At 42.3% G+C, this 71,536-nt stretch overlaps 4 protein-coding genes across 4 annotated transcripts in view; 1 reads left to right on the top strand and 3 right to left on the bottom strand.

Moving 5' to 3' along the window:
- Window positions 1-26,660, bottom strand: part of ryr1b (ryanodine receptor 1b (skeletal)) — an 82,586-nt gene extending 55,926 nt beyond the window's left edge. Inside the window, exons 1-14 of the mRNA XM_030765221.1 lie at window positions 26,550-26,660; window positions 11,439-11,558; window positions 11,013-11,114; window positions 9,566-9,586; window positions 7,392-7,466; window positions 6,859-6,937; window positions 5,724-5,836; window positions 5,412-5,511; window positions 2,141-2,237; window positions 1,929-2,003; window positions 1,536-1,692; window positions 1,126-1,290; window positions 827-948; window positions 251-431 (exon numbers count right to left, since the gene is read on the bottom strand). Coding sequence (XP_030621081.1) covers window positions 251-431; window positions 827-948; window positions 1,126-1,290; window positions 1,536-1,692; window positions 1,929-2,003; window positions 2,141-2,237; window positions 5,412-5,511; window positions 5,724-5,836; window positions 6,859-6,937; window positions 7,392-7,466; window positions 9,566-9,586; window positions 11,013-11,114; window positions 11,439-11,558; window positions 26,550-26,660 — 1,518 coding nt within the window. The remainder of the gene's footprint in view (window positions 1-250; window positions 432-826; window positions 949-1,125; window positions 1,291-1,535; window positions 1,693-1,928; window positions 2,004-2,140; window positions 2,238-5,411; window positions 5,512-5,723; window positions 5,837-6,858; window positions 6,938-7,391; window positions 7,467-9,565; window positions 9,587-11,012; window positions 11,115-11,438; window positions 11,559-26,549) is intronic.
- A 6,538-nt stretch (window positions 26,661-33,198) lies between these two features.
- Window positions 33,199-50,507, top strand: rasgrp4 (RAS guanyl releasing protein 4). The gene is made up of 17 exons (XM_030765220.1): window positions 33,199-33,278; window positions 40,289-40,461; window positions 41,384-41,489; window positions 41,874-41,936; window positions 42,094-42,225; window positions 42,658-42,799; window positions 43,139-43,312; window positions 44,256-44,372; window positions 46,595-46,870; window positions 47,245-47,325; window positions 48,084-48,188; window positions 48,353-48,462; window positions 48,680-48,830; window positions 49,112-49,148; window positions 49,429-49,566; window positions 49,897-50,087; window positions 50,397-50,507. The coding sequence occupies exons 1-17, from the start codon at window positions 33,199-33,201 to the stop codon at window positions 50,505-50,507; spliced, it is 2,187 nt and encodes a 728-aa protein (XP_030621080.1).
- An 8,390-nt stretch (window positions 50,508-58,897) lies between these two features.
- On the bottom strand, window positions 58,898-62,715 carry hnrnpul1 (heterogeneous nuclear ribonucleoprotein U-like 1). The gene is made up of 11 exons (XM_030765219.1): window positions 62,517-62,715; window positions 62,121-62,306; window positions 61,744-61,954; window positions 61,331-61,404; window positions 61,025-61,164; window positions 60,730-60,829; window positions 60,446-60,558; window positions 60,129-60,339; window positions 59,893-59,954; window positions 59,699-59,752; window positions 58,898-59,602 (listed from the first exon to the last, which is right to left on the bottom strand). The coding sequence occupies exons 1-11, from the start codon at window positions 62,713-62,715 to the stop codon at window positions 58,898-58,900; spliced, it is 2,055 nt and encodes a 684-aa protein (XP_030621079.1).
- A 1,860-nt stretch (window positions 62,716-64,575) lies between these two features.
- opa3 (outer mitochondrial membrane lipid metabolism regulator OPA3) lies at window positions 64,576-66,467 on the bottom strand. Its single transcript, XM_030766400.1, has 2 exons — window positions 66,326-66,467; window positions 64,576-65,560 (listed from the first exon to the last, which is right to left on the bottom strand). Exons 1-2 carry the CDS (start codon window positions 66,465-66,467, stop codon window positions 65,229-65,231), a joined length of 474 nt encoding a protein of 157 aa, XP_030622260.1. The 3' UTR covers window positions 64,576-65,228.
- Window positions 66,468-71,536: the final 5,069 nt, after the last annotated feature.

Below are 71,536 nucleotides of genomic sequence, written 5' to 3'. Positions count from 1 at the left end.
GTCAGGGAGAAAACAATGTCAAGACTGCACACACACACACACACACACACACACACACACACACAGACTTCTAACCCTCAGCTACATGAACAGATAAGTATATCCACTTCCATAAAAACTCTCAGAAATAATTATCTTACTCACTCTCCCACACAAGGACAGACACACACATACACACACACACACGTGCATGCGTGCACACACACACACGCGCGCGCGCGCGCACACACACACAGGTTTGTCCTTATACCTCCTCTTGAAAGAGGTTCTGTCGGTTGCGTAGGGAGCGCAGTTTCGTCTGTTTCTCCTCATGCTCTAACTCCTCCTCTGGAGGGCGGAAGTAGTGGATCAGGTCCTGGAGGGACAGGATGACTCCGTCCAGGGGCAGAGACATGGGCGCTTTGTTTTTTCCACTCAGGGAGTCCAGACCCCTACAGCATTCAGAAAAAAAAAATATTCACACAGAGAGAAGATGAGGAACTAATTTAGCTAACATGTCTTTTCCTTCGTTAGGAACAATCCAATAAAGGTTAATTAACAACAACTGATGAATGCATATCCCTACAGTGAAAGCTGACATGTTGCAAAGTAAGATGTGTTCCTGTGCATGACACCTGAGTTAACAGTGAGACTGCAGTACAGACACTACTGAAAGCTTCTAAACAAATTGATGTTTGTCTTTTAGCAAATGCTGTGCATTACGTGCATGTATGAACAGGGTTGACTTTGCCCAGTTGCACTGAGTAGACTGAGGGAATTTGTTTGGGCTGTGTGTGTGTGTGCGTGTACGTGTGCATCTGCGTGTGTGTGTGTGTGCGTGTCATACTTGATGAACTGTGTGAAGAGGCCTGTGGTGCTGTAGATCATTCTGGCTGCCTGGGACTCCTCGGTCTGAGAGCGTGACAGTAACAGAGCGTCGTCCATGTGCCCTTCCTGATGCAGTATGGCCTAAAAGGAGAAACGCAGAATGAGTGTATACGAGATCAGAAAATGAGATCAGCAAGCTGTTGGTGAAACATAAGACAACGATTTTGGATCAGTTTGACTATTAAATGCATATTATTTAGCTAACTGAATAATTAGTTATTAATAATAGCTAATTCCTAGGCAGTCTAATGTTTGTACTTTTCTCTTCATGGTGCCCAGGCGAGCTGCTTTGGCATCCAGTGCAGCATAGGTGAGCCACAGTCCCGTAGAGACGTGCTGCACAAAACACATGGACTCTCCATACTTGATCTCCGGGATGCCCATGCCCTCCACATCACGCTTCTGAGCCACATCCACTTTCTCCTGCTCAAGAGGAAGCAGCACAACACAGGACCATGAGCAGGGTGCAATGACGATTATATGAAAAGAATGTGAAAAAGAAAAAAAAAGTCAAACGACAAAAGTATACAACCAAATGCATCTCATACGAGATTTTGTCTTTGGACTATAGGTTGGTCTGCTCCTGAGCAGGTTTTATATATATATAAATCAGTGCAATAATGAGCGGGCTGTGGTGCGCTGTTGTGATTTAGAGGACTCAGTCTGACCTTTGAGATTCGGAAGCAGAAGGCAGACTGTTTGGTGTTGGCTTTCTCTGGATCGAGCACCATGAGACCCTTCTCCTCATCCAGACAGAGGTACCGTCCTGTGGTGATGTGTCTCACACGGAAAGGCTGGCCCCACTTCATATGACTGCCACTCCAGCTACAGAAACAACAAACACACACACTTCATATGACTGCCACTCCAGCCATAGAAACAACAAACGCACACACTTCATTTGACTGCCACTCCGGCTACGGACACAAGACACACACACACACACCATTGTGATTGTCATTCCAGCTACAGACACAAGACACACACACACACACTAAAGCACTGCAGGCAGATGCTAACACAGTCTGAACACTATCCTGTGGGTGGGAGTGTTCACTTGCCTGATTCTCAGAGGTTCCAGCCTCCATAAAGAACGTGCCTGACTGCACACAGCTCCACCTTCATACTGAGCAATCCTGAGGAAAAAAATGAGAAAGAGAGAGAGACAGAGACCGACAGACAGACAGATAGACAGAGAAACAGAGAGACAGATTAGTTTATCATTACTCAAGTTCTGACTGCAATGTGAGAATAATCAAGAGAGTTCACTCACTTGCGCTGCTCTTCTCCTTGGTCGGGTGTAGAGATGGCAAGACATTCATCCATGTGACCATGGAACAGGCGGAGAACATGACCTCCCGTCACATACCCTGAAGGGAACACATCAGAATGAAGATGAAAGACACAATATAATCAGTGAATAAGAGACAAAGTGCACATCTTAACAACAGAATAGACACTTCTAGACAGTAACGGTCAGAAAAATAATCTACTAAATAACACTCAGTATTGTATACAGACTCCTGTACCGGGCAGTAACGATAAGGCTATGCAATCGGTTAAAAGTCTAACAGTGAGTTAGGGTCTGTGTGTGATCCATTAAGAGTCTAACAGTGAGTTAGGGTCTGTGTGTGATCCATTAAGAGTCTAACAGTGAGTTAGGGTCTGTGTGTGATCCATTAAGAGTCTAACAGTGAGTTAGGGTCTGTGTGTGATCCGTTAAGAGTCTAACAGTGAGTTAGGGTCTGTGTGTGATCTGTTAAAAGTCTAACAGTGAGTTATGATCTGTGTGTGATCCGTTAAAAGTCTAACAGTGAGTTAGGGTCTGTGTGTGATCCATTAAGAGTCTAACAGTGAGTTAGGGTCTGTGTGTGATCGGTTAAGAGTCTAACAGTGAGTTAGGGTCTGTGTGACTGGTTAAGAGTCTAACAGTGAGTTAGGGTCTGTGTGTGATCCGTTAAAAGTCTAACAGTGAGTTAGGGTCTGTGTGACTGGTTAAAAGTCTAACAGTGAGTTAGGGTCTGTGTGTGATTGGTTAAGAGTCTAACAGTGAGTTAGGGTCTGTGTGACTGGTTAAAAGTCTAACAGTGAGTTAGGGTCTGTGTGTGATCCATTAAGAGTCTAACAGTGAGTTAGGGTCTGTGTGTGATCCATTAAGAGTCTAACAGTGAGTTAGGGTCTGTGTGTGACTGGTTAAAAGTCTAACAGTGAGTTAGGGTCTGTGTGACTGGTTAAAAGTCTAACAGTGAGTTAGGGTCTGTGTGTGATCCATTAAGAGTCTAACAGTGAGTTAGGGTCTGTGTGTGACTGGTTAAAAGTCTAACAGTGAGTTAGGGTCTGTGTGACTGGTTAAAAGTCTAACAGTGAGTTAGGGTCTGTGTGACTGGTTAAAAGTCTAACAGTGAGTTAGGGTCTGTGTGTGATCCGTTAAGAGTCTAACAGTGAGTTAGGGTCTGTGTGTGATTGGTTAAGAGTCTAACAGTGAGTTAGGGTCTGTGTTTGATCCGTTAAGAGTCTAACAGTGAGTTAGGGTCTGTGTGTGATCCGTTAAAAGACTAACAGTGAGTTAGGGTCTGTGTGATCCGTTAAAAGTCTAACAGTGAGTTAGGGTCTGTGTGACTGGTTAAAAGTCTAACAGTGAGTTAGGGTCTGTGTGTGATCGGTTAAGAGTCTAACAGTGAGTTAGGGTCTGTGTGTGATTGGTTAAGAGTCTAACAGTGAGTTAGGGTCTGTGTGTGATCCATTAAGAGTCTAACAGTGAGTTAGGGTCTGTGTGTGATCCATTAAGAGTCTAACAGTGAGTTAGGGTCTGTGTGTGACTGGTTAAAAGTCTAACAGTGAGTTAGGGTCTGTGTGACTGGTTAAAAGTCTAACAGTGAGTTAGGGTCTGTGTGACTGGTTAAAAGTCTAACAGTGAGTTAGGGTCTGTGTGTGATCCGTTAAGAGTCTAACAGTGAGTTAGGGTCTGTGTGTGATTGGTTAAAAGTCTAACAGTGAGTTAGGGTCTGTGTTTGATCCGTTAAGAGTCTAACAGTGAGTTAGGGTCTGTGTGTGATCCGTTAAAAGACTAACAGTGAGTTAGGGTCTGTGTGATCCGTTAAAAGTCTAACAGTGAGTTAGGGTCTGTGTGACTGGTTAAAAGTCTAACAGTGAGTTAGGGTCTGTGTGTGATCGGTTAAGAGTCTAACAGTGAGTTAGGGTCTGTGTGTGATCCATTAAGAGTCTAACAGTGAGTTAGGGTCTGTGTGACTGGTTAAAAGTCTAACAGTGAGTTAGGGTCTGTGTGATCCGTTAAAAGTCTAACAGTGAGTTAGGGTCTGTGTGACTGGTTAAGAGTCTAACAGTGAGTTAGGGTCTGTGTGACTGGTTAAAAGTCTAACAGTGAGTTAGGGTCTGTGTGATTGGTTAAAAATCTAACAGTGAGTTAGGGTCTGTGTGATCGGTTAAGAGTCTAACAGTCAGCAGGGCTCTGTGTGACTGGTTAAAAGTCTAACAGTGAGTTAGGGTCTGTGTGTGATCGGTTAAGAGTCTAACAGTGAGTTAGGGTCTGTGTGATCGGTTAAGAGTCTAACAGTGAGTTAGGGTCTGTGCGTGATCCGTTAAAAGTCTAACAGTGAGTTAGGGTCTGTGTGATTGGTTAAAAATCTAACAGTCAGCAGGGCTCTGTGTGACTGGTTAAAAGTCTAACAGTGAGTTAGGGTCTGTGTGTGATCGGTTAAGAGTCTAACAGTGAGTTAGGGTCTGTGTGATCGGTTAAGAGTCTAACAGTCAGCAGGGCTCTGTGTGACTGGTTAAAAGTCTAACAGTGAGTTAGGGTCTGTGTGTGATCGGTTAAGAGTCTAACAGTGAGTTAGGGTCTGTGTGATCGGTTAAGAGTCTAACAGTCAGCAGGGCTCTGTGTGACTGGTTAAAAGTCTAACAGTGAGTTAGGGTCTGTGTGTGATCGGTTAAGAGTCTAACAGTGAGTTAGGGTCTGTGTGATCGGTTAAGAGTCTAACAGTGAGTTAGGGTCTGTGCGTGATCCGTTAAAAGTCTAACAGTGAGTTAGGGTCTGTGTGATTGGTTAAAAATCTAACAGTCAGCAGGGCTCTGTGTGACTGGTTAAAAATCTAACAGTGAGTTACGGTCTGTGTGACTGGTTAAAAGTCTAACAGTCAGCAGGGCTCTGTGTGATCCGTTAAAAGTCTAACAGTGAGTTAGGGTCTGTGTGACTGGTTAAAAATCTAACAGTGAGTTAGGGTCTGTGTGACTGGTTAAAAGTCTAACAGTGAGTATGAGATATGTGACTGGTTTAAAGTCTAATGGTGAGGTAGGGGCTGTCCAACTGGTTAAAAGTCTAACGGGGAGTTAGATGTTGCATGATTGGTTAAAAGTCTAACAGTGAGGTAGGGGCTGTCCGACTGGTTTAAAGTCTAACAGTGAAGTAGGGGCTGTCTGATCGGTTAAAAGTCTAACAGTGAAGTAGGGGCTGTCTGATTGGTTAAAAGTCTAACGGTGACCGGGGCTCTGTGTGATTGGTTAAAAAGGAAGGGAGTGAAGCTGACCCTCAGCCGTTTCGCAGCCGGAGCAGACTGGGTTCATGTTCCACAGAGTCTGCATGAAGGAGGCATCCACCATCAGGTCTCCACTTGCATAGGACAGGTGCTACAAACACACACACATGTTTAGAAATATTCAGAAATATGCATAGGATTTGCTACATCAAAAAGAAAAACACTCGAACTCAGCGAGCAAAAGCTAACATGTAGCATGAGAATGTTCTGTTGCACACATATACTGTGTGTTCTTGAAACAAGCATGAGGAAAAACAGCCAGCGAAATGGGAAAGAGAGGGTAAAAGGGAGGAGAGGTCTTACCAGGTATCTCTCTGATGACACGCTGACCAGGATGAGGTCATCACCGACTCTGACCTTCTCACCCTCTGACCTCTGTTTGGATGCAGGATGGATGGTCCACCAGCATGCCTCACCTAGACACAGTGAAAAGCACCATCACACTAATGACCCTCATCACCTTCTTAAAAACCACAGGAGCTTATGGCAAGGTTCATAAATAGGTACACTGCCTGACTTTTCTAAAATTTGTATGAGTAATGTTTGATTTTTCTGTTACCTTTCAACTGAAAAAAAAATGTCTGCAGAGGTTTGTGCTAATACTTTGGGTATATTTATGCAACACTCAGCTTCATGTCCATCCACATGTCTTCCTTGGTATGAAAAGTAGGATTTGCCTAAATAATCATTTGACAGTTTTCTTTTTCCAAACTGTTGTTAAAAGCTCATACTGAAAGTCTTTTGCCTCAAAGGCAGTTTAAACACCTGAAAGGTAGCCTCTGATGTGTGTTGACATCAAAACAAGGGTATGAAATGGGTGGTGCATATCATTATAGATAGTCCAAGATAGTCCTTTTGTGAGTTGTTTTGTGCTTTTTGCCAAGAAAAACAGCAAGATTTTAACAGCTTTCTGTTGAAACATGTCAGTCTGTATTTGTGTTAAGTGAAGCTTATTCTCTTAGATGAATCTCTGAGTGTCCCAAAAGTTTTGACAGGCACTGTATATTTTTATGTTTTCACCAAATAAACATAGATGAAATATGAAACTACGCTATTGTGCAAAATAGATTTTGCCATTGTTTGCCCATTTACATTTCCTTGAGGTACATCAGTTCTTCGGGAAGGTAAAATATTGCACAACTTTATGAATGTTACGAAGTTGTGAAGCAGTTTTCAATATATTCACATGATTTATATTATGGGCTTTTGTGTACTCTGTAATGCAGAGATGATAACAGCAACTTCATTGAGCAATAGCTGATTTTCAGCATTCTTTAACTCCTCAATCCTGGCGATGAAAAGAAAAAAACTGTAATAACTGTAATGTCTTCGTTTCAAAAGTTTTTTTTTCTTCAGATCTTCAGATTCAGATCTAAAGTAGATATTAAACTAGTGTTGGTCTGTGTGAACCAGAGAATATTCTAAATAGTGGCAGTACCTGTGGAATCTTCCTGCAGGCCCACGTCAAAGGCCAGCTTGTCTGTGAGGGAACGTGACGTTGTCAAGCAACTCAAGTACTAGAATACAGAGACAGACACTGTTAGGAAAACTGAGCGTCTGCTCAGAGTGGTAAATCTGAACTATTAAATGTCAGTCAGTTGGCTTCACAATCACCTCAGTGAAAAAGTAGACAGGTCAGGGTTGAGCATAGGGTACAGGCTTTGAGATACTTAAACCCGACTAATGTTATGAATGCCTGTGTAATACATGCTATATATATATATATATATATATATATATATATACATAAACATACACACACACACACGTATATGTATATGTATATATATGTGTGTGTGTATATATATATATTTATATATATATATAAAGATAGATAGATAGATGTAAATGAGACTGGACTGCCAATTCATGCTGTTTCATCATACACCCAGCTTTTAAACCGTTCTTTATTCATTCACTAAAAATCTCTTTCTCACAAAAGGGGGCAAGAGGAGTGATGAAGACCCTCACCATGCCAGAGTGGTGGTGTCTCAGGAGAATGGCATGGCCATACAGCAGAGTGCGATGACCGCTGCCCTGGGATGACTGCAGGACAGAAGAGGACAACGTAGACAGCACAATGGGTTAATCACCCAATCACATTTAATTTTCACCACTTGGAGGGGGTTACCCACCTCTGAGCAACAACCCCAAAACCCTTACGCCACCCCCTTCCCCCCAACAAATATACACTGTTCAGGTAAAACTCAGAACTCCAGGTAGACACACACAGAGGAACTGAAAACAGATACAAAGCTTTATGTGAGGGGGCAAGGAAAGAGAAAACAAAGAGGCACTGCGTCAAAAAGATGACTGGGCATCTCTTCACCTCAAAGTCACATTCACAGAGAGTCAGTCAGGTACCACAGGAAGAACACACGTGATTAAAGTAATAAACAACAGTGTCACAGTTCACATCAAACCAGGTGGATTCACATAGGGATCTGTCACACACGCTCCAGGAAGGGGTTATCTTTTCTCAACGTTCAGAGAGGATTCAAAACAACAAAAAATATGTATGTATATTATTGTTATTAGTGATTATCTTCATCAATCGGCCACCATCATCACCATCAGTTACATCTCCATTTTTTTGAGTGTGTGAGAATGCATGTCGCAGGTCTCTGCTGTTAAGCACACCTTAATCCACCAGAACATAAAGAGTGGGAAGGCAATCGGAGTAGGGTCAGTGTGTTATGCCTTGTCTTGACTGTCCACATTAACGCCTAGCTTTGAAAGCGTGTGTGTGTGTGTGTGTGTGTGTTAGAGAGAGGGAAAGAGAGAGACAGCTGGCTCAGTCTGGAGGGAGCAAACCTGCTCAGAGCAGTAGGTGTCAGATTCCACCATCCCACCCTCCCTACAGCACCATCACCACCCTTTCCCATCCTCTCACCCCTCAGTCTGAGATGGGACTTTGTACTGGGCCTAGAGCCATGCTATTCTCATCCATCAGCTCTACCGAGGGGGGGGAAACCATGGCTCAAGAGAAGAGCCCCTGGGTTTACAGAGCCAGGTGAACCCTACACTAACACTGACACTCAAACTGAAGAGGATTTGTTTAATCCCCTCAGACAATACTAAATGACTGAGACCAGCCACTCTTAATGAGCATTGTGTAGAAGCTTTATGAGTGTCCTTAGAGGACTGATGGGAATGGTTTAATTGGATTTGCTCACTCCCCAAATAAGTTTGAGAGTAAAAGTAATGTGGGCTGATGTCAGTTCAAATTTGATTAAAGTCAATTCATGAAATTAACATAACATTCAATGAGATTTATAAAGGCTTAGAAAAATCAATGAACTCAATTCACTCTGTAAAATGACCAAGCTGAACTGACCCAGCTCAGAAAACAAGCATGAAACTAAGGCAGATGCATGTACATATGGAACAAATGGGGGTGGGGGGTTGGAGAGAGGGGAGGACAGAGTGTGAGTATGTGGGACATTTATCTTTGATCAGATGATGTGGTGTACACATAGGTGAATGACTGAGTATGGAGAGATTAATGCACTGGGCACAATATGTGTGGGGATATACAAGAGAAATGGACAAGCATTATGAATGGCACAAGTCTATAGAAGACTCAGACACAAATCTATTTTCCTCACATAATGATAACACCCACGAAAAAGCACACAGATCAACTACCTCTTAAGGAGGCACTGTCTTTCTCCAGAGTTGTGCCAGTGTTGTTGTGACCCTGGACAGTATGGAGCGAATACCTTCAGACTGGAGCAGGGCGGGGTGTGGTGAGCTTATAGCCTTAACTGGGATCTGCTTGGCTAGTCCCTGGCTACTCTTAGGAATTATCTCTCTTACTCTCTCTCTCTCTCTCTTTGGTTCATTCATGGGGAGTGAGCTTCTGTTTGAAATGCCATTTGGAGGCCAAATGGAATTCCAACCACACAACACTAACAGACAAAGTGTGGAACAGGTGTGTTGACAGAACAGGGAGTCAGAGGTCAGAGGAAGTTACGGCTTAGTGGGTGGTGAACAGTAGCTGGAGCACCATTTCATCCAGAGTGGCCATTAAATAGGAGGAGATTTGGGGACAGAGAGAGGGAAGCAGAGGTGAGGGGACTTTGAGTTTCGGGAGGAGGTGGAAAAAACATGTGACAGTGTGTGAGACATATGCAAAGACATACCCACTGGTCCAAATCGACTGCCTACGGTTGGCAGGGAAAGGGGGAGGTAGGGTCAGAGAAGAGACAAAAAGTACAGGAGATTACATTACACTAATGGAGCTACATGAAAGTTTTGTGAGAAATTATAACACAGGAGTGTGTATCTCACACAGAAATCACAGTCGCTCTCCACTGTAATTACTCTCCACTGTAACTGCTCTGCACTTTAATTGCTTTCCACTGTAACTGCTTTCCACCGTAATTATGCTCCACTGCAATTATTTTCCACTGTAATTGCTTTCAACTAATTGTTCTCCACTGTAATTACTCTCCAGTGTAATTACTCTCCACTGTAACTGCTCTCCACTGTAATTACTCTCCACTGTAACTGCTCTCCACTGTAATTGCTCTCCACTGTAATTACTCTCCAGTGTAATTGCTCTCCACTGTTACTTCCCTCCACTGTTCTTTTTTATCCTGTGTATTTGCACCAATGTTTTTCAATTCACTCCAACAGGGCCACTTGCCCTCAGCATTTTTACATTAGTCAAGCACTAGCACACCTGATTCAGCTAATCAAGGACTTGATGAGACATTCATTGAGTTAAATTGGGCATGACAGTGTCGGTCTGAAGTAAACATGCTGAGGACAGGAGGGTCTGTGGAACTACATCAGAAAAACACTGTTGTATTTCAGGTCAAACAATCCAAATTGGACCATCACTTCAGAGAAGAGAGTGGATCACTGAACCTCTTACTTGTGGAAACAAAAACAGCAAAAATGTACAGCTGACCATCAGACACAGGTAAGCACATGTTTAGGACACCAATTAACAATACAAAACTATAAAACAAGTGGATAAATACATTCACTACTTAACAATAAGCAAATTTTGTCTAACAAAAAATCTCAAATCAAACTTTTGCAGTTTTTCTTTACAGTATGGTCCCATTTTCACTTAGTATTACATAAGTCTAATTAGTGTGTTTAAAATGATATACCAAAAAGATTTTAAGTTTATGTTTCATTGCCCATTCTTATTTCCAGCCAGTGTAACACATACACACACACACACACACACACACACAACCCACCCAAACATTAAGTAGTGTATGTTGTCCACATTGTCCACATTGGTAATGCCACAGTAGTTGAATTGTGACTCTGCAATTATCTTGTAAAAAAAAAATAACAGTCCCTCCATAGAGACTGGAGCACTCTTCCATCTGTCATTTCTGCTTTCTTTCCTCTTCTCACTCTCATTATGAGTTTCCACCTCTCTGTGAATGTCTCAATTCTGCTCCTGCACTCAGAGATTATGGAAACTACAAACATAATGCATTATTTATTCCACCTCTATCCTGTTAACCTTTACCTTAACTTCAGCTTCTTCAATATCCACATGCCATCTTTTTTTAATCCCTCATAAAGAATTTGATCTCCCCCCTGTCTTTCTAAGACTCTTACCTCATTCATCTCCACGGTGTTAGCCAGCATCTCCTGCAGGGCACGCACAGACAGCGACTGCTCCAGGATGAAGGCACAGATCGCCAGGTCAGGGGGCACATTCTGCTCCGAGGATAAACACAGCGCAATTACACACACACTCACAAACCGGGTTTATCCAACAGACTATACATGTTACAAGGCCGGCGGGGATATTGCCCTGCAGTTTTTTAAAGGTTTTTTGTTCATTTGAGTATCCTCAGAAAGTGTCAGCTGGCACAATTTTCTTGTTTGAGACATCAAACACAAAATGTGAATTCATAACTGCAGAGGCTAAACATAATCCCTCTAGGTCTGAGTTAACTATGCTTACTCTGAGTACTGGGGTAGTGCTGTAGAGTTAATGGTCTACAGGGGGAGGTTAAGAGGGGAGGAGAAGTAGGTTACCTGAGCGTTGGATGTCGTCTCCAGGAAGCAGAGGCGGTTTCCAAAACCCTCGCAGGACAGGCACAGTTTGATCTGTTCCTTCTGAATAGTGGCAGTGCACTGAAGCACCACCTGGTCGTCCTGCAGTGGCCCCAGAAAGAGTAAATTAAGGACAGAGAGAGAGAGAGAGACAGAGAGAGAACACAGTCAGAGGACACAGGGAATCAGGTAACAGACCTGACCATGGCTTGTAATAATGGGGTCAAGTCCAATAAATACTTACTCCTATAAAGTAGACAAGGGTAGACAAGGAAAGATAATATACATAAATGTTACTTTCACTCTCTCTCTCTTTCTCTCTCTCTCTCTCTCTCTCTCTCTCTGACACACTCACACACACACACGCACACACACGCACACACACACTCATCAGGTTTTGACTGCTGAGGGTCTGTGGTGTAAATAAACTGATAAACGCTGCTCCGTCCGTAGCTAGCCCTCCACCTGACTCTGGGCATTCTCAGCTGTTCCTTGCAGTCACTCATTATGTAAGTTTATCCATCCCTACCCTCTCTCTCAGCCTACATTTCCCCATCTACTGTATCTCTGTCATTCTCTCTCTCTCTCTCTCTCTCTCTCTCTTTGGCATTTTCGTTCTTCTCCTCTATCTACAACCTTTTTTTGTCTTTCATTCACTGTTCTCTACTCCTTTTTCTTCTCTCAGTATTTACATTGTTCACAATATCTACAGTACCTCTCTTCCTTGTTTCCTATCATTTACTCTCTCTCTCCCTCTCTCTTCCTCTGTGTGTCAGCTGATGATGCATGGGAGACCTCTGAGTTGTCATTGTGTGCACTGTTTGAGCTCTGGCAAGTTTTCTGGCTGACATAAACTGTACTAGTGTAAATTCATGACTTCTCAGAGCTCCCACTGAACCATATCTGTTCTTTAGTCATGTCATGTCCCTCTTCAGTTGGCCTACTATTTATCTTCTGCCAGCCCAAATATGTCTCCTCTGTCCTCTCCAGTAACGACCCCCTATCCTCTTCAACCCGCCTACCCCCCAACTCAGAAGAAATGGGGACAGTCTGCCCTCTCTTCAGGGCACACGATCCAACAGCAGATCTCTCCACTCCCTCACCCTCTGAATCACTGCTCAGCTATCGGTCCTGAGGAACCAGGGTTTTTTTTAGCCCAAGTAGCCCATTGGATTAAGCACACACACATTTCTACTGTGTGGTGTGAGCGCAACCATTAATGCAATAATATGACTTAACAGAAAGTACAGTGCACACATATAGCTACAGTATAAATCATCTGAAAAATGTAAAGCAAACTTTAAGACTAGTACTGAAGTATTACACATTTCACTGTAACTTTCATTTACTCATTTACTTCCAGTTAGTTTCATCTGTAACTGTTAGATATTGATAAACATTAGAAATGGAGGCAGGTCGGAGGCCATAGAAATAAAAGGTGACTTGACCAACAAAAACCTTTCCAGGTAAGGTTTTTCTTACACGAGCAACATTTGCGTTGTGTTGTCTACATCTGTGTATGGGCATGTGTGTTTGTGTATGGATAGGTTTGTGTGTGTGTGTGTGTGTGTGTGTGTGGCCCCTGATATGGAGCTGAAACAGAGCTCTAGATTTCTAAAAGCAGCTGGCTGCTGCGTGACTCACGGCTCCTTGACGATCAGATGACAACGTAGCCATGTACTTAAATGAAGGACAAGACCCACTCTCATCCCCTGTTCTTCATGGACATCCATCCCTTTCTTTCTCCATATCCATCCCACTTTTCATCTTCTCTGACACATGCCTTGCTCCCATGGATAAGCCAGTTCACGCCATTAACGTTGAGATAGCAACACCTCTAAAATGTCCAGCATGTATTTGATTATCTTATCTCTGTCCACAAGATTAAATTATATGCTAATACCTTCAGAAACACAGAATCTGAGCACACTGCAGCCTAACTCCTACACTACCATAAACTAAGTACACAAAGCACAGTAATGGGACTTTTAAGAACAGTTTATTAGCTAGTCGGACTGGATGGAAAGCACAAACACGTCCTGACAACCATAGTCCTAACACGTTTTTTGTTGTTGTTGTTTTTCTTTAAGAAATGAATGAATCTTAACTTTTGTTGTTTTGACAGTGGGGGCAGGCTGTGATAGGCTGCCCAGTCTGGGGTTCTGAGCCCATCCCCTCCGCAGCCATGTGAAAAGCTCCTAGCAGGAGCTCCTAAATTCACAGGCTTAACTCGTCCCTGCATAAATAGACTCTGAGCCATGGTGGGGATTTGTGAGACATTATTTGTTGTCCCATGCTAACCACACACTCAGCGCTAATGCGTTTCAGAGGCAACCGCACATCCGTATAGCCTGAGGTGAACAAAGTTTGTATATGACACTGCGTGGAACATACAGTGACCTGCTAAACTGAAACCTGTGCGCTAACAACACCATTAAACCTTTCCCCCGAGAAACAGACAGGTGCAGAGTTACAGCCAAACCATATTTAGTATGAGTTCAAAACGCAGTTAACATGCATGGGCACCGGGGGAAAAAAAGAGAAGTGCGTTTGAGTTAGTTAACTCCAGCAAAAAAAATAAAATAAAAAAATCCACAACATCTACTTGATTTCATGTGTGCTGATGAGGAGGGTTTAATGTGCTCTTGTTTAAAGTACTGATACCACATAACACCAGAATGAGACCCTGACCGATATTCAACAGAATAATTACTATGTCATCACTGTTTAAATAGAAAAGACATGTTAGGTTATGTTGTTTGGTATGATCAGAACAAACTCTTTGCATGACTGTTCCAGGATTTCACAATATCTGCCCATTCTGTGGGTGGCACAGTGGGTAGTTTATGTATGGAGTTTGCATGTTCTCCTGTCTGCGTGGGTTTCCTCCAGGAGCACCGGGTTTCCTCCCACGGTCCAAAGATGCAGGTTAGGTGAACGGGTGACGCTAAATTGCCCCTAAGTATGAATGAGTGTGTTTGTCTGTGTGTCTGCCCTGTGATGGACTGGCGACCTGTCCAGGGTGTTTCCCTGCTTTTCGCCCTATGAGCGCTGGGGTAGGCTCCAGCACCCCTGCGACCCTGATTACGATAAGCGGCTTAGATAATGAGTGAGTGAGTGCCCATTCTGTGTAACTACAGTCCCTTCCCTACATGAGCAGTCTGTATGGGAGGGGATGGCCACGCTGTTTGGCTCTAGATCCATGACACTCACTCAGCCAGGACAAAATAAACCACCCAGCCCTCAAGCCCAGTGCAGCTCCTGCCCCTAAACAGCCCAAGCCGAACTGGGCCAGTGATATCATGGTCCAGTGTGTAGACTCAGCTAAACAAAACTCTTGCAGACACAATGGGTACTCTAATGAAAATGTGTCCACACAGTGTGTAGCAGGGGCAGATGCATCAGGGTGAAGCAGGAGCAGCCAAAAGACTTGTAAAGACTGGTTAGACTTCAGTTTCCAACCTGAGAAAGGCGGTACATCTGTAGCTAAGCATGTTTTGACCTGGGGCTGTTTGTATTGGAGAGGTAGCCTACAGTGTAAGCAGGTAGTGTGGTACATCGTCAAGTCTTTAGCATAGAGAGGTAAAGACATAGTACACAATCTCCGTCAGCTGACGGTTTGTTTGCATGTCAGCAGAATTCCTGGCATATTTAAAATGAGACTGCTCTCCAAGAAAGCAGAATAATTACTAATACAATTAGTATTCTCATTACTGTTCAAAACTGAGAGCCCAGCCTAGTACAGAGAGAGAAGAAAGAGCATGAGAATCCCATATGGCCATATTAAGACACTCCTTTGGGGCTGATATTGCTTAGAGAGAAAACATGTTCAAGACAAAAAGAACAGCAGAAAAAATACATTTAGGCAGCTGAAAGAAATGTGAATGCTAGCAAAGCAAATAAACAGAGTCAGAACAGCTTACTGCAGGTAATAATTTTTTTCTTCACAGTAAGTGGCTCGATCTACTCAAAAAAGTGTCCAGCCAAGGAAAACATCATAAACTGCAGAGATGCTATCATGTCAGCTCTCGTTGAAGAGCATGCACACACATCCACTGTGCCAGCTGCTCTCATCATAGCATCAGTCCAAAGAGAAAGGAAACACAAGGCAGAGAAAGGGCCAGTTTTACTCAGCAAAGACAGAGGGGAAACCCTCATCACATTACAGCTTGCTGATGTGAATCTTTTCCTGCCAAAACTCTCCTCTGTGCACGGTGCATCACCTAAGGTCCTACTGACACTGACAGAGAGGAGAACAAGGTGCGTGGGTGAGAGAGAGAGGAGAATGAGACAGTTGAGATGGACCGGGGGGGGGGGGTATTTAGGCACTGGGTTGTGTGGGGTTGCCCCTTTTTAAAAAGCTTTTGTCTTTGACTGACTGATCTGATCAGAGGAAAGACACATCCCTCTCTCTGCATGCTGCTCCTGAAGGAAAATATATCAAATGTCAGGTCCACACAGGGAGGGCTGTCTCCTGAGGGGACTTTCACAGGGATGGGTCTGTGTGCAAAGCTGTGATTTTTTTTTTTTAACAAAGCACAGACTTGCACACACTCACTTTCTCTAAACACGATCATTTTTATGAAGGGTTTTCTGTTTCTGAAGAAATGCTTTATGATGGAAGAGGAACAATTCCTCTGAGATAAAACTTGAGACAACCCTCTGCTCCTTCCTTCAATAGATATATGAAGACCTCAAGAGTTGCATTTTTGACATAGTACTGTATATTCTGGTGTAGTTTGTATACCAGAACATACAGTACTATGTCAAACATACTTAGTCCACTGCAACGTGACAGTGCACCATAATACATGTGGCCAATCAAAGTGACATCCTTGACAAACAAGACAGGACTGCACTGCTTGAAGTGAAAGGGAATCCTGCTGACAGTAAGCAAATAACAAACCCCTGCTTACTATTTTACCACATCACTCAGCAATCAGCCTACTGCACACATGCTGTCAAAGAGAGCGTGTGTGTGTGTGTGTGTGTGTGTGTGTGTCTGTGTGTGTGTGTCTGTGTGTGAAAAGAGACAAATGAACTGTAAAAGGGGTTAGGAAATGATCTGACATTATGGCTTGTTCCCTAAATGCAATATTAACAGAGAGGGAGCTGTGGAGGTTTCTATCTCCCAATGTCTCCCTCTCATTCATTACTTATTTTCTCTCTCTCTCTGTCTCTCTCTGTCTCTCTCTGTCTCTCTCATTCCATTCAAAACGGTACATTTCTTTGCCACCCACCAGTTTTTCCATTTATTTGTATGTTCCTTCTTCCTCTATTTTTTCCTCCTCTCTTGCGTTCTGGGCCATCCCCTACTCAACCCCACTGCTCTTCTATTTTGGGCATCTGCACCTGTCACTCTCACATTCCCCCTGAGTGCTGACCAGCAGATAGTTGGGAGGCTCAATCAGACCGGCAGGGACTCTCCACCACAGACAAGACACTAACTCCAACATTAACCTAGCAATCTCTCTCAGTAAGGCAGTACCTCACACAAACCCTGTATCACACACAAACTGCAAAACCTTCTCTTCACATCATGTCCTTAACAAGCTAATACAGCCAGTGGGGGTACCTACACAATTAATTTAACAGATCCTATGTCTATTTCACATACATGTTCGAACCATGTCCACATTTATATGTGTGTGTGTGTGTGTGTGTGTGTGTGTGTGTGTGTGTTTGAGTCGATTAACCAGACTATATACATATATATATGGTTAGAGAGAGAGAGGGAGAGAGAGAAGCATTTGATCTCATTAATCATATGTCAAACCAAGCTTTTCTCACTGGGGTGAATTTCAGCCACCTGGATCAAGAGAAAAATAACAGACTTCCTTCCAGATATCTGAGTTGAGCAAACCCTGAGTAAACAATCTTAAGGGGAGAGCACACCTCAACCCACCACATCTGATACGTCCACAGAGCGATTACTTATGGATATGCAAAATATCTGCATTTTCATGAGTCATAAGTAGCATGGCTGTGAACTGAGTTCAGCTGAAGGACTGCATTTCAATAAAGCCATTCAGACACACTATGCTTTTCCCTCAGGCCTTACACCAATCACATCTAATTCCTCCAATACTCGGATAGTAATGCCCCACACCTCCGTCTTAAATAAAACAGCAATAATGTTCCGTGTCTTTGTCTCTCTCACTCTCTCCCAGAAAGCAGAACTGCCTATATCTCCTTGAGAAAATATAAATTCAGTATAAGTCATAATAAAAGGGGTGGGGTGGGGTAGAGTCAATGGTATACTGGCAGATCTGAAGTGTTCTGAAGTGTTCAGTGTGCCTGTGTATTCCTGTGTGTAAGCATGCTGTGGTTTGCTGTACAGAGGGGCAGGAGATGACTCTTGTCTTAAATAACAGGGCATATGTGAGGTGGTGATGATTCAGTCCACACTGGACCAAATTTACATAAGTGTTCACTTTATTACCATGCATAAAGAAGTATTTTTTCCTAAACAGCCAGGCACTTATAAATAAATAAATATATAAATGAATAAATTAAAAAAACAGACAGCACATCAACAATGACTATGCCAGTTTATGTAGAGCTCGGTCCCTGCTGAAACATCTATTAGTACAGTAGAAGACAGCATGTACGCAGAACTTAATCTAATCATTGCTTTGACAACTAAATTTGAATGAGAAATGTCTAATCACTTGCATGAGATCAGAATGACACACAAGTTAATCACTGATCTTAAGGTCTATACTTCATACATTAGCAAGGTCTTGTTTGTATTAAAAAACAGTTTAAAATACATAATTGAGAGGCCAGTAAACTACAGTAAAGTTTTAAGTACAGAAGATAGTATATGGCAAAGACTTAGATAACAATATTCCTAGCTGTAACTTCTGTGAGCATACACACACACACACACACACACACACACACACACAGACTAAACAGTCTGACAGTGTAGATGGTGGCAGGAGTACACATGGGGGTCAGTGTGAGTGGCTGACATCAGTGGGTTAGAGGCACAATTCTCAAAGACAGGCAGAGTCATGGCTCACCCAACACCTGTTTATTGTGTAAGCCTTGCCTGACAGAGTGCATGAACCCACAACACAACAGATGCATGCTCGTTCTCTCTCTCTCTCTTTCTCTCTCTCTCTCTCTCTTATTTGCATTAATTACGAATGCCCCTCTACTTAAAATCATTAATCTGATTTCCTTTCTCATTGTCATTCAGAGCCAAAGCCATATATTGGGGAAAGATGAATAACAGAGAGGCTAATTTGGGACAGCTGACAGAAATGATGAAGAGGTGTGAAAACAGAGCAAGAGGAAAAGATTAAAGAGAAATGAACAGTGGAGGGGGGTGACTACAGCAGTTTTCTTTTTAAATATTCTGCATTTTTGTAGCTACTGCAGAAACTGACTTGAACATTCTCTAAACATCTGACGAATAAACTCACACATGTATGTATCAGTGTAGACTCAAAGCCTTCTTCCTCCATCTCTGTCTAACCCTCACAAACACACACACACACCAATTAAGATCAACAGTCACAACTTCTCAGAGAGTCAGACAGGATAATTAGGACTCCAGTATTGCACATGCTCAAACACAGTTCTCCCAAAAGATTCAGGCAGAGGCGAAGTAGGACAGAGGCTCTCTTGCTCGCTCTCTCCTGAGTTTCAGGCGCTTATAGTGGCAAAACTATAAAAAGAAACTGCAGTTATAGCCTGGAACCCAAATACCCCCTCAAATGCACTCCAGCACTCCTGTGATTCACAGGACTATTCATATCTTTCTCTCTCTTTCTGTTGCTCTTTTGCAGGCAACACTGAACAATGACACAGCTTCAGCTGATTGCCTAGTAAGGGCCCCTTGGCTTCCGCTTCTCGGAATCACAGACAGGGCCACGAAACTGACCCACTGTAATGAAAATGAAAATGTCTGTACACACAGGATTCAGCATTTTATATACATCATTACAGGCCATTTCATTTTTTTAGTCTGTAATCCCTCCTGTTGCCCTCTGTGTAACAGTTGATAAAATGACAAGATCACAAAAACAGAAAAGTAACCAAAAATTGGTTAAAAGGGCCAAACTCTCCATTTTCCAAATAACAGAATTTACTTTTCAAAAAATGATACCTATGTACCCGACGAACACCATCTCCCTCCCAAAAAAGGGAAGTGGTTTCATCTCCTCTGATATGCTGTAGAGTGTGGCCTTCCTTGAAGAATCACCCCCAGGATGGCAGAGCAAGCTGGACACAGACATTTGGTGATTTTTCAGTGCTTACATTAGTAACTACACCATCCCTGCACCAACACCTGGAGGGCTGGAGCATTAGTCCAGATTCTGAAGGTTACTGGTTCATTCTTTATGAACAAAGTGAACAGTGAAAAGCAGGTTGTCAGCATGGAGAAACAGCCCAATGACATTAAGTTTGTGGCTGTCTGTCATGATAATAATCTAATATTTTGCCAAACACATTCTCAGTGAGTAATGATCAGAATGCTGGCTTTTTTTCGTTCAATATCGGACCTCATCCAAACCTGAAACTGCAGTGGATGACAGTGCTGCTCACTTCTCCTCCATTGGACTTAATTAAATTCACGTCACTATGTCAAAAGACTCATTCCTTTTTGTTCCCCTCTCATACAGAAACTTGATAGACCACATTGGCAAAAAGAGAGTGTAGTGCAAAGATTCCCTGTGTCTCGCGCCACTCATCCTTCATTTCCATAGAGTTCTCTCACAGTGAGGTGAGAGAGAGTGAGAAAAAAGAAAAACGAGTGGGCAATCCTATTAAAATCTAAATTCAGACGAAAGGTAGCGCCTGGATTTTTCTGAGGCTGAAGCAGACGACTGTGTCTATCTGAAGTAAATAAGAGTCACACATTCTGGGTGATTCATCTGTTAATCTTACTGAAAAATACTCATTTTTACAGCAGATAAAAATTCGATCAGCTGCAGCAAAACTGAATGAAATCCTGACCAAAACACTCATGTACCACAACAATCTCACTCTACCATAGGGAAACAGCAGAGCAATAGACTCTGATACATATTTGATGTCAGTGGATGAAAGCAGCGTGAACCTGCCATGGGGACGAGCTAGAAGTCATTCAGTTATCCAACACTCATGACATGGAGCCTATTCCTGTTTCTGTGTAGCAGTATGACATACAGGCACTATCATTCAAAACACTCGAGTCTACCATTCTATCAATATCGATTCATGCGCCAACGCAAAAGTGGCTGTTTACCAAGTTAGCCATGGCACTGTGACAGCTGTGCTTCCCTGATATAGAGTCTTGTTGCCATTTGGCAGTATCCTTGTGAGGAATCCTTTCAAGGCATTGTCATTCACATTGTATCCTCATGACCACTCCTAAATCTGGAATTTCACACTATTATTACTGGTGTTAGACTAATGAGACAACTTTTTTTTCCGATAGGCAAAAGGATCACCACTTTTCCAGACAGTCATCTGCAGAGATGTTGTCAAACACAAGTCCACACTCCTCCGTCCTCTATTGTGTCTTTTTATTAGTAGTAGTAGCATTATTAATAATAATAATAATAATAATGATGATGATGATGATGATAATAACAATAAAAACAAAAATAATAATAATAATAATAATACAAGTTTATTTAGAGCCCAGTATCGATATATATAGCCTCAAAGGGGTTTATATGTCCACAACAAAGTTCAATCAAAATTATATTATCCATAAGTTAGAGAAAATAGATAAGTCTTTAGTTTAGTTTTAAAGGTATGGAGAGAGTTTGACTCCCTATTTTCTGTAGGTAGATCAATCCAAAGGAAGGGAGAGCAGTAGGAAAAGGCTCGGTTGCCAGCGGACTTCTTTTGAACTCTTGGAACAACTAATAATCCAGAACCTTGCGAGCACAGAGTGCGGGGTACATAGGTTGTAATTAAGTCGGATAGGTATGCTGGCGCGAGCCCATGTAAAATTTCATATGTCAATAAGAGGACCTTAAAATCTGCCCTTGCATGAATTGGGAGCCAATGAAAGGAAGCCAGGACAGGTGTAACATGTTCAAACTTCCTTGTTCTGGTCAGGATTCTGGATTTTATTTTACATTTTAGTTTAGATTTGATTTTACATTTTAGATTGCTATACCATCTTTAGTCATCTCTGATTGATCTGGCAAATTTTCAGTTTGTTTCTAAGATCCCTTTGACACAGAGTATATTATTTGTGTCTTTGATTTGGTAAATGGTACGTAAATGGTAAGTAACACTTTATTAAACAGCACTAGTGTGTTGTGTAAAGGAACTGCACACAAAGGTAACTACAAAGGATGTATACATCATAAATCTAGATGACATCAGAGACATGTCAGTTCACTGCAGAATGATGCAGGTTTTTATGGTTTTCTCCTGTTTTGTGCCTCTGTGTTGTTGTCCTGTAAATCATCTCTCGTTTCTCTGCGTCCCTGTGCCATGGTGACAGAGGGAGTCTCAGCAGATGCATTACTCTCTCTCTCTGTTCCTACCTGCCTCTCTCCTTTATTAATTACTGACGGGGTTTCTCCACTGCTCAGACTCACTACATCCACTTTTTCACGTCTGTCAATTGCTGTCTTATTATCCTCATACATTTTCTTTCTTCATCTCTAGTAAACCTTTCCCTCTTTCCCTCTCCCCGGAGTGAATGTCACGTTCTTGATCTTGTTAGTTTCATCTGTGTTGCTACATCTTTGCCAAATCTGTCCCATTGGGACCTTGTCTCTTCTGCTTGCTCTTTCCCTCTGAGTTCTGGTTCTTCACTGTGGTAGAGAGTGCCAGTTTTTGGCAGTCTCTGAGGGAGGCTGTAGGGGCTTTTGAGGAGGGGCAGTGACCAGCTGTCCCCCTCTAACAGCTTGTTGCATCTTCCTCCCTCATACAGAGTCTCTCCTTTCCTGGAGTATAAATAGATAACGATGCTAACATGTGCACCGGCCGCTGTCTGTCTGTGCCCCCCCCCACACACACACCCACACACCCACACACACACACACACACACACAGAGCTTGAAAAAAAAAACTGAATGATAGAGCATTCGGGAACCACAAAGAAGAGGTGAAATACCTGATCCAGAAACACACAACATCACCTTCAGCTATAGGTATTTATTATTAGTACTTGCATTGAGAAAAAAGTGCCCTTGATTAAATATACACTGCATGTTTGTGACATAAGGAATTCCAATAACTACATGCAGAAGGGAAAAGACAAGCAGGCCAATTTAAAAATAGCCAACTAAATACAGACGGGACCAAGCTGACAAAAACTGCCTGTCAGGAGTTGGTTAAAATACTAAATGCTAGCTCAAGCACAATATACAAAGCAAAAGATCCCAACCTAAGTAGGACGGTGTAGTCGGGGAATACAGGGTGTGTATTAATATCAGGTGGAAGAGGAGTAGAGTTTTAAGGTTCACTGCTACAAAACAAACCAGCTCCTAAACTGCACTCCACAATGCATACCGGCACCCATAAGTTAATTACAAAAGGGATACTCTGATATACATAACCCCTAACATAAGTGCACATGTACACACACACACACACACACACACCTTCCCTTTTCTTTCTCTAAAAGTAAGATCAGTGTGCAGGTTGAGCTGACCATGTGGTGAAAAGAGCAGCACTCACCGTCCGCAGGAACTGTATCTCCTCCTCTCCCTCTCCCCCCTCTGCCATGCTTCTCCGAGATGCCTATTCGGAGCTCCTCAAGAGAAATAACAAATTCCTTACGTTTTCTCTTCACTCTCCTCTACTCCCTTCCCTCTCTCTCTCCTTCTCTCTCTCTCACTGTCTGTGTGTGGGTGTACTGGAGGACAACATGAGCGATGTGGCTCTCACGGTGGTGTGAGAGAGAGTGACAGGCAAATCAGCACTCTCTCTCTCTCTCTCTCTCACACACACACACACACACACACACACACACACACACACTGCCACAGAGCCTGAGGGGAGGAGCAAACTTCTTGCTACACTTTCAGTTCAATCCCTTGTTTACCCATGTTTGCATATCCTTACGCCTTGTCCTCCCCCAGGTCTGACAGACTTTAAAAGGGAAGTATTTGCAGGAGAATATGTCTGCGGTCTCATAGCAGAGGTTCCTCTTTATTTGCTGAATGAAAACATTAACACGTATCAAACCACCAGAGGTACTCTACTCTCAGGACCCAGTGGTGTGTTTCTACATATTAAAGATCTCTCATTTTGCTCTCACTGTGTGTGAATGAAACCCACATACAAGATTTAATAGACTAAAGAATTAATTAAATTTTAACCTAGATTTTTCCAAGTCTCATCCAGTCGTTGCTTTGTGTGCCTCCCGAGCTAAGCAGCACAGGTCTTACATTCATCATCTCTGTAAAGTCTATATTTAACAAACTGACAACCAAACAGATTGCATATTAGACCTCCAAAATTCTGAAACCCACTTTTTAAAATACAACTGTAGCCTTAATCTGTGTATAACAGAATTCACAGAGAATATTAATTAATAAAAAAATTAAACAAATGATCTATTCCAGAGTTAATTATCTGGGCATCCGTCCAGCAGTGCAATTTAGAAACACTTCAACATATCAAAGTGGCGTTCAAAAAGATGCAAGTCTTCCACTTTTCGAATTAAAAAGGACCCAAACAAGATTCTGTGACTGGATCAGATTTTCTTATCCACTGAAAAAATAACTTAGTTATCAAGGTCAAGGACTCCAGATTTCACGTAAAAATATAAAGAAGGTCCATTAGCACAAGGGTAGTGTGTGCGCATGGACGCAAATGCATGAAATCTTCTGTCGCCATGGTAATGACAAGAATTTAAAACCCCATGCACAACCTCTCAATATTCTACACTCCTCTTTAAAGTTATGGAGGAACTGAACTTACATGGTCAGACAGCAACAGCATTAAACAGTTCATTCATCTGTACTCCAGAGTGGCCAGGATAAACCAGCACGGTCAACATGTGGATATTGTTTACTGATTAGCAGCATTGTCCTGTATTAACTACAGCTCTATTCAATCAGAGGCGGAGGCCGACTTTATAAACAGTACTCAGCTGAGTCTCTCCCAGGACACTGTCTCCACGTGTTTATCAGTTAATTTTATTATTTTTGACATTACACACTTTGTTTTCACAGGAACTCCTCGAGAAGATCAGGCTGTACCCCAGACGGCACAAAAAGGATATTTCAATGCTCAAATACAGTTATGAGAATCTATAGTAGGGATGCAGTCTACACCGACACATACACTTAAGAATGGCAGCATGAGCGACACACCCTTAAAATTTAGGCAATCATCCCAAGAAAACACAGCAACAGAAGGAGGGCTGGACCCATGCCACACATGCATATATACACACATAGTCACATACACATATGCACCAAATATCTCTGTACTTCACCTCCACAATCTCCATTTAAGTGTCATCTCTCAGCATGCATCGCTTCACTCCTATCTCCCATAGCAACCACATTTGGGTGTGTAGAGCGTCAAAGGTACCCGTGGCTTTTAGAGGCTCGTCTGTGAGACTCAGTGCCAACTTCAGAGAGCATGCCCAGACATCACAACTCAATACGACGCAATACATACGCCTGTCGGGGAGACTGGGAACTGTAGTCATTTATGTTGTTTTCATAAATGAAAAAAGTAAACTAAGGATTTAAGTAGTTCTTTGAAAACTCCGCTAGATGGCAGGGTTTGCTGTAAGAAATCAGCAGCAGCATTGACTTAACAATAAACTCTGCCCGAGTTAGTTTCCGATTGAAAATCTACTTGGTGGTTACTGTCTACCCTGCTAACAGGCTGTTTGAATGCATGCACCTTACGAAGCAAAAAAGTTGGGTTTTTTTCCCTATTTACTCAGTTGTCTGAAAATAATTTAGTTACCAGTTATCGCAGCTTCAACAAAGTAATGGGTGAACGAGGAACTAAACAAAATATGGTCTAGTAAATTTGCAGTACACTGGAATTAAGTTCTCATAACATAATATAACAACTTAATATACGTGCAACAGAACAGAAAATAAATGAATACGCTATATAACTGATCCTCTGTACAGCGCATGAACTAAGTTGCCCTCGCTTCCTTTGTCAGTTTTATTCGTTTCATTTAAAAAAGAAAATAGGACTTAACAGGTCACCACCATCTGTACTGCCCATATGTGTCTATCATAATTACTGGTATGTGTATCCAGGTAATGCTAAGTTTACACTGCACGATTTTAGCCCTGATTTTCCAGTCGCCGACAGTTTTTGGAGATCGCCGGCAAAAGCCCCAGATCAGAGGCAAATCGGTGTTCGCTCGGGAATCGCAAATCGGCTCTCGATGGCTGTGTTTGAACTGTTAAAAGACGCCATCCGAGAAACTCGCCGATGCGTCCAAGCCGTGCGACAGACATCTCGCAGGCTAAATATCTGGACCTGTCGGGGAGTCCAAATCCAGTAGTGTGAAAAGCGTTGCGATTAGCAGTAAGGGTAGCGACGAGCTACAGCCAATGACAGCGCAAGATCCGGGGTGAGGGGCAACCCGGGGGAGGAGTTGTACAACATCAACACATATCCTCTTCTTTTTCCTCCTTGTTTTTTCGCTGTAAATCAGCGCACAAACAACTTGGATCGTTCGCTTCTTGCTTACATCCATTTTTATTTTTAAACATAAATATATTTTATATTTTAAATATAAAATTAGAAATTCACTATATAATGCACATAAATGAACTGTATAGTGAATCAGCCATTTTGTAGTGCTGTTCGTAATCTTAACTGTTAATTTACGACACTGTAAAGTGACTGAGTGGATAAGTGGATATTTCGAACAGAGCACCTGTCCCGGAATCGCGTCGTTCCAAGTGTCACTTCTCGCGTCTGTTTTGGTGACAAAACGTAGTTTGGAGACATGACAGACTCGTCGGAGAGTCCCCATGGAGGGTATTCCAGAAAGCGGGTTTAATGAAAATTCTTAGTTAACTCAGAACAAGTAATAAACCTCCTAACAGAAGAGCCCTATGTCTTTGTTTTGCTAGGGGAATGAAGCCACAGGGCTCTTCTATTAGGAGGTTTACTACTTGTTCTGAGTTAACTAACCCTGAAGCCTAGTTTATACTCGCCGTTGCCACCCTTGCGCACGGTGGCGCGCGTATCAAAATGGACAAGCCGGAGGCAAGAGTCTGTGAGCAGGTCCGTCTTCACAGGCATATCTACGGTCGAAAAAATTATTTTCGGCAAAAGTGATACACGACTTTCACGGTCCATTACTAGCCTACACATTCTTTATAACCTACTAACTTAAACTAACTCTGAGTTTTCACTAAACCTGCTTTCTGGAATACCCCCCTGGTAAAAGATCTGGTGAAAGATCATGTAATGTGTGACACCCCGCCCCTGTCGCTGATCAGTCGTGTAGTGTGCAAACCACACCGACCTCAAGATTACAAGACAGCAAGTTGTGTAGTGTGAACAGTACAGCGATCTGACGACTTTAAAAATGGTGTAGTGGCTTAAGATAGAGGTGTTTTTATTTCTCTAACTCTGATGTAATAATTACTGCAATGTTATGTATTCTGGTCTGCCTGCCTCTAGTACCAAATGTCTTCAGCTGGTCCAGAATGCTGCTGCCAGAATCCTGACCAGAGGTTTGACCATGTTACACCTGTTCTGGCTTCCCTTCATTGGCTCCCAGTTCATGCTAAGGCAGATTTTAAGGTCCTCTTATTGACATATATAATTCTATATGGGCTTGCGCTGGCCTACCTATCTGACTTAATTACACCTCGTAACCTCCCTCGCACCCTGCGCTCTCAAGATTGTGGACTATTAGTCGTTCCAAGAATTCAAAAGAAGTCCGCTGGCTACCCGGCCTTTTCCTACTGCTCTCCCTTCCTCTGGAATGATCTACCTACAGAAATTAGGGAGTCAAACTCTGTTCACACCTTTAAAACCAAACTAAAGACTTATCTATTCTCTAACTTATGGATAATATAATTTTGATTTAGCTTTGTTGTGGATATGTAAAGCCCTTTGAGGCTATATATAGTGATGTTGAGCTTGTATTATTATTGAAACTTGTATTATTATTATTATTAGTAGTAGTAGTAGTAGTAGTAGTAGTAGTATTATTGTTGTTGTTGTTGCTGTTGTTGCTGTAATGTCTTCTCTGTTGTTTCACCTATGTGGCTGCAGCGGCATTTGTCGTTTTGTCACCAGCTATGTATCAGGTCCTTCTCAGAATAAAATGAATGAAATGAGATGCGAGCGAGCAGATTGGCATGTTAAAGGCATATGGAAGGCCTTAGGCCGGAAGCATACAGGGAATTGGTTTGGTTTGGCTTTTATCCATCTGGCACCTACTATTTATTCGGAAATCCAGGCACAGAACAAACACTGTCGAATGCACTGTAAACCTTTGTAGCATTTAGCGCATTTTCATAAAGTTGTGAAACTCCTGAATAGTTAAGGTGGTTTGTTAGTGGAAGGTAGAAGTTAAATGACACTCACTGCAGTATCTTCAACTCTTTTTTTAATCTCACTAGTTAATAGTTTTCATATACTGTAGCTCTCTGTATTTTCTAGTATTTTTGAATTAGATATCAGAGGAAATATTGCTGAATACTGTAATTTAGTGTCTCTATATTAGCTGAGCTGTAGTGGGCTGTTTAATGTGTTAGGTAAGATGCGGCTTGTCACTTTGTTTTCAGAAAATATTCAGTTCAGAGTTGCTCCACTCTTACATTTGAGTAGTATCAAAGGTAACCCTACATTTCCAAGCTGACGGAAATTTAGATAAAGTTTGGGGCCAGTTACTTATCGTAATCTGTATCAAAGCACAATACACAGCACCAGATAGATAGATAGATAGATAGATAGATAGATAGATAGATAGATAGATAGAATTTGGATTGGTTTCCAGTCGTCGACTCTGAGTGCATGGTAAACAGACATAATTTTCAATTTTGCTGACATTTGCTTGCTACCAGTCGCCGTCACATAAACTATGCTTTTAGATAGTTTGATATTTTTAATGTAGCATTTAAACATATCAGTAAAAGGTTTTACGTACCTTTCAAACAGCTGCATCTCAAGAGGAGTTAACAAATTCTTCGTTTTTACCGTTGAGATTTTCAAATTCATGTGCACGTGCCATTCTTTGGGACATTAGGGCTGCTGCTTCAGTGAAGATAGCCTATATGATAATCAGGGTTAAACAACTTATTCCACAAAATCACATCGAAACTCTTTGGTAGACCTAAACAGTTCAGGTTCCTGTGTGTGTGGAGCCTAGATTTACAATCTGAAGAATTATCGCAAGTTCACAACAATGGTAACAAACAGTTTTCCTGATCATAATACTTGTACCTGCTATGGTTACACATACTCACATTAGCATATAGGCTACATCCATGTCTCTCCAGACACACACAGTCAGTCATCCACTCAGTAATATCATGCTTATGGAGGAACTGTTTAGTGGCAATTGATCTCCATTTCCCCTGGAGTTTGTATGCGAGCTCGAATACTGTGGCTTCAAGATTGAAGGCTGGGTCCAGTACATCTATATGTAACATAACCTCCATTACATTATCTCTCACAACAGATTATGCAGGAGTGAAAAAGAACTGTGCTGTGTATGGTACCACTGTCATAGATGAGGAAACCTCCACTGACCAGCTGCTTTTGTACTTTTCACTTTGGCTGAAACACAAAAGCAGCGACTTGGTATCTGAAGTTCAAACATGTCCTAAAGATGATTGAAAGAAAAAGAAATTAAGTCAAACCTCAATCAAATTGGAGTGGACACACATTCACAAAACAAAGCAGTTGTTCAAAGTTTTTAAAAGAATGTTTGGTGGTTAGAGTATAACCACTGAGGAATAGGCTGAGAAAGTAATTGTTGGGTTTAGCCAGAGGCAAATGTTTTCTAAGGCACTGGTGAAATTACAAATTATACCATCATGTGTGCAAAAATCAAGCTGCATTTAAAAGTTGGATACAGTGCTGGAAAACGGTGTGTTGAGAGGTTGAGGATGCCTAAGAGTTGGTGGCATCCCATAGTTTTATTCAAAAATTACATCTCTTTCCTGACACTTGGCCATACACATGAGCGCACTGGCCACAATGGAAGGAACCATGTCCTTATCCAAGCTTTATCTAAGCTTTGTAACAAGCACTGGCTTACGACTGCAAACTCTGACCTGTATATCAATCAGGTTCAATACATGGCTAAGTTACTGGACCCAAGAATATTAACCATTTATGCAGGAATGCCAAATATGGGCAAATGAGAAGCAGAACATCTAGACTTGAGATGTTGTAATGATTGGTGATTCAGCTGCACTTCATGGATCATGGATTCTTGAAAGATTAATGGAAAGCATTCCAGACAGGAAAAGATTTGTCTACTCTGTAAAGATCAAGAAAAAAACAATGTTCTTGGGTGACCCATTATCAAGATATGTTGGCTGCTTCAAGAGGCTGGTCCAGAAGTTCAGCAAAGTAGTAAACCTATTGAAAAGATGTATTGCAGAACATTACAACATAAAGTTATGATTGTGAATTATGATCAGTCATAGGCTCCATCTTTATTTTTTTCATATTTTCACTAATTGTATTTTGTTCCACATGCCATTCAATTCGAGGTGAGTGTCCTGGAGCCAAAAGTGAATTTTTTGTTATTTTAGCGTTCACTACACCCTCTGCAGGCCTGGATGAGAATGCGTACTTGCCCAGGTGACTAATTGAAGGCAACATCTCTGCAGGCCCAGGAATAAGAGTACCTGCCTGGAGAGGACTAGGTGTGGCTGCCTGAAGGCAACAGTATTCTTGCATCTTCCTGTTGTGCTGCTGCCTTTTTGCCTGTGTTCAAATATCTACCTTTATTTATGTATCAAGACTTCTTATTTTTATTTACAGTTTAAATATGAAAAAAATATTTCTCATTGAACAAATAAGTCTGTTAACATGCAAAACATACAATTCAAAATGTTAAAATGTCTTTGACTTCTGTACGTAATACACAGAAAAAAAGAAAACAAAACATGTAATTTTCCTACAGTGCATATTTGATGCATATTTTTATAATGATACAGACCAAAAATTAAGCTTTATTTACTAAATGCAAAAGTTCAAATTTAAATGTGGTTTATCTGCAGTATTCTGGTCAGCCAGTCCATTTTGTCTTTGAGCGATATGGGGACTGTTTTTGCGTAGAAGCTGGAGAGGGAGACATAGTGGTTCCAGTCTTTATTCTAATGCTTGGTGTTTCAGTTGTGTCTGGTAGAACAGTTTCTTCAAAATCCAGTCCAGCTGTGTGTTTCTCCACCAGGCCATCAAGATAAGCATTCATGCTGTCCATTGACGATGAATCAAGAATTTCTTCAGAGGAAATTATGAGTTAAAAATAAAAAAAGGGACAACGTGAGGGCACCTCTTCCTCTCTTATGCAAGGAGTGGTGGGAGGGGCGTTGTAAAAAGCGATTGTAAAGATCAGGAAAGAGGACCTGAAAGCAAGACCTGTACACATCACCAGGGCAACCATGTTGGGTTGTACTGGTAGGCTAAATACTCCAAAACACAGATAAACACATATATACACGCTACAGAAAAACAGAAGTGACAGCACTGTGGGTGGTCAGTATTAGTTTGCTGTGAGTTCTCTTGTAGGTTACACATAACTGTGCCAACTAAGCAAATGTGTGATGCTTTAAGATGCTTCTGAGGAAGTCAGAAAATACATGGTGAAAACCAACGAATGAAATGCAGTGTCAGTGTCTGGTTGTTTGGCTGTCTCTATCAGATGGGTGTAAACAGTTTCCTTGCACATGTGTCAGTTAGCTTTTTGTCAGTTAGCATACCTACTTTAAGTATTTTTCATTATTATCTTGTTCACAGGTGTTAATGATATTAATAATGTACTGACCTGACCCTGTAGTAAAGTAATATTACAAACAAGAGCTAACCATATAATTCCACTTAATGGCTGGGTCACCACATTTTAACACCTTTTTTCCAAGTGTGACGCAGTATTTCTTTGAATAATTGATAAATGCACTCTTTGGTTAGAAATGCCATCTCTGTTTCAAGCTCACTAGATCAAACTGCACCTAGTTTTCATGAATCCTGCTTTGTTTTTGAGGAGCTTTTTTTTCTGTTTTGTTAATGTAACATGTCAGTCCTACTATTTGAGTGTGAACTATGTCTGTGTGTGTGAGTTGTTGTGATTTTAGTTATGTATTGAGAAGTACAAAATAATTTTTGTAGGTTAATGCCATTAGGTTTGAAGTAGAATGAAATGGTAAGAAATGTATCTTTATGACGACACAGAATAAAGTCACATTTACTCGAAAGTGACTCGCTCATTTTTATTCTGAAAGGGCCGTGTTTGACACATTCACTCCCAGTCTCCAACTGACAAATCCCATCCACAAATTGTCCCACCTGTGTGTGAATACATAGACACAGTTACACACACCAACAGGTTCCCACAGCCCTCACATGTGCATACACACACACACATTAGTATCTATTTGCTGCTCCTCTCCCCTTCACTCTGAACAAGGCTGTCTTTCACTTCCCCTGTCCAGCTGCATGCTTAGGGATTCAAATCCGTAGACACTACCTCACTGTTTTAGAACTGCTGGGTAGAAGGAGAGAGAATAAAAGAGAGAGAGAGAGAGAGAGAGAGAGAGAGTGTGAGTGTGTGTGTGTGTGTGTGTGTGAGAGAGAGAGAGAGAGAAAGAGAGAGAGAGAGAGAGAGAAATCTTGACAAGAGAAGCACAAAATGAGGATGACTGATTGGCAGAGATAGAAATCCTGTAATTGAATGATGGAAAGAGTGAGAAAGAAATAGTCAAGTAGATATTGTACAAGACATTGGTGTTTATGAAATTCATTTGAGTCTCTTCAGGAAAGAGTTAGTGTACCTGTACCCAGGGGGCAGGACTAAACCAGAGCCACAGCCTCATTTGTATAAATATGCATCTTCAGCATGCTGGCGTGAGCAGAATGTTTACCCACTTGCTCTCACTCTCTCTTTCTCTGTCTTTCTCTTTTTTTCTCAGCACTAATGTGGGTCTCTGTCCTGTGGCCCTCTGTCTCTCAGCCCCTCTTTGTCTGCCATTGTCCCTTCAAAGATAATTAATTTGTGCGCATTGCTCTGTCTCTCTTACAAAATTACTCTCTTTCTCACTCATGCCCTCCCTCTTTTTTCATGCACACACACGCACTCGCACACGCACACGCACACACAAACACGCACGCACGCAGATGAGACTTCCCCTATCTGTCAGAGCCAGCTCAACTGTTTGATATTGTCACTTGTTTGATTCGATGCTGGGCTGCATTTGCTCTGAAGATTCGTAGTTTGATCTGTCATTTTTTCTCTTGAACATTTCTTCAGGCTCTAATTTACTACATCAGTTCATTGGGTGGGATTCCTTTCCTCTGCTCCATTTTTTTTTGTTTTGGCTCTGTGGACTGCAGGTGGAAAGGGGAGAGAGAAAAGAGAAGAGAAAAGAAGAGACACTCAAGTGACAGCTGTGGTTTTCTTTTTTTCTTTTTTTTTTTTGAGACTTTCAGCTTTGCTGTTGGTGACACCTCACAATCAACCAGGCGCAGCAGTACGAAGCCCTCTGTTGTGGGGCAGACAGACACATGCACGCACACACTGTGGAGGAGTGAGACTGCAGGAAAACCCATGGACTCGTAGAGGACATACAGACAGACACACACACACATACAGATGCCCCTGAGGGACCCCACCAGCCAGCGGAGGACTCGTGAGGAGAGGAGTCTCACTATGATTCGGAAAGACACCAAAGGGTACTGTTTTGACTGTCCCCATATCTCAGCACGTCTTCCCTTCCTCTTCCCTTCTGCACTCTGTGCCTCCACCGCTACTTTACTCACTCTAATGTATTTACCTTTTTCAGTTTTTTTTCGGTTCAGTGCCACTGGTGAACGCAAGCCTGTGAGATTTTGTGCATTTTATGTATGTTCTGATGTTTTTTGTAGTTTGTAACGACACAATGGTTGTGGTTATGTGACAGCTCTGTGGTTTCTGTTTAGTTTCTCCAGAACACAGTGTTTTGGCTTCCCTTCTCAGCAAACATAGGCTTACTGTAGTGACAAATGACTCACTCATGCAAACTACAGTAAAAGGCAATTCTGCTTGATTGTACACATACAAGCTCACGGTCCTGCAGGGCAAACAGCAGATCTGAATTTTTTTAGAGGGTTTTTTGTTTTGTGTGTCTGACACTTAATTGCTGTGCTAGGGTGGTGTACTTTCAGATATATGCCTCTCCCTCTACCTCCCTAGACTGTTAGCATCACTGTTGCCTTTGATCACAAAAAGGGGATTTCATTTAAAAAAAAAGGAGAAGCCTTTGACCTAAATCTCATGTGTGTTTGACGTATTGTAGACAGCAGTGCTTGTGTGTATGTGCGTTTCTCTGTGTGTGTGTGTGTGTGTGTGTGTGTATGTGTATGTGTGAATGTTTACTGTACATAGTGTATGACAAGGTGACCGGACCACTTTGCATTATTCAAAGACATAGTCAAACCAGAAAGGTTATGAAGTCATTAAGTTGTTTATGTGTTCATAAGTGCAGGTCACAAAAATGAGAGATAACCTGTCATCAGTATTCGTATTGCTAAAGCTTAAGTAAACTCTCTAATTGTCCCACTTGTGACAACCACTTAGATTGATTCAATTCACAATGGAATCCTTTGTTCAGTTGATTAATCTGTCATCTCTTTAAGCTAGTGAGTTACTGAATTGTCACGTGTTCTGTAACCTGGTCTTGTATAGATGACAGACCAAACTAGTTCATTCTGTGCACTGTAGAGTTGGTGGAGTGGATGACTGCATAATAAGTGTGATTGTATTAATCAGAATGCCTTTCAGTCATAAGAACGCATTTGGGAAATAAACACATGATGCAGAGGGAACTATATTCAAAATCAAGCAAATCCTTAAACTTCTGGATAACAGATTACATTGCATTATTTTTGAAAGATGTATCTGTTATCTTCTCTGCACGACAGAGTCTGACGAGCATATTTTTGAGACAACAATCACAGAATTAAGATGATGGACATAGTTTTAAGTATGTTTTTGGCACATTCTCTCTCTCTCTCTCTCTCTCTCTCTCTCTCTCTCTCTCTCTCTCTGTTGTGCATGTAATCTTGTTTTATCAGATTGCTTGGAAATGATCTGTTCTGTGGGTGTTCAGATGGTGTAGGGTGATGTTATCAAACATAAGCTTCTTAAGGTGGACTGACAGCACTGAAATACAACGCCTAATGACCTGGTAGAAAGTCAAATTATGATTTCAGTCCGTGAGGCACAGGTTGGTCACAGGTTTGAACTGGACACATTTGTGAGGAGTAAGCAGTGAGATTTTGTCCAAATGAACTTGATAGTCAATGCTTACGAACACAACTTAGTGATGTTCTTTAACAAAGTTCTCGTGTGTTGGAAATTCTCCTAAGGATCTGAGTCCATGCAAACAGCAGGAGTTAATCACTTCAGAGGCTATTTCAGGTGACACATGACGGACTGTACCATGGGCCTCAAGAGGGAGAGAGAGAAAGAAAGAGGAAAATAGAGAAAGAGAGAGAAAGAAAGAGGAAAAAAAGAGAAAGAGAGAGAAAGTAAAAGATACAAACATGCCCTTCAAATGATTCTGGCATCAATTAATCAATTAACGAGAGAAAGGGAGGAATTTGCATGCCCCTGATTGTGTGTGTGTGTGTGTTGGGGGGAAGGGGGTATGTGTGTGAGAGAGCAAATGAGGGAGGAACAGAGCAAGGAAGGGGGGTGGGAGACTGGCGCTCCAGTCAGGAACTGGGAGTAAAATACAGGGTACTGTGGAGAGGAATGGAAGGGGAGCAAGGGGGGATTTCCAAAGCAAAAAGGAGAAGTTGTTTTCTGAATGACATGAATAGAGCCAGGGTGCAGGAGGAGAGGAAGAGAAAGTGAAGCAACAGAGTGAGAGAGGGACAGAGAGAGAGAAAGAGAGAGAGAGGGACAGAGAGAGAGTGCAATAGATGTAAGATAAACATGTCTAACAGAACATTCATATCATTATAGTTTTATAACATTTAATAACACTGGATATTCCAATGAACACACCTCTCTGCATGCCCGTGTAGAGCACTATTATGTCAAATGCCCTGGCGTGACAGCGATAAAAATAAAAATAAAAGTTAGTTCTTGGGAACAAGGAATCAGCCATCTATCATTTACATGCTAGATACAGGTGTGACTCTGGCATTTCTTCCTGTTTGTTACTGTACTACCTGTTGTCACATGCCCGTTTGGGATAATGGGTGCCAACACATATTGTTATAGGAAATGAGGCAAGATGATGCAAATTAGGAATGAGGTGGAATTTGCATCAGAGTCAAGTCCGCTGTTGTCAACTTTTTGTAACTGTGGAAATTTTTGTCAAGACATGTCCTGTGGCTTGAAAATGAATTTTAAAAACTGGATGTTGTATTGTTAGGCTCCGAGTGAGAGGATTCCTTTTAAGGTAATATGCTTGAAAAGTACACTCAGCCAGAGAGAGCGAAGGTGGACACTCTACTATGCACTGCTGATAAATGAATGCAATAATTTCATTTCAATTTACAATGTCAGGCTCCCTCTGATATTCAGGTCATTGATATTGTGCCTAATGGAGTTAGTGTTACACAAAAAGTGATATGAGATTAAAAAAAAAAAAACCTTTTGTCTGGACCAGAGTTGTCTGTTCATCTGTATTGTCTGCAGGGTGACCACTTCATGCTCACATCTATGTAATCTCTCTAACCTGCATAAATAAAGAGGAAAGGAGAGTGGAAGAATCGCAGAGAGGAGACAGAGACAGAGACAGAGACAGAGATGCTGATCAATTGCATGTGAGCATACAGCAGTGAGTGAGGAATTTAACTGTGTGCAGCTAGCTTCAGTGAATACAGATTCAGGGAAAACAAACTGGACTGCTGAGAAAATATGGGACTGTGTGTGCACTTGTGTTTGTGTGTGTGTGTGTGTGTGTGTGTACTGTCCTTTATTTTGGGCCCATAGGAGGAGGTGTAATGAGGTGAGGATGGAAGGTGAAGTTGCATGGCTGGAGAAGTGACTGAGGGCTGAGTGCTGGGTAGGCCTGGGCTTCGACCACACACAGTAAAACAAGAGAGACTGACAGCAAGGCCAACTTATTATTAACACTCAATGGTTAGCTCACCACAGAGGGCACAGGCTGATATGAGTGGGTGGCAGAATTTGTGTGTGTGTGTGTGTGTGTGTGTGTACCTTCATAACTCTGCTTTAGGAGGATGTGAGAGTGCGCGGGACTATTCAGTCTCTGAGAGAGAATTGAAAATAAACACATTGGAGCAGTAGCAAAGAGCAGAGGAAGGGAAAGGCAGAAAGAGAAAGGGGTTTGGTCATTCTAAGAACTTCTCACCACTTCTCTGAAGTGACAACAAGCTTCCTGTTCGCGTGCTCACTTCAGCCATGGGGTCACACCACACTTTAATCATGGCTATAACTTTCAGAAAAACATGCATCTGCACGCTAAATGTCATAACAGAATCGCCTATGATATGTGTCTGTGTATATGCACATATAGGCAAATCTGCAGTCTTACTGGTTTTACTACAGGGAGACAGAGAGACAGAGAGAGAGAGAGAGAGAGAGAGAGAGAGAGAGAGAGAGAGAGAGAGAGAGAGATCTTTGGTCTTATCTGACTATGTTTGACCATGTCTGTCATCTGATAAGAGCAAACAGTGACATTCAGTTGGAACACACACACACACGTATGCACACACATACACACATATCTAGAAAGAAAAAAACCTTTGTGTTGGGCCTACATCACACAGGTAATGGCACATGAGCAGAAACAACAAACAGTGCAATGCCATGTCCAAAACATGAGCAGATATCAACAGATAATACAAAGGACCATATAAATAAATCAAAACATAAACACACACATGAAATACTGGTACAAGGGAACACACACATACACTCTCTCTCACACACACACACACACACACACACACACATCTTTGCTGATATCACACAGACATACACACACACTGACACACACACATCTTTACTGATATCACACACGCGCATGCACACACAGACACACACACACACACACACACACACACACACACACACACACACACACACATCTTTGCTGATATCTCTCTCTCTCTCTCACACACACACACACACACACACACACACACACACATATATGCACACAGAGTAATTGTGAGAGCAGAAAGCAGAGGTTCAGAGAAAAAGCCACATTTATCAGATTGTTCAGTGCAGTAGAGGCCCCTGTATCTTTCAGTAACATTGCACATCAGCACAATCTTCTCCTCCATCCTCATTGAACACACTACTGGCATGCTATCCTCCATCTCCTCGAGAGCATCTCAAGACCAGTTCTCTCAGACACATCACACCAGAACAGAAGGATTAATCAGTCAGAGTACCTCAAGCCCCCTGTGCTAAGATCTGCTATTTTATCTCTGGGGGTGTTTGCTGTTCAGCTGTCACATGCCCCGTGAGGTCATCGATGATCATAATTTGATCAGAGTGGAAATTCACAAAGTGAGATGACTCACTCACATACCTAACCTCTGCTGACAGAGTTTAAAATTTCATTCCACGACAGCAATATTCCCAAACTTCCTAAACATTAGGTAATCCTGGTTTTTGACAGCCTGTGTATTCAAGTTATCCTAGTGAGGTAGTTAATCTTACTTCTTGTAACATGACCCATGTTTTATCGGGGGAAAAAACAACACATCGTAAATAGCAGTTACCATAGCGACCAGTCTTGACAATTATAGCCAGTCTGTATTTCACTATTGTACCACAGTCATCAAATCAGCAGCGAAGCATCATATGACAGTCTGTCTGATGCCTCCCATCGTCAAAACCACAAAACCTACAAAGCAGAAAAAGCAATACATCATCTATCTGCCTTCCTCCAGCAATTGCACAATTCGGGGCTCTACACAGCGTCAGCCTTAGCGTGAGCAGGCAGCACGCATCACAAGGCAGGAACTGTGAGTGCATGGGCTGAAGAGAAAACTGCGCGGGAATCCAACAGTAATAAAAAATAAAACATGCAGTATTATAAATTAACGCAAATGCAAAAGGTCCTCATTTTTATTAACATTTTGGTGTGAGTACATTGAGCTATTCGTCAAAAATTGGAAAGAAAAAATTGTTCATGATACAGAAAACAAATTTTAAGGCCAAATTAAGAGTAACGCTTGTTTTTTTTGTTGGTGTTGTTGTTTGTTTTTTTTCCAAATAAGGAGCCATTATTTTGAACTATTTATATCCCTATAACTTTTGGCTTTTATTACTAAACATTACACATATATATATGTTTCAACGCTGAAATAAAGAATCAGGCTAAAGAACTGGACCAAATTTTATTTTCCATAATTACCTATTACCTGATAACATCTGGCAGTGTGGTATATATTCATCATTGTAGTGTTGTAGTACTCAAGTCCGGTCTTGGTCTTGAGACCACCTTTTACTTACTCGGTCTCAGAACTGAAAGCAATTCTACTCCATCTTGACTCGGACTTGACATAGCTGGTCTCGTGCCCATCACTGGTCCATATGAAGAGGGTAGACATTTTATGTTACATTTTTGTCTCAACTCCCTGTAGGGAGCTGGAGATGTAGAGTGTGCCAACCTGCCCCTATAACCAACAAGCCCTAATCTCCCTTACAGAAATTTCACTTTTAAATATTAAAGTCTTGACTCGGTCTCACCTCCTCCAAAGACTTGGTCTTGATTTGGTCTTGACTGCCCCAAGATCCCAAAGTCTTGGTCTTGACATAGACTTGACGCTTTAAGATCTTGGCCTTGACTCGATATAGGTGGTCTTGTCCCCATCACTGCCTCATTGTATTACTAGGAATTCCTCAGGGTAATTTCCTTTCTAAATAATGTCCACATATTTCTACACACATATATGTTTACGTTGATACAGAATTAGGGTGACGTATATAAACCAGTGACCACCAACCACATTCTTTTCAGTTACTTTTGTAGAGCAGCAGTGGTCTACTGAAGTTCCACCACGGTCCTCTCCCACCAAAGAACTGAGTGTTTTCACCCAAATATATGTACGCCCAACAGAAGCTTTCTTTTTTTTAACAGCTGTGTCCAAGACTTAGCGCTTTGTGTGTGCTGATCATGCTAATGTCACATCACTCCGAAGTTATGCCTTTTAGTTTTGTTTGAAGAAGAGTCAACGTGCCTGGCCACTGTCCCTCTTGATGTGTGCTTATCTTAGCATGGACAGCCCCAGAAGAGCACTTTTTTCACCAAGCCTGAATCAACAGCAAAATAATCAGCAGACTGCTAATAATTAAATTTTGTTACTGTTGGGTCAGAAGCAAAAATATGTACAGTATGTGTCAGAAGGGAGCTGTCCTGAGCCCTCTCTCTGTTCCCTGCATAGCACTGAGTACTTTGTGACTCTCTAAGGGCCAGATTTCTCCTGGCTTTAGCCCTGGGCTTATAAACAGGGACATGGTAAACTGGAATATACACTTTTAAGCCATCAGTGTCCCTTACTGACCACCCACCCCCCCCTAACTAGCTAACCATGTCCCGCCATATATTAAATATTGTTAATTTGCCTCTTTTCAGAATCTGGAGCTGATGATGTTTTAACCTGAACGTGCTTAGATTTCTTCAGATATAAAGAGTCTGAATCACGTTTTCCTTCTGTGTTATTCTCTCTCTCTCTCTCTCTCTCTTTCTTTCTCTCTCTCTCTCTCTCAGTAAGAGACAGGACAGCAGGAGAGATAAGAAGCGTGCAATACACAGGAGGATGACCTGTCCCAGTCCTCAGGAGATAAGTCGTGCCCTCCAGAACCCACAGGCTTCCCCGGCTTCCTCCTTCATCCGTGCCGCCAACCTGGACGACCTCATCCAGCGATGCCTGCAATGCTTCGGTCAGTTCGCACTTTAACATTAACCTATCTATTTAACCGTTAAAAGTCACTTCATCTACAAAGCTCGGTCCTGTTGGTAAATGTTGAGGCAGTCATCTGAATCCTTGTAGTGCTTTATTAAGGTATTTTAATATGTTGTTGTATATGCCAGGAGGAAGCAAGTCTGCTGGTCTAAGGGTTCACTATTAGGTCTGTTACAGGACTATTGGTTTAATCAGGGTCACTTAAGGCTTAGCTTCAGTCATGAACACCCAGCCTTACTTCTCATTCAGGATTTTGTTTTAAATCTAATCTTACTCACATGGGGCCTACATTCAGTAATGTTTTTAGATGCTGATAAGCTGAATCAGGAAGGTTAGACTCGGAAGAAAGTGCTCCAGGGTGGTAGATCTCATGATAGACAGCTGGAGAGAGTTATCTGGAAAAAGTTCAGTCTAAAGAGAACCTTAAGTCATCCTGGCAACTCACACCAGTGGTTCTCTCTGAATCATTCAACAATGCAAAGCCTGTAGAACAATGCCTTTCATGGTGTCCGTTGACTCCAGTGTGATAAAATGCCTCCCTCCCCGATTCATGTTTGGCCCCATCCCTGGTCAGGGCCTCCTGTGCGCTGCCCCTGTTCCCAGTCCCCTTGTGCCAGGCAGATTATGTAAGCTCACGTAAGCAGTAGATGAGAGGAGAAGAATTTTGAATGAGAGAAAAGAGAGGGAGAGTAAGTAATCTCCGCATTCATTGGTTTACAAATCCCGGGAATGTCTTTGTCTCTGTGTTTCTCTGTCCGGCTTCTCTGTCTAATGAGACAAAGTTTGATTGTGTGTTCTCTCTCTCTATGTCTCTCTCTCTCTCTCTCTCTCTCTCTCTCACACACACACTCTCTCTCTCTCATTTCTTCTCTGTGTTGTTTGGATGTTTTCATTTGCAGACATGGAGGGGAAGTTGACCAGGGGCTCTCAGCTGGTCCACATGACTCTGATGATGCATAACTGGGTTGTCTCGTCTCACACCTTCGCACACAAGTTACTTTCTCTATATCCTTCACTGCATCGCTGGATACACTGTTCAACACTCCACACCACACAGAAACCACATCTCAGGGTAGATCTTGAATCAGAATCCTGAAACCTTACAAACAGGGGCTGAGAGGTCAAACTGATCCACACACAGCCTTTTTCTCTCAGGTCAAGGTTTATCACTTCCAATACTCCAGGGACTAGCCACCACAGCACACACTGTCACATGACTCTTAATCCCCACAACAATGAAACAAGAGTTGCCTTGTTCGGTTTGTTTTGACTATATGCAGTGATTTTCCATTAAGAGTGTGTGTGTGTGTGTGTGTGTGTGTGTGTGTGTGTGTGTGAGTATTTGTTTGTGCCGGGTTATTGGATGGTTTGTCCTTGACTGGTTTTCACCTATAAGGACTGCCCAGTGGAGAAGCGAGCACAGAAGCGACCCCAGATCTGCCACTTTATCAGGTTTGTATGTGTGTGTGTAAGTGTGTGTGTGTTAGCGTGTGTAAGTGTGTGTGTGTGACTGTGATGCGACGTGATGAGGTCATCCACTATTTTCAGACAAAATGTGCCTGTGTTATGACGAAGATGTTCCGTAAGGGCTCTGCTGCTTGTCTCGCAGGCTGTGGATAAGCCAGTTCCCAGCTGTGTTTGAAGCTGACCCACTGTTGGAGGAGGTGATGGGTGACCTGTGGGCTCTGGTGCAGGTGGATGGGAAAGATCCGCACAGCCAGCTCATTGACCATTCCTACTTGTGAGTAACAGCACTGTGTATGCAGACACTGTCTGGTTTATGGTCTGAGTTGTGACTGTTCATTTTTACTGAATATCTGTGGATTATGATGGAGACTCAGAGGTGCTGGAGGGATGGTGAAGACCACCAAAGATTCTCTGCATTGTATTATTTCCAGCTTTGCCATGATCAGCTCTTTTGGATCTTGTAACCGGTCACCACAGACCAACATAGTATATTTTGCACAGATAATGAGAAACACTTAAAATATTTGACATGTGTTTAAGAGATTATAATGTTTAAGAATTCACTGTGTGATTCCACAAAACGTACTTTTGTGTCCATGGAAATGGAAATTCAGGGTACTGCATTCTGGAATCCAAGAGCTGATACCAAAGGATCAGACTAAGGTCTCTTCTGTTGACTGACTCTGTTGTTCTCATTTACTGACAGAAACCCCCCTGTGAATATTTCCCAAACACCTTCACCCTCAGTAAAGAAGAGGAAGGTCTCCCTGCTGTTTGACCACATGGAACCAGACGAAATGGCCGAACACCTCAGCTACCTGGAGTTTAAAAACTTCTGCAGCGTCTCTGTAAGACAACTTAACCTGAACCTGGTCACATGTCTGCGGCCTGAAAGTGTTTTAGAGGTCCTTTGCCACTTTTTGACTGACGAGTAAAGCATATATGTCGATTTGATTAATAAGTGGATGACCATGTTTGATTGGATTGGGATGAGAATGGCTGCATGGTTTGCTTAATTTGTAGTTCATTTAAATTACGTTTGAATTCAGTGACCCTGGGATGGGACAGCTCTCAATCAGATAATCCAAGTGGTCGGATAAGTTAGGGGAAGTCATGATTGGTTAATGATGTTGAGAATTTGTGACAGTAACAAGTGTCTGTCTCTGTGGCTGTCTCTGATTGGTTAGTTCTTGGACTACCGCAGTTATGTGGTTCATGGTTCAGTGCGAGGGAACCCTGCACTGGAGCGCTCAGTTATGCTGTGTAACGGAGTGTCTCAGTGGGTGCAGCTAATGATCCTGAGCAGACACACAGCGCAGCAGAGAGCAGAGGTCTTCACCAAGTTCATCCACGTGGCACAGGTGACTGGCCCTAAGACGCTGCTCTACACCATACTACAGCAGGGGATAAAGACCCAGAGTCTACACATAGATACACCCTTACACATGATTAAGTAAGCAGAAAGAATTATTACTAATACACAGGAACACCAGAACACAGAAAAAGACACATTCTTATTGTACCTAAAATGATGTTTTATTCATTTTTTTCAATGTTTTAGCCAGGTTTTTTTTTTTTTTTGAGTCATCATGAAAATGTCTTATCAGTTCAGACTGCATCAAGATAGACTGTCAATATGTAATTACGGTCATGACTGATACACTCATGCATCTGAGGGTAACACACAGTCAGAATTATGTGCATCCCCTCAGGCTGCTGGGTCTAACTGCTGTACTCAGCTCTCAGACAGAAACGTCAATGCTGGTTGTACACACTGTCCTGTTATACTTACTCGGGCCTCTCCCCAATATGTACACACACACACACGCAACCCTTTTGTGGTTGAGTAAATTCAGAGGAAGTGAGGTGATATCCCAGATGGTGTGAGCACTAATTGTAACACACACACCCTCACCATTGAAAGCAATGTTCCTGTGTTAGGAAATGATCCGGGGTGACTGTTGCATAAAGATGTCGTAATATTTCACATACTGTGCTACAGGAAACAGACACATGTTGCGTTCTGGTTAGTACCGCAAGGCTCACAGCATCATGGCCAGCTCAGCTGATTGACACAGCATCATGGCCAGTCCAGCTGATTGACACAGAAGGTCTGAAGCAGTACTACCTCATTCCTGACCTCTTTTCTCATTTCTCTCTCTCTCTCTCCCTCTCTCTCTCTCTCTCTCTCTCTCTCTCTCTCCCTCTCTCTCTCTCTCTCTCTCTCCCTCTCTCTCTCTCTCTCTCTCTCTCTCTCTCTCTCTCTCTCTCTCTCTCTCTCTCTCTCTCTCTGGCTGTGTGCAGAAGCTGCGGTCCCTGCAGAATTTCAATACACTGATGGCAGTAATAGGGGGCCTGTGTCACAGCTCCATCTCTCGTCTCAAAGACACGGCCAGCCTGCTTTCCTCGGACGTCACAAAGGTCAGCCTAACCCCAGTCTCCACACATACAGCCCCATCCACCAAATTCAGAGATCAGTCGCCTTCCAAATTTACATTTTCCTCTTAAACATAAACAGTGTCACTGCGGCTAAAAAGTCTAAATGCCAATACAGCCTCTGAACAAAAATTCTAGATCTAAACACCAACACTACTTCTAAATTACAATGACATAGTATGAACAAAAATTCTAGATCTAAATACCGACACTACTTCTAAACTACAATGACATATTTAAATACCAATACTGAATTTACACCATCATGACCAACACTGACACCATCTCTAAACCATCATGACCAACACTGACACTGCCTCTAAACCATCATGACCAACACTGACACTGCCTCTAAACCGTCATGACCAACACTGACACCATCTCTAAACCGTCATGACCAACACTGACACTGTCTCTACACCGTCATGACCACCACTGACACTGCCTCTAAACCGTCATGACCAACACTGACACCATCTCTAAACCATCATGACCAACACTGACACTGCCTCTAAACCGTCATGACCAACACTGACACCATCTCTAAACCGTCATGACCACCACTGACACTGCCTCTAAACCGTCATGACCAACACTGACACTGCCTCTAAACCATCATGACCACCACTGACACCATCTCTAAACCGTCATGACCAACACTGACACTGCCTCTAAACCGTCATGACCAACACTGACACTGCCTCTAAACCATCATGACCACCACTGACACCATCTCTAAACCGTCATGACCAACACTGACACTGCCTCTAAACCGTCATGACCAACACTGACACCGTCTCTAAACCGTCATGACCAACACTGACACTGCCTCTAAACCGTCATTACCAACTCTGACACCCTCTCTAAACCATCATGACCAACACTGACACCATCTCTAAACCGTCATGACCAACACTGACACTGCCTCTAAACTGTCATGACCAACACTGACACTGCCTCTAAACCGTCATGACCAACACTGACACTGCCTCTAAACCATCATGACCACCACTGACACCATCTCTAAACCGTCATGACCAACACTGACACTGCCTCTAAACCGTCATGACCAACACTGACACTGCCTCTAAACCATCATGACCACCACTGACACCATCTCTAAACTGTCATGACCAACACTGACACTGCCTCTAAACCGTCATGACCAACACTGACACCGTCTCTAAACCGTCATGACCAACACTGACACTGCCTCTAAACCGTCATGACCAACTCTGACACCCTCTCTAAACCATCATGACCAACACTGACACCATCTCTAAACCGTCATGACCAACACTGACACTGCCTCTAAACCATCATGACCACCACTGACACCATCTCTAAACCGTCATGACCAACACTGACACTGCCTCTAAACCGTCATGACCAACACTGACACTGCCTCTAAACCATCATGACCACCACTGACACCATCTCTAAACCATCATGACCAACACTGACACTGCCTCTAAACCGTCATGACCACCACTGACACTGCCTCTAAACCGTCATGACCACCACTGACACCATCTCTAAACCGTCATGACCAACACTGACACTGCCTCTAAACCATCATGACCAACACTGACAATGGCTTGTACATCTGAGTGGTGACACATCTGGCTCTGCCTAGTGATAATGGCACTCCATTTAATTACCCACACTGAATCCATTCAGTGAGACGTCTGCCCTTACAGTTTAAGAGTCCTTCTTTTTTCCAATTCTGTTTGATAGTTGTGTCATCTAATCTCTGGATTTGACAGGGTCCTGCTAACCTTTTTGTTCTGATCAACTCAGCATGTTACACATGTGCACTTTAAGAGTGAAACTCGTCTCGTCATTTCTCTGCAGGTCATTGTATTGCACACAAACCACAGACTGAGTTCTGTTTTTCTTGTTTGTCATAAACAAACCTGTCGCCTGGAACAAGCCGTTAGACAGTGACTTAGACCTGACATATCGAATTGGGATAAAGGTGCAAGTGTAACATCATAAAACATAAAACAAATGCGACCGTAAAGTGACTGAAAGGAATTTTTTTTTCTTCAAACAGCACACTCTATAAATGTGGTAAATTGCTTTAGTTTCATGAATAGATTTCACTGTATCTCAGTGTATAAGATGAAAATGATGACTGAAAATGAGTGGCATTTGAAACTCTCTTTCTAACATTGATTCCAACCTCGTTTTCTCTTCCGTCCCAGACTCTGAGTGAGCTGACGGAGCTGCTCTCCTCCTACAGTAACTACACTAACTACCGCCGCGTGTACAGCGAGTGTACGGGCTTTAAGGTGCCCATTTTGGGTGTGCACCTGAAAGACCTGATCTCTCTAAACGAGGCGCTGCCCAACTACCTGGAGGACGATAAGATCAACCTGGGGAAGCTGCAGCACCTGTACAGCAACATCAATGACCTGCTGGCCATCCATAAATGCAAGCCCCCATTCGAAGCCAACAAGGACCTTCTCCACCTGCTCACGGTTAGAGGGTGGGGGAGGGGGGTGTTGCTTTTGTAACTGAGCATCACTCTTCTGAGAAGTGTTTGGAGTGTGTTTAAGTATACATATGGCTATTGTTATAAAATGCAATGTGCCATGCAGGAGTGTATGTACACTAACAGTGAACAGCTACCCGCATGGTCTCATGAGTGTCCGTTCTATTGATCTGGATTGAGATGTACTATTTTCAAACCGCTCATGGGTATTTTTAGAAATCTTTCTTCTGACTGTTGTCCTCTGTTATCTAATGGTCTACATTCCTGTTTTGAGTTATTGTGACGCTGAGAGGGACTGGGGTTCTGCCAAAGATTCTGTGTGATCCCTCATGTTTCTGTCTCACTCCCCTCTATCTGCAGCTCTCTCTAGACCTGTATTACACAGAGGACCAGATCTACGAGCTGTCCTACACCAAGGAGCCCAAGAACCCCAAGATCCAGGTTACTGCTTAAACTCATTTCTAAAGGAGCTTGATGTTTTTCTCTTTCTCACACACACATACACACACAGATGTTAATTTACATTTATTTATTTTTCGATGTAAAGTCTCACAGAGATGAAATGTTCAGGCACAGCCCATGCTGTACCTTCCTCAACACGTCTAGCCATGCAGGCAGTACGCATAACTATCAAGTATCAAACATGTACATAACCATAAAGGTGTGTTCAATCCAAATTTGTTTTTTAATTATGGTTTGATGCTAATTGTCCCTTATTGAGTGGTTCTATGAACCTGTGTTACATGTCATGCTGCATTCATCTGGCCTCTAGTGTGACCTGTTTATACATGGGGAGTATCCCTTTGTGTAGTGTGGGTACAGGGTGCACATCACTCATCTTTGTGCAAGCACACTTCAAAAGGAAACCACAAAAAAGACTCGACCCAAAGCGCTAACGGAGAGCGAGGGAGAGAGAGAGAGAGACGTGTGATAATTATCTATGTCACTCTGATCGCTGTTACGTCTGAAGGTTTTTTTTTCTACTTTCTGTTGACAACAAAAAAAACTTTCTGTATCAGCAAAAGTCAGCTCACCTTTACATGCAGATTTTTCAAGTGTATTTGTTTATTTTGAATAAAACTAACTGGTGTGGTCCTACATTCTGTGGTTGACTGTGTGGGGGACGGACTAGATTTGGTTGCACACCTGACTTAAACTAAAAAGACTCCTGTCTCTCTCTCTTTCTTTTTTGCTCACAGCCTGTTGCTCCGGTGAAGGCTCCTGTGGTGGCTGAGTGGGGGTCAGGGGTCACCCCTAGGCTGGACCCTGTTACAATCTCCAAACACGTCAAACAGATGGTGGATGTGAGTATGAAACGTGCCCTCAGATGACACTGTGTCAGCCAGTTCCTGTCTGCACTCTTTCACTTCCTCTACACTGTCTGTGCTCTCCGCTGCAGCGCAGTGGAAATCTACTCAAATCGGCCCATACGCCAAAGAGCTTGACTGGTGTTTGTTGCCCCCTACAGTCTATCATGAAGAACTACGACCTTAATATGGATGGCTACATCTCACTGGAGGACTTTGAGAAAATAGCTGCCAATTTCCCTTTCTCCTTCTGCACACATGAGAGTGACAGGTAAATAAGACTGTGATAAGTGTGAGTCAGCAAGACCAAAGCAGCTAATCCGTCAACTTGATCAAAATGATGGTCAGGTACTCAAAGCCACTTGAGGACAATGAAGCTCTAAAAAATGACACTGATTGTTGGCTCTTTAGATCAGCACTCTAACCCATGTGTCTATGCAAGAGCCACAGTGTGTTTGTGAGTCAAAGCAACTCTGGCTTTCCTGTAGGGAAGGGAAGATCAGTCGGGAGGAGATCACGTCCTACTTTATGAGAGGGATGTCCGTGTGTGCCAAGCTTGGCTTCAACCTGCACAACCTGCACAACTTTCATGAGACCACCTACAAGAAACCCACGTTCTGTGACAGCTGTGGTGGCTTTGTAAGTGTACATACACACACACACACACACACACACACACAGTATACAGTAACCAGTAAACATATACAGTATGTGCAGACAGGATAATCTCCGTCCTGTGCATGTCAAACTGGTATAACAGGAGACATCCAGACAGGAGATGGTTGTAGTAACAGTCACAGTTTTCTCTTCAGACACAGAATAGAGAGCAAGCAGACTGCTGTCTCTGCATTTGTCTGCTCAGCATCATTCAGACTGTTCTTTTTTGTTCTATCTTTTTCTCTGTCGTTCACCTGATCCAGATGTGGGGTGTTATAAAGCAAGGGTATCACTGCAAGGGTAAGTTTTCAAAGGTGGCAATTGTTTACGCTCAAATTTAAACTGCTACAGTGCAGTCAACTTTTAAAGATAAAGAGTCTGAAAACACAAATATCTTTCTCAGACTTCTGGGAACAGAATTATTATTATTATTATTATTATTATTATTATTATTATTATTATTATTATTATTATTATTATTATTAAAATCATATTTCAAAGATCTTGTCCAAACATGACTGAATTCTCTCTCTCTCTCTCTCTCTCTCTCTCTCTCTCACAAACACACACACACACACAGATTGTGGAGTGAACTGTCATAAGAGCTGTAAGGACCAGGTCGGGACAGAGTGTCCAAAGAGGCTCACAGTCTCTGGGGGCTCCTGTCCCTGCACCCCTGGCCCAGTGACCGGCCTCCGCGCCAAGGGCAACAGCTGGAGTGAGTTGACCAGGGCCGTGGTCATGTGACCATGCTTACATCATACATTTACAGAGAAAGGACTGAATGAGTGACTGGCAGTTAATGCAACAGTAAATCTATGCACATTGACCATAAGCCAGAAATAAGTCAGTGCCTCATACAGCATTTTGAACTTCTACATAAAGCTGGATAAAACCTGGCTACTGTGAAGATCTGCAGTTTGTCCTCTTCCAGTCCTCAGCTTTGCCTGTCTGTGCTGTGTCCGACATAGTCTGGGGGAAGATCAGTGCTGTGCCAAACCGTTTGTTAATGTGGTTCTTTATTTTGTCTTTTAAATCACCATCTCAGGTTCTGAGGAGGAGACTTTTGTTTTTCCTCACGGAAACGGCTCAGAGGTCTCCAAGGGAAACACCACGCCCGACAGTGATGCAGAAGGCTCCGTGCTGTCAGACTGGTCCACGCAGACAGACACAGGGGTGTGGAGTCCAGATGAGGCCAGTCAGAGAGGACATCACAAGCCTCACTCCCTTCTGCAGAAGGTACCCACATTCAGTATAGATTGTGCAGCTGTAACCAACATGTAGGAAGATCTAAGGTTATCATACCAACCTCTCCTAATGAAACAAACATTACAGGGTTAATAGTGTTGTTTGTATAGTGTTTACCACTCAAAGAAAGACCTGGAATAACCCTCAGAGTAGACACACTGTACCTTTAAGCAGGAATTCTTTAAGTACACAAAGAAAGTAGAAAGTGATTGGTACATTTAAAATGTGGCAGTGTCCTAGAACCCTGAGTGTTGGGTTGGTCATTAAAATCATTACCTGTACTTTGTCTCTCTCCTCCAGAGTGCCTCAGTATCGGACAGATTCTTGGCCAGCTCTGCTCCTGGGTTCATTCTCTCAGAGAAACTGGAGGAGCTAAAACTGAACAAAGACAAGAGGAGAGAGCCAGACTGAATGAGGCTCTTTCAAAACTCCCCTCTCTCTCTTTCTCTCTCACACACAAACACACACATATACACACACACACACACAGATCTGTGAACCTGAGTGTATGCTACTATATGGAACAAACATACAAACAGACACTTTAAACAGTTGTTGAAACCAGGATCTTCATCTCCCTGCCTGTCTGGCAGCTGAAAGACACACTGGAGAGGACACAATGACAAGGAAGAGAGGGACATTGGTCTGATGTCGCAACAAAGCAATCTAGAGCCATTCTTTATGGAAGTTCATTTATTATCATAGGAAATGCTACTGAACACAGCCATACACTGCCACACGAACTGTATCATAAAAGGACTACACTTTCAGAGGTCAGGGGGTTATCTGGACCACCTGACTTCTCCACCACTCATCGTGTCTGTGTGTGAAAGCCTGTGGAGTCTAACAGTCAGTCTGTAAGAGTTCTGGAGACCACACAAAGGACATCGTCACAGTACTTACTGCCAGCGCTGTACTCACCTGTGGGAAAAAAAAGTCTGCGTGTGTGTGTGTATGTCTGCCTTAATTCCTCATCAATCATTTTGTACTGAACTGTTTTAAAAATCTTCTGTGTTTTGTTGTTGTTGTTTTTAGCTGTGTATTGCAGGATGGTATAATTGTTGGGCTGAATGCTAACAGTGTGGTGGTCATCTCCTCTGGTGCTGAACCACTTCCCACAAAACTGGGAAATACAACATTGTATCACAACGCCTTATACAATCAACTTCTCACTTGAAGTAAGAAGAAAAGAAAATACAGAGTACTCTGGAGTAAAAAAGTAGACTAGTGTGTGTGGGCACTGTAAACCTACACGTTTTTTAGTTTCTCAATAGGTCTAACATTTTATCTCAGATCTTTAAAGACTTGAAAGTCTGTCTTACTAAATCCTAGACCTAAATGGTAGATTTCTATTTATTATGAGGGGAATGTCAAGTTGGCAGTATTTTTCATGTCAGAGCACTGCTTTATGACAATGTGACTGTGTTATTCTTCAATAGAGAATGTTTTATTTGTGTTTTGATTTTATTTGTGGTTACATTAAATGTTCAATGTTTGCTGGTCATTATCATCATTTGCTGTTGTTGTTGTTGTTGTTGATCGACATATTTGGGACTCTTTTGAAGGGAAACAAAATGGCCTCAGTGGTCTTGTTAACACTTTTATGGAATATTTTTCTCCAACTTTCAAGAGTTTATTCTCAAAACGCAAACAACTCAGCCAAGACTGAACAGAAAAATCAAAACATTTGTAAAGTGAACAATGTAGCAAAACGAAAGACAGCTGTTGGCATTCCTATTGTGGCTCAAACAGGATGTTTAACACCTTCACAAATCTCTTACACAGAATCAGACAAACGCTAATACATTTGATTCTCTAAACATAGGCAAAGCTGGTATCAGTGTCTTCAGGTTGTTCTTTAGGATGTGACACAATCTGTACCCTTAAAGAACTTTAAGGAGCTTGGTGATCATTCTCCCGTATAGTGCCATGTTTAAATGGTCTGAGAAATAAATAAATAAATAAAAAAGAATTCTAATCTTGCTGAGAAGTTTGACATGACAAACTCATGTCAGTAATGACAAATGAACCACAGCACATATCTCTTTCTAAACTTTTTTTTTTTTAATTATTGAAACTAACAAAAAATATGACAGCTGAATCTTGTTTTCTGGACATAAAATGTATGTGTAACTGTGAGTGAAGAAATCATTTAAAAAGATGGATATGTTGACATGATTGTGTGGGACCCTGTGTTTGTACTGGTGAATTATTATGTTATATTATTATATTTTCATGATGATATCAAACTGCAGTGTTACTTGGTTCTGCACTGCAACGCATAAGATCTCTTCTAGCCAGGACAGTTTCCTCTCCAGCGAGTGTGCTCATTCCCTCAGCTCTGATTCCAAAACTACTGCTGAGTATACAGCAGAAAGACAAAGTGGACAGAGGGAGGGAAAGAGAGAGAGAGAGAGAGCGAGAGAGGGGGGGGGCGGGAGAGAGACAGAGAGAGAGAGTGAGACAGAGAGAGAGACGGAGAGAGACAGAGAGAGAGAGCGCAAAAAAATAAAAGTTTAGCAAAATTATACAAAAAAATCTCTACCAAATACACACAGCCCTTCTGAGGGCAGTCTGATTTGTACAGGTGATGACACACCTGAAGAGCTCATTAACACGAGAGGCTTGAGCCAGAGCGTGTCTCAGTCTAATCCAGTATAACTGCTGCAAGGAGGACTCTCTGCTCACCTGACTAGCTGTCTGCCCAGATGCTGGAGTCACTGTCTCTTTGGCCATGTACCTGTGTTCTGACTGTACATGCCACATTTGAAGCCTTTGTTTATAATTACTTTGATAGCAGCTTTGATGATACTCTTGGCTGCAGTTCTGTAACTGACAAGTCAAAGGGAGCTGATGAAAAAGACATCAAACTTCATTGTCCAGACAAGGGGAAAATGTGGTTTATCAGGCCCAGAGGCATCACCTGCACACAACCTGTCTTATTGCAGGAACTGTGCTAGTCCATGCTAGTTGTAGTGGTACTCTCTTCTCCAGCTTGTTTCTGTAGTTGCTGCCCCGACGGTTTTGGTTATTGCCACCTCTATAATAACCTGACAACAGAAACACAGAGAGAAACCCATTTGATTAAACCATACAACTTACACAAGCTATCCCAGGGCTCTATCTAATTACACCACATTGTTCACCCAGCATAACATTCCTCTATTAACCTTCTTACTAAAAACGTGGTTAAAATTTGGATTGGACTGAGGGTTAACTGAAACAAGCCTCCCAAACAGACTGCAAAACCTTTCTGGTTTACAAAATACGTGTGTACAAAAATATATCAGTGAGTGATTAGTTGGTTACCACTGCACATTTGAATGCTGTGAGTTAAGCAGGTCATCAGCATCTTACATCTGCTGTTGTCACCTTCTGTTGGGCCCTCATGCCTCTGATGGCCTCCCTGTGTTTGTCATAGTACTGCCAGCCACTGCCGGGGCTGTGGACACCCACCTGACCCCTGAGGGTGTTTCTTTGGGCCAGAAGAGCAGCTTTATAGCATGCATCACAATGCTTCATCACCACTTTGTTTGCCTCATCATGCTGGAGCTCCACATAGATTGTTTCATCCAGGGAGTCACATACCTTTGGCAGGTTGGCTGTGTGGTGGAGACCACAGGATAACCCACAAAGCCACAATTATTTGAAAGAGAGAGATGGAAAAGGAGAGGGAGAGAGTGAGAGAAAAAGAGAAAAAATAGAAAGGGGAAAGGGAAGAGGATGTGGTGGAGAGAAGCATATCCACACCACAAGCAGACAAAAAAGACAAAAATAAAAACCACAAACAGAGGTGTAATTAATATCAGATAAAGATACCTCAAAGCCACAAGGAACAAGCAAGAGGTGGCGAAATGAGAAAGCATCAGTGACAAGAGAAGAAGGGTATGGAGCAAATATGGCCCCCCAAGGTGCATGCATTTTACTTCTACTCCTGCTCCTACAGGAGGGAGAGACATTTCTTTTATTGGGAGGTAAAAGAAGGGCAGACAACAATACTTATGCAAATCAAATGGTGCTTAATTGGAGCACTGTGAGGAGACACAGGGTTTCAACATGTCTTCTGTTTGGCCATATTACATAGTTAAGGTAACCCATTTCAACAGAACTGTTAAACAAGGTGTCAGTAAAACATGAACAAGGGAGTATACAAATAAGGGTAAATGAAAGTTCAAAAATCAGTCACAAGAGGACATCCCAGGCCATACTGATTTTATATATGTACTGCATAAAGCTAACATGACGACAGCAGCACATCTTCCAAATTTAGCAACATCAAACAATTGTATAATTTTTTAGAGCATTCCTAATCTCTAAAACTGTATAATCACACAAATTGTCCTTTTCCACAGCAGTTTGATTCAATGCTCTTTCTTTATATTTCTCTTAACCAAATCACAGCAATAATGTCCCAGTGCTACGACAGAGCGGAATTATACAGTCCACTGCTTCCTTCATTCAGGGGAATGTTCCAGAAAGGAGGTTTAATGAAAACTCAAAGATTGTAAACTCAGAACAAGAGGTAAACCTCCTCATAGAAGAGCCCTGTGGCTTCATTCCCCTAGCAAAACAAAGACATAGGGCTCTTCTGTTAGGAGGTTTACTACTTGTTTTGAGTTAACTCTGAATTTTCACTGAACCTGCTTTCTGGAATACCCCACAGGTATCCTAAGTCCCTCTCCACCAAGGTTCAGGAACGTTTTGAGGAACTTAACAGATCCGGACCTATCCAGAACAGGAACTACAGCGTTTCTAAAGAGGTTCGTGTTTTTCTTTTCCAACACACCGCAAGCAAGGTGAAGTTTATTTAGATTATGAATTGGTGACGCAAAAAAATGCGACGGTTGCGTTTGATACGTCATTTCGGGACGCGACGAAACTACAACAACAGCATGGAGGAAGTCGAGGTTGTTGTGTTGTTTATTGTTTTTTATTGTTTCGCAAACATGATATTTACATCAGTGTTGGAGAGGAGACTTGTAGATGTTGAAGAGGAGATTGAATATGCCCAAAGGGCGAGAGTTGAAAAGAGGAGACGGCTTTTATGTAAAATTATGGAGATCGACTGTGCTTTGACTGAGGCGGAAATTCGGCGCCGCAAACTAAGAAGAAGGGTAGGATTGTTAACGCCAATAAACCAGTGTGAACTACACAAATATTAACAACACATATAATGTACCGTCATGTAATCTAACAAAATATACTACTTCTGTGTTTAGGTGCTTCAGCACCTCCGTGCACGTCGCGCTCCACCGTCTGGTCGGGTCCACAGTAGAGCTACTTACCGAGTACTGGGAAAGAGTACTTCCAGGCTCCACAGATGAACAGCCCATACAAAATTTTAGAATATCCCGAGATACAGTTCTGTACCTCTGCCATCGGTTCCAGCCTGGCATGGAATAAAAGGTGACCCACAGTCGTGTGCCCCTCCAAAAAGGTCGTTATATCACAATGGATATCCATCACTAACTCTAAAAGCGTCTCACAACTATTTGGAGTTAGCATCACAGTGATGTAACTTTAGGTCCAGGAATTCTGTTCTAATGCAAGAAGTCCTGCCATTTCCAAAGGGAAAGGATGTGGCTATGACCTTTGAGCACAGACCTTTACCATTACCTTTACCACAGTGTGTTGGTGCCATTGATGGACCACACACCCTCATTCTGTCACCAGAAGAGTAGCATGCCGAGTTTTTAACTGTAGAGGCTTGAAATCCATCATATTGCAGGCAGTTAAGGATTGAAAGGAGCTCTCAGGGTTGCCCGGCAACCCATGCGATGCCACAGTTCTGTGTTTATCAGCATTGTGAGAACTAGCTTATAAAGGAATGCTGCTCCCTTACCAAATCAGACACATGAATGGTCATGATGTTGGGTGGAACATTCCTGTCCTTGAAAAAGCTAGCTTATGAGGCTTCTCTCTGGCAGTGGTCAACTGACATCACAACAGCCACTGCACAATCACAAATCCAGCAAAGCAGAGGTTGTTCCTTTGGCAGATGGTAATGTCTGCTAAAACACAACCGCTGCTTCACAGTCAAAGTCAAATCGATGGCGCTGGCCTGTTGTGTTCTCCATAACCTTTTTAAAGTCCATAGGGAGGGGTATAGAGTGTTGTCTCTGCTCCTTTTAATCAGCCTTAGGTGGCACTGACACAGGGGGCAGAGGCTGAGCGAGCAGGAGTATGTATGAAGGTCTGATGTATCACCCAAACACAATTTTAATAATTATTTCACTGACATACAAAAACACCACTGTATTGTTTCTTCTTTTATCAATAAACTTGTAATTGCTTAATGCTGTGCTTGCTTTTTTTTCTTCATCCAATGCTTTTCATCCAAGAGTTCACCACTGATGGAAAGAAATACACAAGTTGCATAGCTGAGCAAAGATAGCAATATCTTCAGGGTACATACATTGCTGTTTTCCCAGCAACACAATTTGGAGATTTTATTCCACTTTAATAGGCATAGAGTAAGTTACTTCCTATTATTCCTTGTTCACTACAAAGGTGATTCGGGCCATTATATTTACATATTCTCTGAGAGGCAATCCCACAAGCATTTTCAGTTAACCCTATAATGAGGGTGCAAAAGTATTTTTTGTCTTTTCTTTGCCACCTAGTTTTTGGATTGTGGCCAAGCCTAATCAATATGTATACCATAGGTTATTTTGTTGGGGCCTTCCACCCCCTGGTTACTCAAAAGGTGATTCAGACCTATATATTTACACATTTTCTGAAAGTAATCTCAGGAAGATTTTAAATTCCTCTCATATTGAGGATGCACAGGTTTCGTAGTTGTCTATAACTGTGCATCAAACTAATACTTCCATGAATCAGACAAATGCTATAGTTTACCACTCATGTTATCATACCTTAAAAACCCTATACTGGTACTTTTTCATAGGTTAATCGTATGTACTATTGTATGTATGTTAAAACACAATTAGTTTACAGTTGGTTAAGGATTGGGAAATATTACTTTTCATGGGTAATTTGTGTCACCATTCTCGTTGATAAAACATTTCCAAAACTTTTAGAAGAAGGTGAAGTTTTAGAGGAAGTACTGGAAAAGGAGAAAGATGATGCAGATAGGGCTATGACAGTTTTCGTGGATTTTTTTTCTTGGGGGGAGGCGGAGTCTCCATTATTGTTAAGAATATATTTGCAAAGTTTTAGAAGAAAATGAAACCAAGTGAAGGTGAAAGGTTGAGCCATGGACATCTGGAGAAGTTGTGTATGTGAAGAGAAAAGAAAAGGAGGGTGATCGCCACGGCGCTCCTGATACAACCGCACGGTCCTCTGCATTGGCGGTTGGCGCTACAGGAGTAACACCGTGTGGGCCAGCGTTTGAACCTTGCGGTTTCTCGGCCGCCCAGCAGACATGGGCTTCGAACCCGCAACCTTCGGGTCGAGAGTTCAGCGCCCTGCCGTTCAACCTAGCACGATCACCCCGTTGAGAACGCACTGAAATATCCTTATGTATCTTTCTATCCGAGACAGAGCAGTCATGACGTCACAATAATGGTTCAGCCGCTTGATGGAGCTAATGGAGACGCTCAGTCAAGCTTTGTGTCAGTTACCGAAGGTTCGCTATTTATGTCGTTCTTTTCGTGTCGGATGCACTGACTCTGCCTCTTCTATGCCACTTGGTTATTTGTCCAAATCCCTTGCATACTTTCTTGCTTAATTACACACACAGCCGACGTGCGCTGCGCTCCAACCGCAAGTGTACTGTCCTAGGTGGCAGGTTCGTATGTATGCAGCTCAACTCTTAAAAAACTCTTATTAGCGAGAAAATTAAAAGCTTACAAATAGACGGATTCTGCATTCCTACTTGGTTCAAAGGCTTCTTTTGATGAGTACCAAACGCAACGCGACATAACAATAATGATACAAAAAATCAACTATGCTTTGAGGTAAAGGAACACCCTATACAATATTGTGAAATTTCACCTTTATCTTATTGACATAAAATGCATGTCTTACTCAATGAGCAAAGATTACATTTCTCAAGACCTCAGCTTTCCACATAGTACTCGTACCCTTTGGAGAGGTTTGCCAAACAAAAATGAGAATGAAATTTTCAATATAATGATAACATGAATGTTGACTGGCCTCTTTCATTTGATCCAAAAATGGAATGGCCTTCACTGTTTCCTCACAGAACAGACAAAATTCAGTCAAGAGTGGCTGACCAGTGCTAATCATTTTCAGCTCTGAAAAAGACAAATAACAAATTATGTCTGTGGAGGGGACTGTGGGAGGTATAGGCAGCACCAGGTCTAGATTGAAGCTCTGCATGCAGCACTTTCAGTCAGCTTGTTCAGACACTCAGTAGCATACTGGAGAGTGCAAAAAACTCATCACCTTAAAGCAGGACCCACTCGTGAAAACCCATTCTGGAAGAAGGTCCACTCTTTAACTTGCACATATTAAAAACCCATGGGCTCTTTTAACAGATGCTTCCATTTGGGGACGGATTAGGCTTGCAAAAATGAACTAGGTGTCATATTGAAGACAGCCTTTAGTGCACTGTGGAATGGAAATTTGTTATGAATTTGTTCTTAATATATATTATCTGCCATTTATATTGTTACTCCATCCAAATTTGTGAAATCCATTGGTTACAGAGCATGAACTGCCAAATTTCAGAACAATTTAATACGATACTTCTAAAGTACTAAATAGCCAAAGCAATGTCGAATATGGTGTCAGTTGACAGGTATGCATATAAAAAAAACCCCCAAAAGCAGATGGTTGAAAACAAAAGACACAGGCTGACTTTGACATATAGCATTTCATTTATTTGAATATGGAATTGGCTCAATGGACTTTCGGCGTGCTCGCAGACACTCGTTCACACGCTCTTTCACTGCTTTTTTGTCAGCATTGGACATGTTTGGAAATCTGTCTCTCACTCTGCGAGTCACAAAGTCTCTGACATTACGGGGCACACCCCACTTACCACGTGAACCATCCCAGTTGGTGTGCGTGACCCACTCCTCGTACAGTTTGGGGGAGATGATGCTCCTGAACACCAGAGCTCCGTAACGATCCGGCCTGTGTTTGCTCATCCGCAGCAGAATTTTGTCATTTACAGCGGATATCTCCCTCAAAGTCACATCGGGGAGGATCGACACCTCGCTACTCCAACAGCGTTCCATTCGCAGGGAATCTGGGAAGCCCAAATGCACAGGAAGTCTTGGAGGCTGATGTTCCTTGGTCTGTCTTGAGGAGGACGGGGTGGGTTTGTCACAGTACTTTGAAGTAATGGGGACTGGGCTGCTGGTGTGGCTGGGTGAGGTGGCGTCCTCGCTGTTCCCAGAATGCACCGTCTCCCACAAGCGAAACAGCTCCTCCCTCATCCAGCTGCACTCCGCCTCCTTCTCCTCCAGCTGCGCTTTCAGCTCATCTATCTGAGTCTGCTGGTGTTTCAGTTGGGTCTTCAAGAAGCTGTTCTCCACCTCCCACTGTGAGGGTGATGTTTCTGACCTGTCAGAGGGCTGAAATACAAAAACATGCGTAACTATAAAACCAAGGCACAGCTGTGCTCTAAAACTGTATATGTCATTGCATCTATGGTTATGTCAAAGTTTTACCTCTTCTTTCACTGCTGTGCTGGAGTTCTGCTCCACTACACCAGGATGAGAATGCTGCAAATCATATTTCACATATTATTAGATGCCTCTGTCTGACATAAAGGATAAAATGGATCAGTCTTGTTGTGTTCTTTTGATACTTATGGTGTACTGTGTAATATTGGCTCTCCCCTTTGGATGTTTATGTGTCCCACCTTTAGTTTGTCCATAGCGACACAGTTGGCCCAGTTCATCTTACCAGTGGGGGTCAAGCCAACTGTCATTAAAATCTAACAACAAATGAGAGAGAGGGAAAGTCAGTAACCGTCCATTGCCGTGAAGAGTTCTTGCAAATTTAGCAGTAAAAGAACAGAGAGAACACACACACACAAGCACACACAAACCTCACAGTCAGCTCTATCTACAGTGCCCCTAGTTTCATCCTCTGTACTTGTATTCTGGATGAAAGAGTAGCCTTCTGGCAGAGCATAAAAGGGCGCCACCTTCTGGCCAAAGTTGCACTCTACAATGCTCTTCTTGACCAGAACGTGAGGGAAAAGGGCTCGACCGGCCAGCTCCTCCCTGGACACGCTGAATGCCACACCCAGCCACTTCCCATTCTTAGAGAACGCCAGTTCCACCTCCTCATCCTTATCAAAGTCCTGAGGGAGGCACAGAAGGAGCAGACGACCATTAGCTGCCCTCCCAGCACAGATATCCAGTATTCACAACATTGGGGCAAAGTGGAACTGGAGGAGGATTACTCACAATATAACAGCCAATGACATCGTTTTCACCAAATGTCTCTCCGTAATTTTCAAATCTGCAGTCTGAACATTTTTTTCCTGTTCCAGTGTACGCATAGGAGAAAGCCTCCTCTCCTAAAACAAGAGATAAAAAGATCATTTTAATAATTATTTTAAGGGACATCATTCAAAGCAGGATAAGGACAGAAGCAAATCGCTGAAATAAGTTTAAATGATACTGTAAATGACACGCAGAGTTGTATCGCGCAGGCATGTGTGTATGTATGTATGTATCTTTTCCCTTACCCAGCTGCATGCTGCAGGAATCCAGGGACCACCCCACTCTTACCACATGGAGCTCAGTTTCACAGCTGGCAAGACGTTTCTCTGAGATCTCCTCAACAATCTGACACAGTCCACAATGGAAACGAAAAAAACAACCTTTTAAAACCACAGACCCTCTAAAGAGCAAGTGGGAATGTACCACAAATCTATCAACTAAAACAGACCCCTACCCTCTCCAATACAAAACAAAACATACTACATTTCGATAGATGTCATTTAGTGTAAGATAGTTCTTACATTTACAGACTCTCAGTACCTTTATCTCAAAGCAGATCCGGCCTTTAGACACACCGTCGGAGGTACGGGCTCCAGTCCACAGGTGGGCAAAGCCGTCTATGGTGAAAGGACGGCCACTGTACCGATCATGCCACACTTTGAAATGCAAATCACAATTATCTGTAGAAACAGCCGGAAATTTCTAACCTGACAATCTTAAATTGTATGTTTTGATTTTAACATCCCCGTGGGCTCGGCATTGATTTCTAAATGAAGCCTTACACATGTACAAGACCATGTTCACATGTATTGTGTTCGGTATCAGAAGAGTGAGAAGCTCACTCACAAGTGTCAATGGTTGCCAAGGAATCATCAGAACCTTCCTTTTCACCCTCACCTGGGGCCTGTGGTGTGCAGGACCTGCAGTGAGACAGAGTGAAACTGTTCATGACCAATGCAGAACAAACAGGCCGACTTAGAAACACAGGTAGCAGAGCTGATATAGGGTACAGGGAGATAAACACAACATTAATATTTCCAATGAGGACATCACACTGGACCAGGAAAGACAGTTCTGCATTACGAGGGACAAAGACACCCCTTCACGCCCTAAGATTACTCTCTGCCCACAACAGCAGGACTTGAATCACTTCCACTAAACTTAATCCTTATGTTAACCCAACAGCAAAACTAACCCCAGCAGAAGGGTGAATGACTGAATGGACCCAAATGTGTGAGCTAAGGTCAGGCAGACTCTACCTCTTGGCCTTGTGGTGGTCACTGAGACCACACACAGGGCCTTCGTCATACGACCTCTTGCAGCTGTAGGACGCATAACTGTCCTCCTCTGATTTAATCTCTGTCTGTGTGGTTCGCACAGGCTGAATCTCTGTCCCATCACTGGCTGTTTCAGTCTGTTGCTCCTCCAGCTCATCCTCCTTCTTCACACTCACCCTCATCACCCTACACTCTACAGGGACAAAGGGGAGTTATTAATCAACAATTAGATGAGACTGAACTGAAACGTGGTCTGTCAATCTTTTTTAGGATTTTTGGCTCTCTCTGTTCTTGATGCGCAAAGAGCAAACACACACACACACACACACACACACACACACAGAGGCTTGAATTCTCACCATCTATGCAGATCTCTGTCTCAGGTTTAACCAGTTGGTCTGTTACATTCATTATGGACTCTGTGGAGAGATGAGGAGCATTCAAGCCCAAATCCATCTCCATCTCTGCCCCTCTCTCAACTCCCCTCGGAGAACTCCCGTCTCGCACCCGAGCACTCCCTTCTTCGAAACGTGCCATTTCATCGTCTGACACACAAAGACAGAGTCTCCCATGTAATGTACATAGAAGAGACATTATCTTAGCTTGTTTAGCGTTGTTGAGATGACGCCCCACATTGCTGAATCTACGGAAAGAAGTATGTCTACCAACAGTACCTGAATGCTCATAGCTGAACGGACAACATGACACACAACTAAAAACACATTGTTATTAACAGATGGCCATGCGTTCGCTACCTTCATTCTTAACCGTGTCAGTGGAGTCCCCTTCTCTTGAAGAGGACGCGAAACCTGCTGTCTCCGCGGCAGTCCTGGCCTGCAGCGCTGCCTGCAGTCTGTCTAGCAGATCCGTTTTCAAACCACGGGAGTCCAAGCCTCGACGCTGCAGCTCCTCTTTCAACTCGCAGACTTTCAGTTTCCTCGGATCGACACTCATGCTTGGGGGATAAACTGTTCTACCCACTTTTGTTTCCAGCTCCGAAGGATTCACCTCTTAAGCGCCAGTATAAACTGCGTTGTGTTTGCTAACTCCCTATCGACAGTTAAATTAGCTAATTATCACTTACATGTAATAAGAACGTCAACAAGGCAAGAGAAGGCGTACTTTCTAAAATATTTTTTGAGCGTTTAAAGTGCATTGGTAACAGCTTGTAATGTCTAAACGGCAAAGCAAACCCACACATCAGTCTGACCTGCCTGTCTAACGTTATTTGCCTGGGGAGCTGCAAATAAGCATCAGTTCTTGCATTACGTTTTGAGAATAATTTCCCAAGTGCAAAAGCCCCTACTTAGTTGGTGACGTTAGCGGTCATCTGCCGCACGTATTATCAATTCAGCACAGTTGGGTATTTATAGCCGTGTGTAGCCCATACTGTTGTATATAATTCAGTAAAACTATTAGATTCTTAGCATTACAGTAGCTGTAGTTGTTTCTCTTCAGCTGTATGTTATTTGCATATCCAGTGGGTCTATCCTTATTCAGTTTATGTTCTTTTCTTCTCATTTACAACGTTCAAAAATGAACAGATATTCCCCCAATTCAAGCAAAGTAATATCCTGGTGATCCCTACCGCTGTCTTCTTCGGCAGTATTATTTCTTGCTACGGCAACTATCTACGACAGGTGCATTACTGCCACCCATAGGGCAATCAAATGTTGCACTTCAGAACGCTCAGGTTTCTCATATCCTTATTCCAGCTTATGTTCAGTGTGTATAAAAGCAAACGTCTATTATCTGAAGACTGATTACAAGGAAGAAATAAAAAAAATCAAATTGCTACTTACAGAACATGTAAGTCAGTTGTGGCTTTTAAATTTAATCATAAAAATAACAAAAAATGTTTCATTTTACAATGATCAACATACATCCATAGATCTGTGGAAAGCAGTTTTATTCCTCTTATATTCATTTAGAAAGTGTTCTACTCTAATAGCTCCAACACTTTTGGATATAGATCTGTTGAAGAGCAAAATTAGATCTGTCAGTTTCCCATGATGCATACAGATGAGCTGCTGAATGACTTGCACTTCTCGTGTCTGTCTCCTGTTTAGATTTCTCCCACCCTCATAAACCAACATTTCATCTCCCTTAAAACGCTCTGCTGTGCTCTGATGTCACTGAAGGACTGGTATGGACAAACTTATCCTTTCAAGAAAAAAAAAAAACACCCACAAATGACTCATACTGAAGTCTATCTATAAGGTTCACTAAAAGCTTTTTCAGCTGCCATTGGGACATGATCTGTGGACTCATTACCATTGCTCACTAATACTCTCAGTTTCTCTGAGTAGGCCACAACCCATTCAGAAAATGGAAGCAGTAACAGAACAAGGTGTAACTAGCTGAACAACCTTGCCTACATTCACAAAAAGACCAGAGGGCTAGGGGGCAGCCTTTGGCAACAGGTATGACACACACATTTCCAGACCTCCTTGAATTCATTCTGATAGTCTGATTCTTCTTTTTCTATTTCGAAACTAATCTGAAAGACACGTTGACTTCCACTTGAATAACTTCCATCTTTTTGTTAAAATTTCCTCTCCAAACATGTGTGAAAGTATTACTGATAATGAATCTACATATGAGCAAAGTAAATGTTTTATCTGCATTGAATATTTCCTGTGACATTTCTAAATAAGAGCTTCCTCAGGAGCAGACGTGCTAGGCAGGTAAAGTAAAATACTGTGATTTGTGTAAACTGCAGACTAGATTAGCATAAAAATGAGCATGACACTGAACATTTTGTTTTATTTTACAACAATCAATATACAGCAGTATGCACATGCCACATTACCTCAAAAAGAGGATTGTTTTTCTTTCTTTCTTTTTTTTTTAACCAGGGCTGTCACGTCATTATGTTTATACAGGGTTTTATTCCAATAGCTCTTTATTTACAAATTAACAAAAAAATGTTTACAACCATTTAAACCATAACCAACAAAATAGAGCTAAACGCTTCTGTTCACTCTGAGCAATGGAGCTAAATTTAGTTAGGCATCATTACACAGCCATAGTAGGGAATTGCCCAACAAGTGTTCTCTCAGTTTCAACAGTTTTACTTTCATTATATTAATCACTGAAATGCTGTGGAAACATGATATGTTTAAATATGTCCAGATTTCAAGTGCAATACAGGGGATAAAATTTGGACTTGTTCAGAGTGCCTTAAATCAACACTTGTGACACACCTGCAAATACACCAAAAACAAATTAGAAGCAATTCCATTTTTTTTCTTTTTGTCAAGTTGACTTGACAGGTGTTAATCACAGAGTTAACCACAGCACCTTGCGTTTTTTGCTCACGCGTCCACCCTCGCAAATCTGGACAACTATGAGTGTGCGTGTGGCAGAGCTGTGTGTACGTATGGCAGTGCTGAACTCCCGTTCCATACAGACCTGTTCACCATGTAGTCCGATCGAGCGGTTCGGCAAGGGACTTGCATATTGAATTATTTGGAACTGGGGGCAGATGGTAGGGACAGCATTAGCCGGTTGACTTCACGGAGTCGTGTATCCAGAGTTTCTACGGTCAAGGCTAGCTCTCCCAACTGCGTCTGCAGGCTGTGGATAGTCTCGTTTAGCTCCTCCTCTTTACGACGAGAGTTGGCTGCCTGTCGGCTATATTCCAACACCATGCAGCCTCCGCCGATGATAAAGATAATGGCCTCGCCGAGTAACTCAGCACCGAGTTCTGCCGCTGCCTCCTCATTTAAGGGCTTAATGGAGGAGCCACGGAAACCCATGATCCTCATCTTTGTCTTCATCTCAATCCAGTGGTATGCTGAGGAGATAAAGAAGAGTTCTGGTTTTGATACAGAAGGAGATAAATACATCGTCACAGGAATAACCTGAAATATCTTGGACAAAAATCATTGTTGTAAAAATTGGTGTAAACTCCTGTTCAGGCTATTTTAGTACTGTGGAGGAAATACATAGGTCACTGTATAATTTGAGAGAAGAAGAAAAGATAAATTGATTTTCTGATCAGGAATAAATTCGGAATAATTCTGGGAACATTTCTGACATGAGTCCCCACTTTTAAGATTAATGCTCAGGTTCGAGTTGGCAACACCACAGCGATAAGTTTGCAAGTGAATACTTCTGATACGGCCGACTGTCACCGTCAATATTCCCATGTAAACAATATTTTAAGATAACCTGGCTCATTACTTGAGTTTTATATGATCCATATTAGTAAACCTACTGTCAAAGGTTGGTAAAGGCACTTTCAAATGCATGCTAAGCCTTCAATGACAAATGGTTCCCGCCTCCTTCAAAAACATTCATATGCCATTGGTGCTCTTTGCAACGCCAAAATCCGCCTTTAATATCCTCATTGGACGGCATGCAAATCGATCATTACATATATCCAATGAAACGAACACAACATTTCGTCGACATTACTGATTGGTTTGAGGTCGACATTCGATGAAAGGCATTGGTCGGGTGTGCTTCCATCACTTTCAAACTCCCACCTACACCAACTCATAGCTATCTCGGGCTCATCGTATCATTCATTAAAACTAAGAGCGAAACAACAACTTACCCTGTGCTGGCGGAAGGCAGATGTAATTCTTGAAGAATTCGCTTCTCCGTGCCCCTGCTTTTATTCTGTTAGCTACTGGTTTACTCATTTGCCTTACGCCCAAGTAGAGCAGTTTAGCGATTGGAAAGGCACCGACGACCATCTTGGCGGAAACACCTCACTGTTTAGGGCGGGCCTAAGGACAGAGTCGATAAGAGGGCCGTCCGATGCTTCACGTTCATAACGTAATATTTAATATTAATAAGGACTGGTAAAATACGTTAACAATAGTTAAACTGCTAACGAATTTATCAATAAAATCATAGTATCAAAAACGAAAATTTAAGAATTTAATGTAAATTATTTTATATTTTTTGTTATCTCGCATTAAAACAGTGCTAAGTTGACTAAACAGTAGTGAAGAAGGAGTAAAAAACGTATTTGTCTAACTTTAATATCTGACAGGTAACAAATTCAGGCAGTACACTAGGTCCTGTCTTGGCCATTTCGATAACTACGTTTTCTTCTTACGTCATGCCGGGTTGGTTTACCTGCGCCAGATGTGCGAAACGAACACCTGGCTCGGGTTACAGTGCGGGTCCGGTGGGTTGGGCCATGGTACAGCATTCCTTCATTTTAGGGAGCGGGCTGTATTGCAGTGCATGTCGATGCAGAGTTGTGAAACGTAGGGCTGTAAAACTTCATAGGGAATACTCTGACAGTTTGTCTGTAACACGAAGTAAAAGCTACAGAGTCTAACAACGGGACTACTTGTTCTCGGGGTAAGGGAATTTTCTAAATACCTCAGTGTGCTCTTCACTCTCGTGTTCTGTTCGCACTGTTTTTGTCGTTAAGTGCTTTGTGACTACTTGTTTCGATGTGACTTCATGCTTGTATGTATTTAGAAACTCACTTGTTTTTGAAATTTTCCCATTTTCATGAATAGTGTCGTGAATGTAGCTTTTTCAAAGCATTAAATTATTTTTGGTAGTTACCGTGCAACGTCTCAAAAATGTGTCTCATACAGAAAGTTCTTTGACTCTCGTGCAGAAGGAGGTGTGCTAGGAGGAGTCAGCTCCAGGCAGCTCGAGAAAGTTAATGGAACTCAGATGTTTCCGAGCTTAGGGCAACCAAAAAAGGAAACACGGACAGAAAAGACGAAATCCAGAATGTCTGTATGTGTCTAGACTAATTGGTCAGCCTGACGGTTACCGGGCAGGTACAAGTTCTTGCTGTTATTAGCAGTGCATGCATGGCCGCATTTTGAAGTCTTACAACCAACGTAACTGATCAAGTGTTGACTTCCTAAATAAAGTGTTATGACCTTTTCTTTATGTGCAACAGATCCGCATTCCATGACACATACAGTAAAGCATTAAATGTACAGTAAGCAATAAAAAATATAACACCCACAACGACAATAACATAGATTATTCGTGAATATTCATCTTTGGTGAAAGATCTGGATCTGAAATTTTGCGAAGGCAGTGATAAAGAAAATACAGCTTAAACGAACACGCTTGTAAGCGTTGTACAGATAACTGTCTCTATTCGTGGAGCATTGTAAATGGATATAGGCTACTATACATGAAAATGTCCAGAATAAGGACATAATGCCCACAGTCTGTTTGTCAGTGGCTGAGGAGACTAACTCTTTACTTTAGACAAGTGCCTGCAAGGTTTGTGGAATGCAAAGTTATCATTTTCGAAGATAAGAAGCCACACAATAAAATGCCACTGAACAAGCCAGCAGATGACACATAAAATTTGAGATAAAAAATGATTAACTCAAATATTTCACTTGACTAGATTGTTCATTGTATCTATGCAGATTGCATTGCTATATCATATACATCGGTAGAGGTATTTCTGGACTTCAGAGTCAATGAGATAAATTGCAAACACATTGTATGGGTCGACGCTGAAGCATAGGAATTCTACCTTTTGTATTACTCACAAATTCAAAGCCAGACTGCCGTGAGACCAATTACATGACAAGTCTAAGCCAGTACAAACAATGCGAACCTTTGAAGTGTCATTTTTCCATCTATAATTGAGAGAAACTGGAGAGAGTTGAAAACGTAAATCGCTCATTTCTTCAGACTGTTCTTGGACTACACAAAACTGAAGTTGTCCGAAACCACAGTATATGCAAAACCAAGTTTCCTATGGTTTCTTTTGTCTCTGATGTCACATACTGAAATTCAACTGAAATCAAATGACATGTTCACAAGCAAGAAATGAAGGCAGATTCCACTGGAGAAATTTAGTATACAGCTTGTGAGAGTAAACAAAATTGCAGTGTGTAATAACTTTCTCAAATGGAATTGATTTGCTTCCAGCAGCTAATTTGGCCTCTGGTAAAATACTGCATGAACCAGCTGGGTTACATCTATTTAAATAACTCTTTTCCTGCTCAAACATGCTCTGAGCTCCAGTGAACTCTTCTCTTCACTTAATAAGTGCCTGTCATTCTGGTATCACTTGCAGAGAGAGAAAAAGACCTGCAAAACATCATTTATGCAAAACAGATTTTTTTTCTTATTGATTAATATGTTGCTCAACAGCAAGTCAGGACAACATGCTATGTACACCGCCTGTTCCCCGTGAGGTCCTGGCCTGCCTGACTTTGGGGTGGATGTTGGGTGTTTGTGTGACATTTGGGGAGTGTCTTCGCTCATATATTATGAAGAGTTGAGAGATTCCTGAATCACATGCCAGGGAACTGAAATTTCTGCTGTGTTTTACTCATTAGAAAGTGAGGCCATTCACACCTGCAAAATGTTGCTTGAAAATGAGAAACATACCTGACTAATACACACAGGTAAAAACAAGCTGTTTAACTTTTATGGACCTGATGATGTGGAGTAACACATCCTTGTAATGTGACAAACAGGCTGTTCTTTGGATGTGACACACAATCCTGGCATACCTTTTCAGGGGTGTTAAAACTATGATGTAAAGTTGTTCTAACTGGACCGATACTTAGGTCATTGCTGGTCAATAAAACGGTCTCTGTTGCATTCATTTTGACCTGAGGTGGTTGTTTATTGCCAGTTCTTGAGAAAATGGTCTTAATACGTCGAGGTGTGTTTCTTTTGATGCATTCCTCTCAAACCTTTGTCCTTTATTTATTTCCATATTTTATTTTTTTGTAATTAGTTCAGTGGAATCCAATATAATTATCAGTGGTTTGATTGTGCAGCTGCCTCTTCCACAGAAGTGTGTCTGTGTGTGTGTGCATGAGAGAGAGAGAGAGAGAGCGTGTCTTTGTGTGTGTGTGTCTGTGTGTGTGTTTGTTTGTTTTAATTTTAGGAGCACGAGAATGTAAGGGAAGTGGTAAGTGTGTCCAGTTTTGGGTGGAGCTTAGCTGTGTATGTCTGGGGAAGGCAGGGGGGCCTTTGTTGGAATGGGGGGGGGGGGGGGGGGGGTAGCTGACACAGAGTATACTCAGAGCTGTTGTGTCCGTATGCCAGAGGTAGAGAGGCCAGAGACAGTCAGGCGTGGTCACAACATGTGCACCCTGTTCACTAAGGAGCAAAAAAAGCACCTCAAGACCAGCCTGTATATGAGGTGAACCAAGCTGACAGTGGACACTGAGTGCTTTTCAAACCTGTTCAGTCTTTAAAGGGACAGACCAGTGAATGAGGATTTTTTTTTACCGTCAGCTCAGTGGAATATATCCAGAGGTGGCAAAAGTAAAAGTAGAAGTAGGCTACTTTTGCTAAAAAAAATACTCTAAGTAGAATTAAAATACCCCTCCTGAAAAATATTTAAGTAAAAGCAAAATAGTCACTTACACTTTACCAAACGGTTGACAGTTTGACTACTTTTTTTTAGCAAGAGTACTTCTACTTTTACTTTTGCCACCTCTGAATATGTCTTTAGATAGAAGATAGTCTCTTATCCAAACTTTTGTTCCCTTTCTTTTGGTGTTTGAATATAGTTTGTTTCCTCCCCCTCTCTCCCAATCTCTCTCTCTCTCTCTCTCAACTGATAATGAGTCATATTTGTCCTCACTTCAGTTGAATGGCAGAGATTCCAGAACCTTTACACATCAGCAGGTTCTCCAGTTGCTTTGTCCTGGCTGTATCCTGTTTGTTCAGATTTCAGATGAGCTAAAACTAATCGCCCTTAATGGTTTTTGGCATGCTTAGAAATTGTGTCACTTTTTGATTAAGTTTTTCAGTAAACCGTGTTAAGTGTATGTATGCAGAGTAAATTACTCTCTAAATCTCTCTGCTTTCTGCATGTATCTGAGTGTTAAAGGCACAGTGCCAACAACAACAACTTGGCGTGTTGCCAATACCATGTTGCGTAGATCTGACATATCCCCGTCGCTTGTTGAAGCACAGCCAGTGTTTGAGCAGCAGCATAAAGGTACAGGAGTGACATTGTCACTGGTTTTGATTTTTGATTTGTTCAGATCCTGATGTGTCCTTGAGTAGCTGATGGCAGAGAACTGACCTAAAGAAGAAGGAGACAGGCATGAGGAGATAGAGAGAGTAGGCCTATGAGTAATCTTTGTGGCTGGTGACACACCCTGATAAACTCCTGAACCAAATGATGACCGTCTCAGGCCTTTTATTTCTCTCCTGTGAGATTACAATGGGCCTGTTCCTTTTCGTTCCTTTATAGGGGCATTATTCTCAAACCGGTCTCTCCACCGCAGACTTCCTGACTCTCTGCTTTCTCTCCTCTAAGCCTTAATGACAGAGGAGTGAAAACAAGAGAACGGTCAGTTTCTCAGCTGCGTGAGAGCCTCTGACTAGAGCACTGAGTGAGGAGAGACCGAGACATATTAAAGCCAATGCTCAAGGAAAGAGAGCTAGAGCAAAAGCAAGCAGCATAAGCAAACATCAGAGGACAAAGTGTGTGTGTGTGTGTGTGTGTGTGGGTGTTAGAGGCACTGAGGGAGAGCAGGCACTGTAGGTTTTGCTCTTGACAAACACAGATAAGAGAGAGCAGTAAGAGGCAGTGCCATCTCCTGCCAGGTACGAATGTAAACCTTCTACATGCTTGCTCTGTTTCACCCTCGTCAAATTCCAAACATGTTTTGTAGGCCCCAAGGGCTGGGGTCTTTAGAAGACTCTGCAGTAAGGCAGTTCTGGGAAAATAGTGATTGAAAGGATCTCTTGGCAGGACTCAGAATCAGTCAGGTCTCAAACAACCCTCTTTTCCCTGTGCTTTGTTTGTTATGTTAATCTGTTTGTTCGCACTATATATTGAACA

This window comes from Chanos chanos, chromosome 2, assembly GCF_902362185.1.
Source record: "Chanos chanos chromosome 2, fChaCha1.1, whole genome shotgun sequence".
Taxonomy (NCBI): Eukaryota; Metazoa; Chordata; class Actinopteri; order Gonorynchiformes; family Chanidae; genus Chanos; species Chanos chanos.
Note: the sequence above shows the minus strand (reverse complement) of the source record. Positions and strands in the feature narration are given on the sequence as shown.

Bases quoted from the DNA above. Each gene is read 5' to 3' on its own strand.
- opa3 (XM_030766400.1), bottom strand. From the start codon at position 66,467: ATGGTCGTCGGTGCCTTTCCAATCGCTAAACTGCTCTACTTGGGCGTA. The intron at 65,561-66,325 runs GTAAGTTGTTGT...TTATCTCCTCAG, and splicing joins CTGCCTTCCGCCAGCACAGG to CATACCACTGGATTGAGATG.
- hnrnpul1 (XM_030765219.1), bottom strand. From the start codon at position 62,715: ATGAGTGTCGATCCGAGGAAACTGAAAGTCTGCGAGTTGAAAGAGGAG. The intron at 60,559-60,729 runs GTAAGGGAAAAG...CTCTTGTTTTAG, and splicing joins TTCCTGCAGCATGCAGCTGG to GAGAGGAGGCTTTCTCCTAT. The intron at 59,753-59,892 runs GTGGGACACATA...TATGATTTGCAG, and splicing joins TCGCTATGGACAAACTAAAG to CATTCTCATCCTGGTGTAGT.
- rasgrp4 (XM_030765220.1), top strand. From the start codon at position 33,199: ATGCCCCTGAGGGACCCCACCAGCCAGCGGAGGACTCGTGAGGAGAGG. The intron at 42,226-42,657 runs GTGAGTAACAGC...ATTTACTGACAG, and splicing joins CTCATTGACCATTCCTACTT to AAACCCCCCTGTGAATATTT. The intron at 49,149-49,428 runs GTAAGTTTTCAA...ACACACACACAG, and splicing joins GCAAGGGTATCACTGCAAGG to ATTGTGGAGTGAACTGTCAT.